This window comes from Stylophora pistillata, chromosome 4 (assembly GCF_964205215.1).
Source record: "Stylophora pistillata chromosome 4, jaStyPist1.2, whole genome shotgun sequence".
Classification (NCBI taxonomy): Eukaryota; Metazoa; Cnidaria; class Anthozoa; order Scleractinia; family Pocilloporidae; genus Stylophora; species Stylophora pistillata.
Window position 1 is genome coordinate 23,073,566 of NC_142522.1, and position 70,786 is coordinate 23,144,351.

At 38.6% G+C, this 70,786-nt stretch overlaps 4 protein-coding genes, 1 long non-coding RNA gene and 2 pseudogenes across 12 annotated transcripts in view; 1 reads left to right on the plus strand and 6 right to left on the minus strand.

Moving 5' to 3' along the window:
• Positions 1-4,584: 4,584 nt before the first annotated feature.
• LOC148732909 (uncharacterized) lies at positions 4,585-11,510 on the minus strand. Of its 5 annotated transcripts, none has more exons than XM_088757121.1 (4): positions 11,327-11,510; positions 6,617-6,723; positions 6,103-6,207; positions 4,585-5,911 (listed from the first exon to the last, which is right to left on the minus strand). In XM_088757121.1, exons 2-4 carry the CDS (start codon positions 6,693-6,695, stop codon positions 5,163-5,165), a joined length of 933 nt encoding a protein of 310 aa, XP_088613247.1. In that variant the 5' UTR covers positions 6,696-6,723; positions 11,327-11,510; the 3' UTR covers positions 4,585-5,162. The 5 variants fall into 5 exon arrangements, with proteins under 5 accessions (XP_088613247.1, XP_088613244.1, XP_088613245.1 ...); XM_088757118.1 differs by having other exon boundaries at positions 6,617-6,726; positions 11,327-11,509; XM_088757119.1 differs by lacking the exon at positions 11,327-11,510 and adding an exon at positions 10,150-11,121 and having other exon boundaries at positions 6,617-6,726.
• A 10,678-nt stretch (positions 11,511-22,188) lies between these two features.
• LOC148732910 (uncharacterized) lies at positions 22,189-23,013 on the minus strand (annotated as a pseudogene).
• A 3,994-nt stretch (positions 23,014-27,007) lies between these two features.
• On the plus strand, positions 27,008-28,614 carry LOC148732911 (uncharacterized). The gene is made up of 2 exons (XM_088757116.1): positions 27,008-27,234; positions 27,334-28,614. The coding sequence occupies exons 1-2, from the start codon at positions 27,124-27,126 to the stop codon at positions 28,396-28,398; spliced, it is 1,176 nt and encodes a 391-aa protein (XP_088613242.1). The 5' UTR covers positions 27,008-27,123; the 3' UTR covers positions 28,399-28,614.
• LOC111344140 (uncharacterized) lies at positions 28,554-32,570 on the minus strand. Its single transcript, XM_022951350.2, has 3 exons — positions 32,110-32,570; positions 30,350-32,003; positions 28,554-29,889 (listed from the first exon to the last, which is right to left on the minus strand). Exons 1-3 carry the CDS (start codon positions 32,339-32,341, stop codon positions 29,121-29,123), a joined length of 2,655 nt encoding a protein of 884 aa, XP_022807085.2. The 5' UTR covers positions 32,342-32,570; the 3' UTR covers positions 28,554-29,120.
• Positions 32,571-35,972: 3,402 nt separating this feature from the next.
• LOC111323681 (uncharacterized) lies at positions 35,973-60,344 on the minus strand. 4 transcript variants are annotated; one of them, XM_088757126.1, is made up of 7 exons: positions 60,253-60,344; positions 60,004-60,057; positions 48,905-49,044; positions 46,965-47,191; positions 39,803-39,921; positions 37,784-38,053; positions 35,973-36,860 (listed from the first exon to the last, which is right to left on the minus strand). In XM_088757126.1, the coding sequence occupies exons 5-7, from the start codon at positions 39,882-39,884 to the stop codon at positions 36,286-36,288; spliced, it is 927 nt and encodes a 308-aa protein (XP_088613252.1). In that variant the 5' UTR covers positions 39,885-39,921; positions 46,965-47,191; positions 48,905-49,044; positions 60,004-60,057; positions 60,253-60,344; the 3' UTR covers positions 35,973-36,285. The 4 variants fall into 4 exon arrangements, with proteins under 4 accessions (XP_088613252.1, XP_088613250.1, XP_088613251.1 ...); XM_088757124.1 differs by lacking the exon at positions 46,965-47,191; XM_088757125.1 differs by lacking the exons at positions 46,965-47,191; positions 60,004-60,057; positions 60,253-60,344 and having other exon boundaries at positions 48,905-49,205.
• On the minus strand, positions 52,381-53,619 carry LOC148732912 (uncharacterized; annotated as a pseudogene).
• A 9,083-nt stretch (positions 60,345-69,427) lies between the features above and the next one.
• The window catches only part of LOC148732913 (uncharacterized), a 6,903-nt gene continuing 5,544 nt past the window's right edge, over positions 69,428-70,786 (minus strand). The window contains exon 3 of the long non-coding RNA XR_015999606.1: positions 69,428-70,786. This exon is cut by the window's right edge and continues 1,923 nt beyond it. This is a non-coding gene — a long non-coding RNA (uncharacterized LOC148732913).

Below are 70,786 nucleotides of genomic sequence, written 5' to 3' on the forward strand. Positions count from 1 at the left end.
TAAAACAATTATTCGCCTCAGGTTCGGTGAATATTGTCGAATAGTCCCCTCGGCTTCGTCTCGGGGATTATTCGACGATATTCACCTCGCCTTCGGCGAATAAAATGTTAAATATATATATATATATATATATATATAAATGTAAAAATGTAAAAAACCTTATCTTTGAATCGCAGAGTGCTCTACAATCATATGGAGCTTTGTAAACGATTATTTAGGAAAATAAAAATTAAAACTTGATACTACAGATCTGTTTCGAAAGGAAAAGTCCTCTCTCGTCAGGTGGATAAGGCACTAGTTGACTAACGGACCTTTTAAGTAGGTGGTTTGAGCAGCCTTATCAGATATTTAGATGAGTGCCGGCACGCACTCGCCAGTTCGTTCCTTTTGTTTAGGGTACCCGCCCCTGTTCTGCATATGATAAAGAATTTTTCAGCTATGCAAAGATTGCATCTCTTCGTGGTATTTGAGTACGGCCTGGCACGAGCTATTATTTTCCAGGTCACGGAAAACTCCGTTTCAGCATCCTTTAGGGACCAGATATATTTGCTCAACTCTGTTGCGTTCCTTTTGTTCTCGTGTCTAAATGAAGCTGTATGATTTCTAAATCTTGTTTTAAATTGGTTCGCAGTAAGGCCGACGTACGTTTGGGTTCCCAAGGGACTTTCAACTGTGGCCTGGTAGACCACATTTTGAATTAGGCAATTGCCACGTAACGGGCAAGAGTGTTTGTCTCTACAATTGCATGATTTTTCTTGCGATTGGGAATTATTTGCGAGGGCGGACTTATTGTGGGCGTCGATTTTTCTTTCTAAATTTGGCATGCACGAATAGCTTACTTTCAAAGTGTTCCTATTAAAAATCTTTCTTAGTGAGTGCCCTGGCGGAAAGGATTCTTTTACGACGATTCTTTTACAACCAATTTAAAACAAGATTTAGAAATCATACAGCTTCATTTAGACACGAGAACAAAAGGAACGCAACAGAGTTGAGCAAATATATCTGGTCCCTAAAGGATGCTGAAACGGAGTTTTCCGTGACCTGGAAAATAATAGCTCGTGCCAGGCCGTACTCAAATACCACGAAGAGATGCAATCTTTGCATAGCTGAAAAATTCTTTATCATATGCAGAACAGGGGCGGGTACCCTAAACAAAAGGAACGAACTGGCGAGTGCGTGCCGGCACTCATCTAAATATCTGATAAGGCTGCTCAAACCACCTACTTAAAAGGTCCGTTAGTCAACTAGTGCCTTATCCACCTGACGAGAGAGGACTTTTCCTTTCGAAACAGATCTGTAGTGTCAAGTTTTAATTTTTATTTTCCTAAATAATCGTTTATATATATTTCAGTCAGCAAAGCAAACGATGATAGCTGAATTTGAAAAAAAGGCGATGATTTTCCATAGTTTCTGACATTTTCGAGAATTGGAAATTTTTGGGCTAGTCCGAGTTATCGGGATTGGTGTTGAATTTCTATTATCTTGTGAAGAATCAACAACGAATCACGTTTTTTCCATTCTTGCACAATCAACAGTCATCTTTCATTTGGTAATTGCTTTTTATAGTAGCTTTTTTATAAAACGTTTTGTTTGAGAAATTTGGCTAAATGTATTACGTTTTCATGAATGTTATCACGTTCGTATCCAACGCGATTAAAGTTTAGAACAAGTACATCAGCTATATTCTGATACCTTGAAGTTGATCGATCGACGATTTTCCTTAAAAGGCCAGTTATTATGATAAATTTTAGCTTACGGAAAGTAACAATAGTTTGAGTTCACAGGGGGTCGAGTGAACCGAGTTCAAGTTAGCTGATGGTAGATGACTGGAAATATGGGGTCAAACTAAGGGGGATATCGGATTATGTTGAGTTTTTAGGGGGTCGGGTTAACTGAGTTCCATTTAGCTGATTGTTGATGAATGCAAAAATGGGTTCAAACCCAGGGGGATAACACAGTTTGTGCGCGTTTGCGGGGAGTTCGAGTTAACCGAGTTCAAGTTAGCGGGGTTCCAATGTACATTTTTTTATGTAAAAATTGCTTCATTGTTACCATTATTATTATTATTATTATTTTTTATTATGATTATCCAGTGTTCCGCCATAGACAAGCAATCCTCATACTATTAAGGAGACGCATAAACAAGAACAAAAGAGACTGGGAAACTGTCCTGTAGGTTTACCACTTTATGTCTTGTCTAATTTTCTTGTTTTGTTTAATAAAACAATTCTTCAAAGTAGCTCGTTCCTCAATCCCTTGTTTTTTTTTTTTTACAGCGACCTAGTTGATTCTATATATACTTGCAACACGAGTTTCAAACTACGCACTCACGCAACTTGCATAACACACATGCCACGATCCGTCCAGGAACAACATGGATTTAAATGTATACTTTTATACCTAGACTATTAAACCTCATCGGTAAAATTCATATTCATGTAAATCTTGCTAGTTCTTTTAAGTTTACGCTTAAGTTTATAACTCGAGAGTAAGTCCTCGTATAAATAAGGAATTGTCATAGCCCCCCCCCCCCCTACGGAAAGCAATGTCCCAAGGGCATTTCTTATTCTGTTTCTGCGTGAACGCTCCATCACCCGTTTTCAGAGACTGTTGTGTATGAAAGCTTTATTTCGACGACATTGAAGTGTACTTTGTAAATAGTGCAAGCTCTGAACTTAATGGTGTTCTCCAGTGAATAGGGTTTTGGGTTTGGGTTTGTGAATAGGGTTTTTGGGTTTGGGTTTTGGGTCTCCTAGGGTTTTGGGTGAGTAATCTCTTAAAACCAGGTAAGACAAACTTTATGCTCCACAGAAATCGTCGGCTGCTTTCCCAGATCCCTGTTTTTCGTATGTCGCCGCTCAGGAAGTGCTTCCTACCTGCAAAAGTAGTCAAAGATTTTGGCGTTACGTTTGATCCAAACCTAGCATATTAAGATCACATCCCTAAAACTGTTTTGATCCCAATGTCTAGCCAACCTTAAATCAGCAGTATCAGGCATATGTTTGATAGAAAGATCCTAATGATAACAACTAACACCCAAGTATTCGATAAATTGTTTCAATGTTCGTCCGTTCGGTCGAACACAACAAGCACTTACCTTCTCAGGCTTCAAGCTTTGCAAGACTTCGCCACCCAGGTAATCAGCGATATCTGGCAGTTTTATCGCGTGAATGCAGTTTTGAAAGAGTGTCGGTGGCTTGCAGTCAAATCACAACTGCACTTTTGCAACGTCGTGCGTGATTTGAAATGTATGATTAGTCTAGCGCTCGCGTACCTTTTCCCCCTTTTTTTCAACACAAGGAGAGGGACTTTATTTGAATTCATGCCTTGTATCTACCCTACTTTTGAAGAGCCCTGTAGAATAAAGGACCTTTTATATTGAATAGCCTTGATCCAAAAATTATGCTAATCTCTCCATACTTTTTAAAATAATCCAAGAATATACCCGCGCGAATTTTTTTCTTCATATTAAAGTTAGCACAGTTTTCAGTTATTTTTTTGTATTTCATCGTATTTCATTGTATTTTTGTGGTATTTGTAAAGTACTACCCGACTAATCTAATTCCCTTTTATTTTATTTATTTATTTATTTTTTGTTGACTCACAAGCTTTTCACTGGCCCACAAGCTAACCGGTTTGATACGAACTTCACTAAAATTACTGGATTTGTTTTTGCCATCGTTATAGTCCATTTTTTCAGGTTTTTGATCGGGTTTTTGGTTTTAGACAGGTTCGTGTAAAAGTGTCCAGGTTTAAGAATTGACCAGGCTCGACTACCTTTTTCATTATGGGAACACTTAGAAACTATGCTGCAAAAGGGGTTAGCCTTCGCTGTGACTCAATCCAAGTTAGCGAGAAATCAGGGGTCGTGTAAAAATACTTCAGAACCTTGCAAGTATATGTACATTTATCAGCAGACCTCTTTGAGCCCAAAAAGTAAATTGTACGTGTCATGCTTGAATTTGGAGGGCAGTGTGGTATGACAGTGTAGGGTTCGAGATACAATGAATATATGAAGTTCATATATTTTGAACTGCGGTATTCGATACGTATGATGCACGATCCTCGCAGTAGATAGCGCTATTTATGCAATAGCGAAAATCAGACCTAAAAAAAATCAGGCCTGTACGGGATTCGAACTACTGACCTCTGCCATACTAGTGCAGCGCTCTACCAATTTAGCTAACAAGCCAACTGGGTGCAGGCCGTTAAGTTGATTCGTAATAAACCCGTGAAAGTGATAAATGAGATACAAGGAATATATGAAGTTCATATATTTTGAACTGCGGTATTAGATACGTATGATGCACGATCCTCGCAGTAGATAGCGCTATTTATGCAATAACGAAAATCAGACCTGAAAAAAAATCAATTGGTAGAGCGCTGCACTAGTATCGCAGAGGTCAGTGGTTCGAATCCCGTACAGGCCTGATTTTTTTCAGGTCCGATTTTCGCTATTGCTTAAATAGCGCTATCTACTGCGAGGATCGTGTATCATACGTAAGTGTAGGTTCGTTTGTACGCGTTGAGATATGTAAACTGTTGAGTTCATTTTCTCTCTAAAAAAAAAAAAATCAACCGCTATGTTTTCGTCTATGTGTTCGTTTTATAACTAACGAATATGTTGTTTCTAAAATTATTGCGATTCCGGCATGATTCTGGCTTTCCTACAGGCTAAATAAATAAGCGGCGAGAAAGTAATTAGGTTACGCTGTGTTTTCGCCAATTGAAACTTCTTCATAATTCCTGACTCTTTCAAAATTGTTCGGTAACAATGTAAGAAAATTAGAGATTAATTACAAATTTATGGATGGAACTCTGTTCATTTCCGTCAATAGCTAGGTACTAAGGTCACTTCGTCTCCTTACCATGTCCTCCGAAGTCACGTATCTCCCTAGCTGAGTGACCTTGCCTAAAAATTAATGCTCGCATATTGACAGAAAAAGTATTGGATTATTTCATTGACGTTTTCCTAAACAAGCTGCTGTGGTGTGTTTCTTGATTGTAAAGATCCCTATTGTGGGGTCTGATTAAGTTTATCATCATTTTGATCAACACACAGTGAGTTTTCTCGCAATTTTTAATGGAAAAGCGTTAGCCTTATGGATACCTTTAATCTAAATAAGGCTTTTGAATTTTAAGTTATCATGCTTAAAAGTATCTTAAACATCCAATTCCTGAAGGGATAATGGTTTTTCTCCACCTATTTCTCGAAGGAAATTCAGCTCACGTAACATTGCATTCAAGAAAACAGGAGTAAGACGGTCTTCTTCGCCAACTTCAAAATTTGCATTTACAAATTTCTCTGTTGAACTTTCATCGAAACGCCTGTTTTCTTGAAACCAGTCTTTCTCGTAGACGTTGTCCATTGGATTTTGAACCTTAGTTTTTGCCAACTCAGGATACAGCATACTGCACGGTAGCATGGCTATTGCAAGGTTATTAGGATCCACTTGACTTAGGAACCCCATATATTCTCGGAGTGCTTCACTCACTTCATTCTTTTGAAGTTCTTTAACTTTTTTTTCAGCAACGAAGTCTTTGTGAAGTTTCAAAAACTTCGTATACTGTCCAGAGTAAAATTTAGCAAACTCGGTATTTTTTTGTATTAACATTGCTTGTTCAGCGTTATGGTACAAGGCAGCTACACTTTGGAAATATACAGCGTCTTGGACTAGGAAATCCCTGTATTGATCTAAAGGAAGATTTCCCCTAGCCATTCCGGTGACGAAGATGGTTGAAAGAGCTTTTTGGCGGATCTTTTGGCTGAGCGGACTGTTGAATAGCTTTTGACTCATGATCATAGGGGCTCGGCCTCCTATCATCTTTTTCTCACCATTTTGAGATCTTTCGGGCAAACGGGAGTGCGAATTCAATCGGACCCTAGGGTTGTTCGGATGCCATTTATTCTCTGTAAATGAAAATATGATGGCGTGGTTGAGTGAACATTTCTTTCTCTCATCAAATCTTGTTCAAGAGATACAACTGTTACATTTATTTCGGTCTGTTAACTCGGCATCGTACGTAGCGGGATAAATTAACCACCAGTACACCTTTAAATAATTTGAATATTATTATGTTTTCATTGTACTTTTAGGATACCTTGAAAAGGATTCGTCCATTTTCCACTAGATTCGCTCCTGTTACTCGACCCAGTTAGTGCTTCCTTTCCCAGAGAAGAGGGCCATTTCATCGTGGTTTCTTTTCCTAAAAAATACCATTGATTTATACATCACATCCAAGCAATAGATGTTAATTTTAAGTCTTTCAGTTATTTTAATCTTAGCACAAATATTAAAAGTTCCCCAAGAGATGTGGGTTCTCACCCGTAAAAACCACCTCATTCCAACCATTTGTTTGATTAAGTTGTTTTATCAGTGCAAATTAAACTGCAAAAGGTCTCAGGAAGTCTAAACCACTGGGATTTGTTTCCTGTCTTTCGGAGCAAGAGTCATAATCAGGGACGAAGCGGGCCATGATGAGTGCACGTAGACGTAAGTTACTTTCTTATACTAGGTAGTGAGTTCAGCCTCAAACAAGGCAGATGTCTCAAATGTCAAGACTGCGATCATAGGTTTTACTTTAGTCTGAAATATATTCAGTCTGCAGTTCTTACCAACTCCACGAGTATTTTTGGCGGTGATAATAGTAGCCGCTAGTACTGTTACAGCAAGAAGAATCCAAACTTTCCCCATTGTGGCTGTTTTTAATGAACGGTAAGAGCTGCTGAAAACACACAAAAAAAAAATTAGCAAACAATACAAGTTGAATGAATAAAGTTTGCAAATGTACAAGTAGACATTTTCTCATGTAAAATTTGATCCAATCGACATACTGAACCGTTTATGTTCAAGTGATTTTAATCAGTTATAAGCTGAAAATTATCGCTTACTTCACAGCCTGGAAGAAGATCTGTTAATACTGGAATTAGCTGTAAGAAAATGATCATTGAATTGCGTGTGTTGACAAGAAGCTCTAAGCTGGAAGTTGATCGGAGGAACTGAGGCAGAGCAAAGGGACTGGTGCAAAGCTTAAATTTAATTTCAAGTGTGACGTTGTATGGCGCAGCCGGAAAAAAAAAACTAACTTGCCAAAGTTGTATATAGAGGGATCAGTACAATGTTTTTTGATTGCACTTAAACAATTCATTTCCATTTGACAAGGAAAAAGTTACATTACCTTACTAACTTTAGGGCTTCCAAACTAAAAAATTTAGTTTGGAACTCAGTTCAGAGCAATAACTTTCGCAGTTTTTTAGTACTAGTCATGTCGAGGGCCTTCCTTGGAAAAACCTTCCTATTTTTTTCATTGGCAACCTTTCCTAGCATTCAAACTCTTTTTGATGGAGTCGTTTCTTTCTCACTTATAAATCAAACCCTCTCTAAATTTGGAAATTATGTCGTTGCCTTTGGTCATCCATTTGTCTGTACATTTGAATAAACATCCATATGCAGTGGTTTATTTTATGGTTCATAACTTGATTTTTGGTAAAAAAGGACTTCCAAAACAAAAAGATCTTTCCTCTGAAAGAGAATAGCTGGTGTTGCTTGTTTTTTCCAATCACAGTAGAGTCCTGAGGAGGTGACCAAAAGTTGCCAACCAAAGACGAGCATAACTTATTTAACCTTTTATGGCTGTAAATCTCCAAGAAACTGTATTGCCCTGACTATTAGGACAAATATTGCGGGAACTGGCTTATTTTTCTGACACAGTGATTATTGAGAGTCCTTTTTTCAGTACTCTTTGTTTACTGAGTAATTACCCTTAATTCTGAGCTGAGCATTTCCTTTCCAAATAAATTTCATATGCATTTGAAGTCTCACATAGAGTAAAGCAGAGAGATTTGTGCTGACATAACGTATTATAAGGCGGCAGCATAAAGCCCACTTAACTTTATCGAGAGCCGTTTTCTCCATGAAAAGAAAGGGAATGAAAACTGATACTAGAAAAATTATCCAATCTTGAGCTTCCGTGAAATTTATTTTCGATCTTACCAAGTGTAGAGAAAACAAGAATACAGCAACGATGAGAATCCAAACCTGGTAGCCTCTACTGTTAATTCAAAGTGTGGAAAATGTTGATTGTGAAAAAAATTTAAAGGTCATGGTCCAATATTGGCCTCTTACTTCATCCGGAAACTTCCCAGGTATATTTTAGAGCTGGGTGAAAGGAATTGCTTGCGGTTAGCTCCTCTCTGGTAGAGGAGGTGGCGCCGATACAGTCGTCAATGTAGCGACCTTAGAGTTCAGGTTTGGGGCCGTTGTATTGGCTAAAAAATTGGTGTTCGACAAAACCTACAACAAGATTGGCATAGCTGGGTCCCATTTTGGTACCCATGGCTACACCATCGGTTTGAAAAAGTTGTCCCCGAATAAAAAACATTTGAGTGTGAGCACTAGTTCAGCTCTGAGCAAAGTAGTGCTTCAGATTTAGGCTAGATAACAGTGCGTTGATCAAAAAAATGTTTGAGGGCCAGAAGACCTTCACCTTTAGGAATGACAGTATAAAGAGATGTGATGTCCATAGATAGCAAGATAGATAGATAGCTATATTAAGGAGCAAAATCATTGCAGTCCCCGGGCCGGCTGAAATGCGACTTACTTTACAATGGTTATCTATAAATATATGATAAACTACTAAAAAAAGAAAAAAAAACCCGTAAAATGTAACCTACAATAAAATACAGAAGGGGAAGTATCAACATCAAAATACTAATAATTAAGATTACTACTAACAATTAGATCTGTTCGCCATAATAAAAGTGTTTTTAAACCTATTGGTGTTACAAATCGGTAGTTTGAAGTATCTTTGGCTACGGTTGCAATAAGTGGACCCGTTGCGTAGCGGCAGCAGATCATGGAGCTTATGGCTTTGGTCCTTTACAATTTGGTCAAATAAAGTGTTTGTCAAGGCCTCCCTCCTCTCGTATAATCACGTGATGTCTAGAGCTACTGGAGCATCTGCATAGGATAAGTCGGGTAGTATTATCCGCAACGCGCGCTTTTGCATTCTTTCCATTTCATTTTATAACATAACCAAAGTAAAGCGCGCGCTCTGATTGGTAAATTCAGCGTCCCCCATTTGCCCATGGGTGTACGCTGCTGACGTGAGCAAATGCAAAGACAATTTTTCCGCGCGCGCTTGAATTTTCTGGTCACGTAAGATTTGTTAAATAAAAGGGAACTCTTTAGCTACGATGTATCAATATTATGTTATAAAACAAATGATAAACACCTCAGCGTACACTACTGAGTTATGGATGTACTTAGGAGGTTTGCTAAGCACTCAAGAAGCTAGAGTCGCTCTCGGCTATCGCCTCGAGCTACTCTTACGCTTCTTTCGTGCTCAGCAACCTCCCGCGTGCATCCATAACCCAATAGTGTACGCTGTGGTGTTTACCATTTGTTAAAGACAGATATTGCGACAAAGAATGATGAAAAACTGGGCACACATAGTGAAAAGAAGTTTGTCTTGACTAAGGAAATTGAAGTCGCGAAAAATTTGAAGAGTGCGTTGGCTGTCTTTATTATATAATGTTAAAGTTTTGTCGATGGGAGCCATAATTTTGTCTGAATGGCTGGAAATAGAGACACTAGGTCGACCTGGGTTGTTAGGTTTGTTAATTTTAGGTAAAAAGTAAATACAGGAAGTTCTTGGAATGGTTAGGACGAGATTTTTTGCAGTTTAGCTATGAGTCCGTTAATCGTACTGTTGACGGTGTTTTGATTAATGGAAGTGGGATCTTTGTCAACCTTTTGATAAAAAGAGGTGTCAGAAAGTTGCTGCAAAGCTTCTTTTTGGTAGAAGTCGGTCCACCAAACAACTAACACAGTAATTATCGGGAGTCATTTTTTCAGTACTCTTCCTTGACTGACTGGTTACCCATTAATTCTGAGCCGAGCTTTCCTTTCCAAATAAACTCCATGTGAATTTCACATGGACTGAAGAAGACAGATTTGTACTGACATAACGTATTCTAATTAGCATAAATCCCACTAAACGTTATCGAGAGCCGTTCTTCAGAAGTAAAGGAAATGAAAACTGTTGCTAGAAAAATTATCCAGCCTTGAGCTTTCATGAAATTCATAATCGATATTCACTTACCAAGTATAGAGATAACAAGAATAAAACAATAATGAAAATCCAAACCTGGTAGCTTGTAAGGATGATTCAAAATGTGGAAAAGGTTGCTTGTGACAAATTTTAAGTTCATGGTCCAATATCGGCCTCTTACTTCATCCCTAAATAATTCCCTCTATGTTAAAAGAAGTATCAAGTTATCCCACCAGTTTTTAACTTTAAATTAAGAAAATGAACCAGTGTTTTTCAACTCATGATTTAGAAAAGAAAGCTCATCCTATTTTACAGTTTCACGGGTTTAGTTGTACAGAAATTGCGATTATTCAGTGCGGTGATGAGTATGAAGAGTTACATATGATTTGGTTAGCTTTTGCCATACTGGTACCTAATTCCAGTTGAATTAAGATAATGTATTTTCGTCAATAGACAATAATTTTTGGATCTAAGTTTTGAGCACAATTCTTATTTTCTAGCCTATGTTATTAATTCCTGCTTGCTATATTCACGTTGTTGTTTTCAATGCGCTGAAATGTCGCAGGCTTCCGAAATACCGGTCATTGTAACAAGAGCACTAAAGAGTTCGAGTGTTGGCCCTTGTCCTAAGCCGTGACGACTAGTAAAAATAAGTCAGTACAACATAAAAAATCGTTTCGATTTAAAACGCAGAGGCAAAGTGACGATTTTTCATTAATCAAATCCAGCTAGTGTAAAAATATATTAGATTTTCATCGACCTGAGGGTTGGGCAAGTTTGTTAAGATGCGAAAATTTATGAGAATTTTTAATAAAAATGCAGTCTAGAAAAAATATTTTTACTATGCACCCGTAACTCCAGCATAAATGTAGTATTTTTTTAAACAGGCAAAAAAGACAACCGTCCTATATCGGAATTTAAGAAAGCACACAATTTCTTTCCTCCCGAGGTACACCGAAAGTTTCAACAGATAGTGTTTTGATTTCCCAAGATCCGTACTTTCCCTAAAGACCTGTCAGCTCAAGCAAATAGTTCCAGTTCTTGCAATTTTTGGCAGCACTTTTAAAGCTAAATTCAGTTCAGTTAGAAATGTACAAAATTAGCTTGAAGATTTCGGATGACATCATCGATGAAAACTATTGCAAAAGAAGTTGAATTTTATCAAGAGAATTTCCTTGAGAATAGGAAAAGAATTTAGTAGACTGCTGCCAGAAAAAACTAAGAAGGAATTGTAATGACTTAGACTAAATCCTTACATCTAACAGTTACTTACCAAGTACAGAATAATGTGCCAAGGATACAGCAAAAATGATGAGCTTAACCTGGTAGCACCTAACTATGGTTCAAAAGCTGATAACGTAATGTTGTTTTTTAGTCCATAGTCATTAATAGGCTTCTTAATTCATAGCTTTGAAATTAGCATCATTTGAAAGAGATACCGAGTTATTCCACCTGCATTAACAGCTTTTAATTGAGAAAAATTACTGAATGGAATCAGCTAAAATTATAACTGTAGCCTAATCGAACTTTATTTCATAAAAATGTTTCAAAGAACTCAACGGGTTACGAAAACACCTGTTACCATAATCAATCGAGACTCAGACTATAACTCTCTTTTTTCAAACTTATTTTTGAAATCTCCTCGAATGAATTCTGATTTCGTAGTGGAAAGTTTAATTAAATTTTATTTTGACTTCCCTTAATGCGAGATTCTCTTCAGTGCAAGGGCTACTTAGACTCTCTGTAACATGAAACAATTTTTGCAAGTAAGGTTTTACCTTTTACCTGCCTTAAAATGATGTAGAATTAGTTGAACTTGCAAGTCACCTTCATTCGAAATTAAGAATTACTTTGTCTATGTACATGAAGTTCTCCATCTGTGTGAACTGTTGCATAAGAGACTGCTGTTGATCCAGATATTTTCCCCGAAAAAAGGAGAGATTGTTTCTAGTTCTACAGCTAGAAGGATGAGGAACCAATTATTTAGCGTGAAGCTCAGTTGTTCCACCATTTCGTGATTATTGCTCCAATTATTTTCTTGCTTCTACAGTACACTCTCTTACCGAATATAAATAGGTCAAGGATACAGAAATAATGACGAGGCAAACGTTGTAGCCAACCGTATGATTCATAAGTTGATAACGTTATTGTGCTAAGTTTATGGTATACTTTAGGACCTCTTATCTTATCTTATTTCCAAAGAATATCAAGCTAATCCACCTGCTTAAAAGCTTCAAAATAAGGAAACCACTACTTCAATCAGCTGAATCATTCAGGAACCAAATGAGTTTGCTTAAGAACAAAGGGAAATTTGACAGGTAACCCGCCGGCTTTCCATTGTATCAACCAATCAGAAAAATTAATTGAATGACTCGTGCCCGATTTTTTTCCAATTAGAGAATCCAGTCATCAGCAGAAGTAAAATGACGAGATGAACGTACGTTATTCTACTCGGTTCCATCTTCAATCCACTTTTTTTGCCACAATGCTGTGATTATTAATAATTCGAACTGCTAATAAGGGAATCGAAAAATGGTTCGAGTTAGCGGAGGTTCGAGTTATCAGAAATGGTGTTGAATTTCTATTATCCTTTTAAGAATCAAGGAATCACGTTTTTACCATTCTCACATAATCAAAAGTCATTTTCGTTCATTTGGTGATTTTTGTCTGTAGTAGCTTTTTGATAAAAATGCTCCGTTTGGGAAATTTGGTTAAACGTATTATGTTTTCATGACTGTTATTACGTTCGTATCCACCGCGATTAAAGTTTGGAACATGTAGAGCAGCTATTTTCTGATACCTTGAAGTTGATCTATCGAAGATTTTCCATTAATTGCGAGTTATTAAGGTAAATTTATTCTATAGATACTGATGAAATACCAGGATTTCTCCTCTTACTAAAAAATCATATCTTCACCGCGCGCAGTGAAGATACTGTTTTTATCTTTTAAGTGTGAGGATATTGGTGAGCAGGAACGTCAGTCCGCTATTAACGTTTAATGTCAGTGAATACTTGTTGAAGGTAAAATAGTGATAATTATTGCAATCTCACGATAACTTCTACTCGAAGCATCCGTCACTGAAATAAATGATACAGCGACATAGTTGTTATTATTAAAAACTGGATCATTGGATAATGCAATTCAAGACTTTTTATTGGCTTAGCCATTATGGTATATGAGCCAATATACCATAATCTAATGTCTGTACATTGTAACATCCGGTTTCTTCTTACAAAATAAAGTCGAGAAGATTTGTCTAAAATCTTAGGGGCGTTTTTTTTTTAATAAAACAATTATTCCACTCGCGCTTGTTGGATATGAGATGATTATAGCCAACTCGGCGCTACGCGCCTCGTTGGCTATTTATCATCTTATATCGAACGCGCGCTCATGGAATAATTGTTAAATGTATATGCTTGCAACACGAGTTTCAAACTATACACTTACGCAACCCGCACAACACACGTGCCACAATCCGTCCGGGATCAACATGGATGCAAGTTTATACTTTTATAGTTAGAATTTTTTAACCTTCATCGGCAAAATTTATATTGATGTAAATCTTACTAGTTCTCTTAAGTTTACACGTAAGTTTAGACTCAAGAGTATATGTGATTTAATTGAAAGAAGTTATAGTGGCATAGTTTATGATCTGGAGGACATTTCTAACCTAAGCGTAAGTGGCTGGGTGCCACTTCATTGTGAATTCTCTTTAATTCTTTGGTAAACAAAGTAATGAAATAGTCTTGCTTTTAACTCGTTACTTTTTTTTAGGCAGCAAACTTGGTTTGTTGATGAAGCGAACTCGACAAATGTGCAGCGAATACGAGGGAACTTGAACCGGTAGCGAACTTCGGCCACAATTCTCATGAAAGTTCTTATTTAATCTTGTCAGAAAGGTTTGATGCATGTTACAAAAAGCCATTTTCAAAGAAATGAGGATTGGTCAGGGGAAAAGCATTCGCTCTTTACCAAAAACAAAATCAGAGGAATCACAATTGCAATCACAAATTACTCAGTCTCAGTATAAATAAGGAACTGTGACTAGTCCGGAAGCCAGGACTGGAAAATTGAGGTTTCGCACAACCCACGAGTTAAAAAAGGTTTGATAGTAGGTTTTGATAGAGGAAGACATGTTGAGTAACGCTAGGTAGTTTGTAAAGTCAAATTGTGGTATAGGTTTTGCGTTAATAGGTGAAAAAAGTTCTGCTCGTCCTTCAGGGTTTATTAATACACCCATTACGAAAGCCGTGGTAAAAAAAGCTAGTTTTTATGATACAAGAATTGACAAAACCTAAGTTTTGGAGGGGGAACCAACCCATATGAAGATTGATGGAAATCAAATTTGATAAACCCCATCGCGACTTCAGGGGGACAATCATCATAACTCCTCCCGAAGAATCATGATCTTCCTGTCAGATTACTCGGTTACAGACAAGTAGCGTGCATCTTTCCTGTTTAGTCACGGTAGAGACATTCTTTTAGCAACAAAAGTTTCTGAGTTTTATCCTTTATTTTAGTAAAGTATTGAGGTAATAGATTGAGCTACTTTTGCTTTATAAAACACTAACATGTTGGAGCTAAAGCTGCAAAAGGCTTTTGTTAAGATCTGTTTTAATGATTTTTTTCTAATTTTTTGTCATGGCCTAGCACCAGGGCTAACCACTCAACTCTTTTTTCTCCGTGTCACAATGACCTGTAAATTGATGGTGGCACTCTGGTGCCTTTTAGGTGGCAAAATGAGTAAGTATCCCTAAATGCACGAATTTAACCTTATATTTTAATGTCAAATAGAATTACGATGACAATTTTCTCCTGTACCAGCTCAAAATGAAAAGTCCGAAAAAAAAACATGAAGGAATCACATAAAATGTGGTCATCAATTTTTATGTCAGCAGTGAGCCAACACTGAGAAGATACTTTGGTACTTATACCTGAGTCCTCGCGATGTTCTTAAAGAAACGATGGGAAATGTAGTTAGAGTCATACAGCATAACCCTTATCCTGTAACCCTTATCATTAATTCTTGTTAAGTGTGTTTACTTTGTGTCCTCATTACGTCACAATTCGCATTTTTCAAAAGAATTTCTAGAAACTCAGTTTCAGGTAATTAGTTTGCATCTGTCCTGTTCAGTTAAAGTGGACACGATATTTTAGTCAACATAATTGTCACCTTTTTTAAGTACAGTATTGAGGAAACAGATATTGAATTAGCTTTGTTTCAAGAAGCACTAACACCTTGATGGCAGTATGGTAAACGCTATCCTAACCATGTATAACCCTTAGTACTCGCCAATGCACTGAAAAATCGCAATATCTGTTAAAATAACACCTCTGAAGCTGTAAAATAGAATCACGTTCTTTTAAATAATGAGTCGAAAACGATTACCATATTTCTCTCAACTGAAATACATTTAGTGATGAAAAGATCAACTTAAGAGTAACCATTAAGCCAAGGAAGAGTACTACAAAAAAGGACTTTCAATAATTACTGCGTTGAATAATTAAGTCAGTTCCAGCAACCTTGGTCTCAACTGACTGCGAGTTGCATTACCAAAGTTCATGTCTTGGCGATACCAAAGCATGCATGAATGATTAGATAATTTCTGCTCGTTATTCGGGCTTAAGTAATACTTCCGTTGCACGATATTAAAATGGTAAAAGGCCATAGTAACAAAAAAGGCTTTACGTTACAAATGTGGAAACAACTCAAGTTTTGGATGGGGAGCCAACTTATATGGAGAAAATTCAATCAAGAACAAATTTTTTTAAACCTCACTGCTACTTCAGGAATGAGGACAGTTCAATTTTCGTTGCTTTTCTTCGTTCTCTAACAGAGCACTCACATCTTCATGCCAGAGCTGGAAAAAGGGCATTTCGTGAAGAGCTGTTTTACTGACATATTCTTACTAATCACCATGGCCCAGGACATGGGCCAACACCTAAACTCTTTGATCTTCGTGTTACATCGCTCGGTATTTTCAAAAGCCTGCGAAATTCCATCGTATTGAAAACAACACAGTGAATACGGCAATGGTAATTAATGCCAAAGGCTAGAGGGTAAGAGTTGTATTCAAAACGTAAAACCAGAAATTTAAAGAATCTTGAGTTTTTATCTGAAGGTGTATTGTCTATTGAAAAAAATGCACTATCTTATTATCCAATTTATTTGGAATTAGGTTCCAGTTTAGTAAAAGCTAAACAAAACATAAATAACTCTTCCTCCTCATCACCGCACTGAAAAATCACAAATTCTGTGAAACTAATTCTGTGAATGTGTGAAATAGGATTAGCTCTCTTTTCTTAAATCATGGGTTGGAAAACATTGCCAAATTTTCTCAATTTAAAGTTAAAAGCTGGTGGGATAACTAGATACTTCTTTTTAAATAAAGGTAATTTTAAATGGATAAAGTAACAGGTCAATATTGGACCGTGAACTTTCAAATTTGTCACAAGAAATATTTTCCTTATTTTAAACTATCCTTAGAGGCTACCAGGCTTGAATTTTCATTGTTGCTGCATTCTTGTTATCTCTATACTTGGTAAAAGATATCGAATATGAATTTCATGGAAGCTCAAGGCTGGATAATTGTTCTAGCACCAGTTTTCATTTCCTTTCTTTTTCATGGAAAAGACGCCTCTCGCTAAAAATTAAGTGGGCTTTATACTGCTTAGAATACGTTATGTTACCACGAATCTTTCTGCTTTACTTCATGTCAAGCTTGGCATGGAATTCATTTGGGAAGGAAAGCTCAGCTCAGAATTAAAGGCAACCATTCAGCCAAGGAAGAGTACTAAAGAAAGGACTCTCAGTACAGTCCAACCTCGATTATCCGGACTTTTTCTCTGGTACCGTTTTTATCATGATTATTTATGAGGCTTTGATCTTCCAAACTTCATGAGGTAAAACAATTCAGAGATTACGTCTAAATTCAGGAAAAGTGCGTTTAAAACAGCGCATTACCTCCTCCGCTTTCAAAAGATCGAGCACTCGGAGAGTCATCGAAGCCTACTTTTAGAATTTAAAGTGTGTTATCTTTATTTCTTTTTTTTACATTATTGTATCATTAATATTCATATTTCGATTATCCGGACTCTCGATTATCCGGACTGATTACCTAAGTCCCAACGGGTCCAGATAATCGAGGTTTGACTGTAATTACTTCTGTGTCAGGAAAATAAGCCATTTCCTCAAACTTTGTCCTAACAGCCGATGTAATGCAGTTTCTTGGTGATTTCCAGGCATAATAGGTGTGAAAAGTTCTGCTCGTCCTTCAGGGTTTATTAATACGCCCATTACGTTAAAAAAAAAAAAAAATGGTAAAAGCCGTGGTAAAAAAAGCTAGCTTTTATGTTACAAGAATTGACAAACCTAAGTTTTGGAGGGGAAGCTAAGCCATATGAAGACGGAAATAAAAAATAAATTTGATAAGCCCCGTCGCGACTTCAGGGGGACGATAATCATAACTTCTCCCGGAGAATCATGATCTTCCTGTCAGATAACTCGGTTACTGACAATTAGCGTGCATCATTCCTGTTTAGTCACAGTAGAGACGTTTTTTTAACAACAAAAGTTTCTGAGTTTTTCCTCTATTTTAGTAAAGTATCGAGGTAACAGATTGAACTACTTTTGCTTTATAAAACACTAACATGTTCGAGCCAAAGCTGCAAAAAGCATTTGTTAAAGACCTGTTTTACTGATTTTTTCTAAATTTTTTTTTTTATCGTGGCGGCCTAGCACCAGGGCTAACCACTCAACTCTTTTCTCTTCGTGTGACAATGACCTGTATTTTCACACACCTGTAAATTGATGGTGGCACTCTGGTGCCTTTAATTTTAGATGGCAAAATGAGCAAGTATCCCTAAATGCACGAATTTAACCTTATATTTTAATGTCAAATAGAATTACGATGACAATTTTCTCCTGTACCAGCTCAAATGAAAAGTCCGAAAAAAACATGAAGGAATCACGTAAAATGTGGTCATCAATTTTTATGTCAGCAGTGAGCCAACACTGAGAAGATACTTTGGTACTTATACTTGAGTCCTCGCGATGTTCTTAAAGAAACGATGGGTAATGTATACGTAGTTAGAGTCATACAGCATAACCCTTATCCTGTAACCCTTATCATTAATTCTTGTTAAGTGTGTTACGTCGCAATTCGCATTTTCGAAAAGAATTTCACTTCTGTCCATGAAGGTACCCTCAGGAGCGTTTAAAGGTCAAACTTGACATTTCTGTTAAAGACAGCTTCTTTCTATCTTTCCAATCGTGGCGTGAGATCATTGGATGCCACATTATGAAGCCTTTTCACGCCCCACCCTCAACTCTACCCCCAACTAAGGGAAAAGGCCCTTGGAACGAGGTTGGCATTTTACGTACTGATGCACTTGAGGGTTAACCACTCAACTCTTTTCTCTTCGTGTGACAAGGACATGTATTTTCACACACCTGTAAATTGATGGTGGCACTCTGGTGGGGCGGGTAAAGACCCCGCTGGCATCCAACCTTAACTCCACCCCCAACTAAGCGAAAAGGCCCTGGGAACTAGGTTGACATTCTACGTACTGATGCACTTGAGAGAGGAAATAAAGGACAAAAACGTTTACGGAAGTGTAACTTCTTTTTTTATTGTTACAGATGAGATTTTCTTTTAGTTAAGTTTCATATCTGAAACACAAGCTAAAACCTTTTTGGAATGCCAAAAACGAATCTGGAATGAACTAACTAGTACAAAATTAGCCAATCAGCTAACTGTCCAATCATCAATCCGTAAAAATAAACTTATTCAGTACACCGGTAGTTATACTGAATGAGTTTGAATTTATACTTAAGAAGTTTGCAGACAGCTATTCAGTATTAAGAGCGACTTTTTTCAAGACCGCGTGAGAGGTGGCATATCGAATGAAAAATGACTATTCTGCCTTCACTATTCAACCGGACACAAAGAGTTGATTTCTGGGCGGGTTAGCCAGCCAAGCCACCGTTTATTTAACGCCAAATCGATATGCTAACAGAAGCCTATTACAATTGAAGTAAACTAAATGCACCAAAGCCCGACACCTAAAAACCAGCAGGTGGAAAAAACGGGGAACGTGTACCCCCGACCAAGGCAGTGGTGCCCCCCTTGGAGTTTTAGGGTATCCTGTAAATGAAATTTTTACATAGTTACGTTACTTAAGGTACTATGCAAGTACCGCTCTAAATTTATACAAAAGACGAAAACGAAAACGAACAGCTACGCCCGGTGAGGGCTCACCGTAGAATGCCTTGCTCTGCTAACGACCTCTGCTTACAAACCACGATCCCATAACTCTCTGTGTACCTCGCAGCCACCCCCAGTCCTCCGATACGTGCCTGCAAAATATCAATTTATGCTAATTAGGATTACCAGAAATTAAATATCCTCATACTTCAGTCAGAGATGCCTTTAAGAGAACTTAGAAACGTGGTAAGGTTTTTTTTTCCCCAGACTTGCTTCTTTTTCCTAGAAAATTCACGAAAACTGAAACGAGCGTTGGTAGCTGTAAAACGGTGGAAATCAGTGCCCTGACTAGAAGCAAATGAACTTTGCTCATGAAAAGCGCAAAAGAAAGCAAGCTCGTATCATTTTGACAAATTTGTACAGAAGGGATCGAGGTATGGCTTAAGTCTAAAACGGGACCATTTCATTTAATTTTGAGCTCAGGGAACGCTTTTAAAAATCACCAATATTTCAAAATCTAAATATCGTATTTCATAGCAAATTTTCAATCATCATTTTCCTCATGCGGTATAACTCAGAATCGGTTCAGGTTAAGCTCATGATAAGTGGTAATAGTGTTGTTTTCGAGGACATATATTTGATGCTGAACTTCGTGAAAATCGCAACTTCGTCAGTTACATTACGACATAATCTAATTAGGCACCCTGTGGTTAAATCCGGAATTCCAAGCACATTTTAGAAGTTAGCACCGTGTTCGATCGGGAAATTAATACAGTAAGCTAGCCTTGCATAGCTAACAACGACAGATTGGTTTTTATCCCTACTTTCGTTTCAAATTCTCATCCATTTCCCATGACGGAATTGTTTGACAAATTTGTACAGAAGGGATCGAGGTATGGCTTAAGTCTAAAACGGGACCATTTCATTTAATTTTGAGCTCAGGGAACGCTTTTAAAAATCACCAATATTTCAAAATCTAAATATCGTATTTCATAGCAAATTTTCAATCATCATTTTCCTCATGCGGTATAACTCAGAATCGGTTCAGGTTAACACATTCCGTAAGCTAGCGGAGGGCGTCTGTTTTTCTTTGCGTATTCGAACACCTATAACTTATAAAGAAAGTTCCAGGGTGAAGTTGAGCTTCATTGTGGACTTAAAAGAGGACAATTCAATCAACTATAATGGCAGGTCAAATGTTCTTTGCCGAAGACATTGAAGACGGGAAGCAATCTATGCGCAGATGTGACACACTCAACCATTCGTCACGGAAGGCTGAAATTATTTCAATCTTGAGGACCTTCTTAGCTGTTTCAAAGTTTTCAAGAAGTGCACGAACAAATTCGATTGTCTTGTCAACGAGATGCTTTACATCAAACAATTAACACCGAATATGAACGTGCAAATGGATTCTATCCGTGCTAAAGTATTTGTGTAGCTACCTCCCCTATGCAAATTAGTTGTAACTCTTGAACTCGCATTTGTTAATTTTATTTTCATTTGTGCCCTTGATAATGGCGTCATGAAGTCGCCGAAACGTCCGGATATTATATCGCTCGTTTTTACCTGTCTATAAATCTTGTTTTCATCTTGCAATTTTACGGCCACGAATATCCATGAATAACACTCTTTAACAAACTTGTTTATATGATAATTTTTCTTATCAGGTAGTCATCGCTGTATTGCTGTGAAACTTGTTAACTTCGCAGCGGGGATCTCATGCGGAGTTGAAAGTGATAACTGAAGAGCCAAGAAGTAGAATACAAAACAACAAATAGCTATAGAAGAAAGATTAGGGAAAAGATCAAAAGTCAGAGTAAAGGCGAAACAGAGGCAAAATACAAAATGATTGAAATAGGAGAAGAATACCAAGTATGGAGCCGGCAACAGAATGAAATAGATAGGGTGAACTAGACCTGAGGATAAATGTATAATAAACAACATGGCTTTTAAAATCATTACTGCAAACAAAGAATCTTAGCTGAGTTAAGAACGTTCTTCCCAAATTTAGAGTTTTAGTTACAAAACTCACGGAAATTGGTTGGGCTGGAAACTGCTCGCAAATTAAAACAACTAAGTCGAGAAAAAGGTAATTCTTTTGATACCTCAGCTAATACTATTTGTGCAAATGTCGTGCCGTAAAGTCATTTCTGAACACCTAATGACTGTCAGCATTACCGATGTTGAGGCAGAAATAGATTTAATCTAGATCGAGCGCCAATTCTTAACACACCTTCCAACAATCAGACTAGATCACCTGTACCGGGCATCACTGTATTATAGGCTTTGGATGAAGGAGAGGGTCACAAAACTACCGTGCATTCTAGAAGAGTTATCCAGCCATGCTAAAGGAAAAATGCGCAGGACTTCTTACAGAATTAATAATGCATTTTTGAGAACAGTTTGCTAGTTAACCCTTCTTTCAGGTTTTCGTTATTAAAAATTATCATTTCGAAGAAGATTTCCAAAATATCACAAAACGCCGGTCTAGTCAAACTGCTAATGTGGCGTGGCACGTTGTTCCGGATTTTTTTTTTTAAATTTGTGGTTTGCTTACAGATATTTATGTGTCAGCCTTCATAATTACAGAGGCTGTGCAAAGGAAGACAAATAGGCAGTTGGCGCAGAGAATAATTTCTTAGTAACCAAGTGCAAGAGCCGCACTAAGGATTATTGGCCCAAAATCATGGTAGATAGATAGTTTAATCTCAAAAGCATTTGCAGCCCGAGGGCTGAATTACACATTTTTACAATCCAAGTAAATTAAAATTTAAAATTTAAAATTCAAAAACCTAATTACGCATCTTATTATACCAGCAGTTTACAATATTATAACATGATAATAAATTAAATAAAATATATTAGCTATGAATGTAAATTAATTAAAATAAGTGTAAATTAATTAAACATATCTAGATTATCAGTATCATCATTATTATTACTATCATTATCACGCGTGCTGTAACAAAGGTAAAGGATATCGTATCGATAAAAATCTAGCCATTAAACTTCTTTGCCATAGCAAATATAAAAGTGTTCATCGTTCTAGAAGTGCGAAGGCGTGGCATATTAAATTGGCGCTTATTTTTGAAATTATAGATGGGTTTATGTATGGGTGGAAGAAGCGCCTTTAACTTATGGTTAGTGTTGTCTAAGATACCTTTAAAAAGCTTCTGAGATAGAAATTCGTAATGCTCTAAGATAGGTCGTATTCCTAAATCTTTAGCAACCGCGCAATCACCCGCAGTTATAATAGAAATTGACCGTTTCTCAATACGTAAAAGCTCATTCTTTAGATATTGCGGAAGCGCATTATAGAAGACAGGTATCGCGTACTCTGTTACAGATCTGACACATGATGCGTAGAAAAGTACTAGGTCTTGTAAGGGAACCCTAGCTCTCTTTAGTTGTACTAAAAAATATAACCTCTTACTGGCCTTTCTGATTACTTCTGATAAATGACTATTCCAGGTCAAATCGCTAGCTATATGAAGGCCCAGGAGTTTTACGCTATCAACTACCTCCAACTCTTTGCCTTCAATTACTATGGGATCAAAGAACCCGGGCCTTTTAGAGAATGAGATCCGAAGCTCTTTGCACTAATCAGAATTCAAGTGAACTCTATTTTTCTCGTGACCACTCAATACACAATCTGCTATATTTTGGGCGTGACTTTCACTCTCTTTTGGTACCATCTCCGAGACTATTGTATCATCAACGTATTTCCATAGTGGATACGCGATTTCAAGGTTTCGATTTCAAGGTTTCGATTTCATGGGCCCAATTTTGTGCCCTGTGGTACTCCGGAGGGCACAGATCCCCTCTCCGAAAGGCACTCCGCAGCCAGCTTAATTCTTTGTAATCTATCAGAAAGAAAATCAACTATCCAATTGGTAATACTAACTGGCAATTTACACTTAGTAAGCAATTTCAGTTCTAATCAGAATTTCATGGTCGATGTTGGAAAACAAGATTAGTAAACTTTACTTGACGTTTCGTATGTTTCGACATACATCTTCAGAAGTGACAGTTAATAATATACGTGGCGACTAGGTTTAAATTTAGGATAAGTAACTAATTAACAGAATGACGAACAAAAGTAGAGAAGAAAAAATATTTGCATATACAAAGATGGAAACTACTACAGATAAAGCTATCGCAGACCACGCCACGTCAACTGGTCACAACATGAAATGGAACCACTTTGAGATATTAACTAAAGGTCGTTCTGATACTCATTGCAAGATAAAGGAGACTCTATTAATTCAAGAACTTAAACCTACTCTAAACGATAATGTCAGCAGCGATAAGAATGATGTGATGCTAGCAATGATTACAGAATGAAAATGTAGTATTAGTTTGCATCTTTGTGGAAACTTGGTTTGCATCTTTGTGATCCAGACCAAGTAAGAATTAATCAGAACGCTTGGATTTACTCAAGACTGTCTTGCCATATAGTAAGTTGTTATAACCTTCAAGTTCGAGGTGTTTTCGTCAACAGTTTATTTTCTCACTGAGCTTTTTTGTTTGAAAATACATGTCCTTGCAACTTTTTACCTCGTGCTTGCGTTTTTCTGCTAGAAATTCATTTGTAGAGAAAGAGTCACACATGATCACAAGTTTGTTTTGTTTTGTTTTTTTTATAGGTGTGGTCGTTAACTCAATCGAATTAGTTTTGCTTAGCGTACTAATTGACATTCCTTTTTTAGATTTTGGCGTTCAAAAAATGTTGAATCGGTCTCAGTGACGTTATACACCGATTAATCGCAGCTTCAACATCTGGGGCAACCCACAGGTTTTTGACTGTCGTCCTTTGAACCTTACCTGGGTGGGGTAGGGAATTTGAACCGGAGGTGTCAAGTCTTTCCAGAGGTTTCTCTTTTAATATGGAGGTACTTAAAGCAGAGGGCTCAGAATATAGAGTCTATAAGGTCTAGGTTTAGGAGCTTGAACAGTGAAATCAATCGCTGATTGTGCTTCTTACAAAAGATGTGACAATGAAATTAGGGTTTCAATGAAAAGGTGGCTTTCATGGCTGACGGTTACCTTTTTTACCCATTTTACACGGCTAATGCTAAATTTTTTACGGCTTCATTATTTTTAGGATTCACGGTTAAAATTTGTCAGTTTATACGTCTAAACGGCTAATTTTTTCCGTTTTAATTTTAAGGTTCATTTTACGGCTGACAGTTAGCTCTAGTAAGAACCTCTAAGATCTAGCACCTGGGCTTGAACATGATTTTGGCCCAGGGGGTCTGGACCAATCTTCAAACCGCCTCCCAGTTAATTAGCTCAATGGGGATAGAGCGCTGCGCGCTGGACTGTTGTGCGGGAGGTCGAGGATTCGAGCCCTGGCCGGACCAACACTCAAGGTCTTAAAATAATTGAGAAGAATATGCTACCTTTCTATAACATCAAGAAATGGTTAGATATTCTAGTCTTCTCGGATAGGGACGAATAAATGGAGGTCCCGTCTCCTGCAGGGTTAGGGGTAGGAGACGTTAATTTCCGGATTCCCACGCACGAGATTACTGTGTGATGGATGTCCTCCCCTGGGGTGGGATGGGTGGGTTGGGGTTGGTTTAGGCGGATGAACCTAGTAGGGACTACGTGTCCTATTGTTCTCTCGCCTGTACACTGTACGAATCTATAAATACAAATACAAATACAAATACAAAAGTTAAAATTCCTGAGGGGAGGCGATGTTGAAGCTTTAAATTGATCGACGCATCAATACTTTCAGTATCCCTCCACCTAAGGATGTCATCTGTTAACGTTTGATAGTCGCCGAGAAAAACCGAGCCGCAGTGCCTTCTTCCACTCGCAACTAAATCTAATGATTTTCCGTTAAAAATAGTTAACATAGGGGTTTTCAACTGAGTGGGAGTGAGTCCTCCTACAGTTGTATTTCTGCTTTTCAGTGAAATACTTTTCCGAGGTAACATATGCCGGCTATACTATCTAATGAACAAGTTTTTTTAAAAGTGTCGTTCTCGTGGCCGAAAAAACCGTAAGAAGGGAACAATAAAATGTGTTTTGTGATTGAAATATTTCGACCTTGCGTGACAAAAGCTTGAGTGTGTTGAATTTATAGTAGTATCAAATTGCTTCCCGTCTTGAACATCATCGGCAAAGAACATTTGACCTGCCATTAAAGATGATTGAATTGTCCTCTTTCAAGTCCACAATGAAGCTCAAGTTTACCCTGGAACTTTCTTAAAACTTATTAGTATTCGAATCCACAAAGAAAAACAGACGCCCTCCGCTAGTTTACGGAATGTGTTATTGTAAACAATTCCGCCATGGGAAATCGATGAGAATTTGAAACGAAGCAGGGATAAAAACCAATCTGTCGTTGTTAGCTATGCAAGGCTAGCTTACTGTATTAATTTCCCGATCGAACACGGTGCTAACTTCTAAAATGTGCTTGGAATTCCGGATTTAACCACAGGGTGCCTAATTAGATTATGTCGTAACGTAACTGTCGAAGTTGCGATTTTCACGAAGTTCAGCTTAGTTTTTCCGCGCGGAAATGAAAAGCCCCAAACTAATATTTATATCCTCGAAAACAACACTACTACCACTTATCATGAGCTTAACCTGAACCGATTCTGAGTTATTCTCTTCTTGCGCATACCCATAATGCCTTGCGCCTTGGGGGGTAACCGGGATAAAAAAAGTGGCGTCTTGTGCTTAGAAAAGTAAGCCTTGCCTGAAATATCCAAAAACCTACAAAGAACTCTCCGGTTCAACAAAACCAAAACTAAAAGAGCTCTGTAGAGCTTTAACAATTGATTTTGAAAAGTCAATTGGAAAAAAAGCACTCGTAAAAATGTCGTTTGCAATGCCTTGAACATATCGACTTCTGGCTCTGTCAAGAGTAAACATGACGCAGTCACTACGAAAAAAACTGATATTCCATCGCTTGCATGCCTAAAAAAGCTGAAAGACTGGAAGAAAAGCTTTTAAAAAGGGAGTCCCGCTGATGATGGACTAACCCTAACCCTAACCCTAACCGCATGGGGAAAATGATGATTGAAAATTTGCTATGAAATGCGACATTTGGATTTTGAAATATTGGTGATATTTAAAAGCGTTCCCTGAGCTCAAAATTAAATGAAATGGTCCCATTTTAGACTTAAGCCATACCCCGATCCCTCCTATACAAATTTGTCAAATTGATACGGGCTTGCTTTCTTTTTCGCTTTTCATGAGCAAAGTTGATTTGCCTCTACTCGGGGCACTGATTTCCGCCGTTTTACGGCTACCGACGCTCGTTTCAAGTTTTCGTGAATTTTCTAGGATAAAGAAGCAAGTCTGGGGGAAAAAACCTTACCACGTTTCTAAGTTCGCTAGAAGGTATCTCTAAGCAAAATATGAAGGTTTTCAATTTTTCGATCATGTGCCACATTTTTCGATTTTCATTCGGTTAATTCAAACATACGCTCTTAAGGCCATTGTAAGACCTTTGTAAGGCCTCTAAAACGGGCGCCACACAGTTTTACTTTTGCGTTCAACATTTGCCCAACTGTTCAACTTTTGTCGAACGAAAGTTGGTCAAATTTTGAAACCGTTTAAACGGGCCTTTAATGACCTTTAGCAGTCAGCAAAGCGGTGGACGGAAGATGTCAATTGAAAATGGATATATTTATTTAGTTAGAATTTCGCGAATGGCCGGATGTGTTTACAGTTTCTTGCCACGCTTCACTTATTTTTGCGTTCAACATTTGCCCAACATCCCATAGTTAATTGAGGGGACTGGTTATGAAGCTCGGCGAAGAACAAAGGAGAGAACAAAGGCGCCTGAGTTTATGTTGCTTTAGCCCGTCACGTGACATTGACCGTGCACATTCCAAAACAACATGGCGGACGTGAACGATCTCTTTTTATTCGGAGACGATTTCGATGCCATTATTGATATACTAGAGGCTGAAGAAGTTGTGCAAGAGCAATTTAGTGAAGCAGTAAATGAGGTAAGATATAACAGTGTTTGATAATTCTTTATAAGGGCAACTTTGGACTTATAAAGCGGGTCAGTTCTAATCTCGAAATATATGTGCTTTCGTGAATAGGTCCAAAACAGCCGACTAATCTGCGACCTTTGCAAGAAAACGTACAAGAGCAAGGGAGGTCTGAAAAGGCACACATCCCTAAAGCACCAAGAAGACTCTGCGAGACAGGATGAAGAAAAAAGCGAGACTTTTACGGCTGAAATCTTGGCAAATATGGTCGACGAAGTGAAGCTCAAACTCGCTGATAACAAGGTTTTCCCAAAAGGCTTAAGGGACGAGCTTAGATCGTATGTTTTTGTAAAACTTGGGGAACAAACATTGGAATTCTGTGAACTCCGAAAGACTTATGAAGGTTTAGTTAAAAATGGAGATGCTGAAAAGTTCTACACAAAGTTCTACTCAGCTGTGCCACTGAATGCCATGAAGTATTTCGAGGGATTGTCACGAAATGCAGCTACACTGCTATCTACCAAAGTTGCTGATCGTATGTTATCATACAGTAAAGAGAAGGCTGCTACGAGTACTCCTAATTTAGAAGCTACAAATGTTCCATTATTAGAGCAAGAAATGGCTGGGCTGCAATACCTTGGAGGTTATGTGCTTCATAAGTTACATAACAAGCATGTCAATTCAAAGATCTCTAAATCAGCAGAAAGTGAACAAGCGATTTCTTTACTGAAGGCTGGGAAATGTAAAGATGAGGCTGAAAATGTTAAAGACACTCAGAAACTCATTAACTGTTTGAATCGTGGGGGTTTGTGGAGTATCACAAAAAGTGCTCAAACAATATTTTTAAGAACAGAAAACTATTTTAGGGCTGCCACAGCAAAGTCTGGCTTACAGAGTATTGACATCAACAGTATCATAATGAAGTCTATTAATGATGTTGCAACAGTTTCAGCATACAACACATTGGTGTCTGATTCTGAACTGGTCATCTGTAAGAATGTTGGCAAGGATGTATTACAAAATATTGTTAGCTTATTTGTGAGAGTACGTTCCTTTTCTTTTGCCAAAGATGTGATACAGAAACATAAAATGAAAGCAAAGCAAGTTAAGGCTAAAGCACTTCGCAAGGAAATCACGAGAGCCAGTAACGATTGTGGAAAAGAAAGACAACCTTAGATCAGTTTTAAAATTTTTGAATAATATTGAATTGTTAAAGTTGCTGTTATCTTACACGGCATGTGTTGAATGTAAATACCCTATCATGATGTATAACATAGTCAATAACTATGGACTGATCAAGCACCAAAATAATTTAATATGACAAACACAGGTTTCAAGCTTTGGATATTTTATTCTGAATCTTCAATAATATATATATATATTTAACAGTTATTACTGCTACCATATAATGCAACTGGCATGCTTGTTTCTTTAACAATTACAAAGAGGCATTGACCATTCAAGTTAAACAAACCACTGAATACTGCAAATTAAGACTGAATGCTAATGCAAGTAAGAAAATGCAATATTTTTGAGGCAAAATTATTGTTTCAGGCTTAATAATATACCTGCAAAAATGTCTGCATGCTAATTGGCTTAGAGCATGTCAAATAATCCCAAACAGTGCAGAAAGTTGAAATTAAATTTTTGTATGTATATTATTAACAAGTAATCGCATGTTTTTTTCGTGCAATTTGGAATAAATAAGCACTCGTAAATTTTTCAAAGTCTACAAATTGCACTCGCTCGTGCAATTTTGTTAGTTAAAAATTTACTTGCGCGTAGTTATTCAAAATTGCACTCAAAATCATGCGATTACCTATACATATTTACATATTTGTAAAGCATTTTGTGTCAATAGTAATGATATCTTGCACGGTTTTAGAAAAACTACATAATTACTGTTTACCCCTTTTGGGTAGAGGGTCATTAGAAATGTTATCCCATGCTCTGTTCTTATCTTTTCGACCGCGTGTATTCCCAGACTGGCATGAAATTGCTCGCTGCATCCTGATTGTGTTATCATTGTAGCCAAACATTCTGATATCAGGATTGTCACTCCTTCTGCCCAGCTTTCTTTGGTTGCCAAAATACTCCTCTGCAGGATCCTGGCAGAACCTTTCAGTTAGCACAAAGTCCATGCCTTCGTTCAACAGAAACCTTGTTGCTTCAACAACTGAATGGGTGGTTATCTTAAGGCCTTCGTGCGTCTGCCATGATAAGAACATCCTGCTTCTTGCATTCTGTGTGAAGTTCCCCGGTCTGTCTTTTGTGCTCTCCTTCCAGGCACTTAGATAATCAAGGAAATCTCCCTCAAGCCACAGAAATCTTGGGTCATCAATGGATGTGTATGGTGCAAGGAGTGGCTTTCTCTTTCTCAGATGCTCGGTAGTACTGCGAACATTAAGGCAATCGAAGAATTGATCCATCATCTTACACAATCTTGCAGTCGCCGCTGTATCAGGGGTGCTGTAGGCCGTCATCACTGCTGCCACTGTTGCGCTTAGAGCCTGAGCAGCCAAATTGACTCGCATGCAAGAGTAGGAGCTGAGTTTGATGTGCTCGTAGGTGATCTTGGGTAAAAGCTTCAACCCATTCTCTGCATCTTGGTAGTACAGTTGTGCTATGTGCTGCCATAAAACATATAGGCCATCATTCCACATATACCTGGGGAAACCAAATAAATAGCAATCAGTCAAAAAGTGACATAAATTATTTTATATATCTTACAAAATAATATATGCTTTAATAAAAATAAAATAATAAATATAAAAAATAGAGTAGAAAAATATATGTGAATTTTCTGACTCATCTTTTTCAGAGCATCTGAGAATTTTTAGTGTTATATATACAGTCAAACCCCTATTAAGCGGCCACCCCCTGTTAAGCGGCCAGTTATCAAAGTCCCAAATTTGTTGTCAGTATAATACTGTAAATGAAACCCCTATTAAGCGGCCAACCCTATTAAGCAGCCACTTGACAGGTCCCCGAAGGTGGCCGCTTAATAGGGGTTCGACTGTATTTTCATTCAAATTCAAATGTAGCTGGAATGGAATGTTGGCACATTAATAACAATGGATGACATCAGCATGAACAGCCCTTTAAGTCATGATATTATTATAATTACCTAGAACATTTTCCAGAACCAGAATGGTGTAGACAATTTCTTGTGGTCTTCATGAGATGAGGAGCATCTGAGAAGAAATAGATGTATCTGTGCGGAGCATACAAGTTGGTCGTACGGTAGCAAACATCTTTCCCAGCATTGCCATCCAGATCTTCATGCATTCTATAGAACCTTCTGTTAGGAGATGCGCCATCAGAAGTTGTGCCAATCACCCACAGGTTACATGTCATCTCCAGTATGCCTACAGCTTCCCAGAAGAGTGGCATCAACTGGTCAGCTGTAACACCATTAGTAGCAAAGTATGCAAGGTTGAACTTCAACTGTGTGCAGACCCCTCTGATGAGGAAAGCCAGAGCATGTGTTGCAAGCTCATCAACTTTCTTTAACAATCCAAAGTTAACATCTGGGTCGCCAAGGTCAACATAACCGATGAGTTCTCCTGTAACTTTGTCGAACACTAGATTGGACATGACCTTCATTTCGTCAAATAACAACACAACATACCGCTGAACATCAAAGTAGGAGTCTGTCTGGCCTTTCAGCTCCTCGATCACATTCTCATTAAATCCCCTTGTAGGTCTGATACAGTTGCGGTAGTCCTTGAGGGTACGCTGGCTCGGTAGAACGAGGATTTTACTTCTGCGTAGTTCTTCGTAGCAGGATGGCGACTTTGCAGCAAGAGATAAACAGTAGCGGATTATCATCGGATGATACCTCACACCAGTAGGGCTGCTCGAAAACAATTTCTTCTGTTGTTGCCAAAAGAGATTCATAAAAGGAGTAACATCTGATTTCCCAAGAATAGTGGCAAAATCATCACTCAACTCAGGGTCAACCTCTACACTTGATTTAGTAAGTTCAGTTCTCATTTCGTCCAGTTGCCATTCAAGATCTGCACATCTTAGCCTCTGATTCTGCAGGGTCAGTTTAATACGCTCTGGTGCAGTTTTCGACACTGGAGCCTTGATGTGTGCAGGTTCTGCTAGCTTTCGTTGCTTTGCTTTCTTTGATAGGTCACTAGCATGGAGATATTGCGAACAGCTGCTGCAATACTGCTCATCAGCATGACACAGAACAGAACAACCACAAGACCTCCAGTATTGCTTGCTTGGAAACGAATCCAAGTTGTTGTCTTCTCTGTCAATGGACAAGGGATCCACAACCCTGGGAATTATATGGGGCAACACATTTCCAGTAAATACATTCGTCTCTACTCCAGGGCAAATCAAACAACGTTCCACATGTTTCACAAGGTCCGATGCTGTAATGTTGTTTATGGACCTAAAGTTTTTCGTGTAAAGTTCATGGTCTTCAGGTAGTAGCCATCCGTAAACAAGAATAGTAAAACCGAGGCTGTCATCGATTACTATTTCGAGCTCTGGAATCTGTAACGAAGGCAGAATTTTCTTTAAGACAATCCTGTCCTCGAGTTCTTGTTGAGTCCACTCACTGAGAGTTTTGAGGGACTTGACACGTTTACACAGGTCTCTAAAATTCTTGTAGTATCTGGAACAACTAGTAGTCTCCTCGACAGTCACTACAACTTTTGGCGGCCTTCGAGTCGTCTTGTCCGTTTCGTGGCTTCTCTTTGGCATGTTCCGAACAGGTAGAGCCCCAAACATTGGTTTCTTCTTTGTCATTTTCGCCGTTTGAACTGGAAAAGTAAGAAAGATCATTAGAATGAAGCCCAAAAGAACAACAAGCTACCCCACTATGTTGTCATGTTACGATCAGCTTGTTTATCATTTGGCATTACTTACATATCTCTATGTCCTCAGGAGCGAAGTGCTTCTCGCATGTATAAACTCTGTCACCATCAATCTGTTTCTGGAAATCGCTATCAACTCCACGAGTCTTCTTTATCTCATTTAGCCACTCCAGTCTCCACTTCTTGTACTCGTCGTTTCTCGGGAAAGGCAGCTTCCAAATCCCGATTCCTTTCGTCCTTCTACACGAGCCACAGCCGAAAACCGCACAGTTATCGCCAGGCATTTCGCAATACACAAACACAAACTACTTCTCTAACTGTTCAACACCTGTGTGATCAATAAATCTTTTCCAATACGCTCTAAATTAACTTTAAGCTTTCACCGTTCGAGAACACGCGCACAGGCAAGCGACGCCATCTTGAAAATGTGTGCACGGTCATTGTCACGTGACCTTTAAAAACGTAAACAAAGACATAGTCCTTTGTTCTTCGCCGAGCTTCATAACCAGTCCCCTCAATTAACTATGAACATCCGTTCAACTTTTGTCGAGTAAATGCTGGTCAAGTGTTAAATGTGTATTGAAAATGAACTTATTTATTTAGTTAGAATTTCGTGAATGGCTGGATGTGTTTACGGTTTCTTGCTACGCTTCACTTCAACTTCAGCACAATGTATGTGAGCTGCCTTGGATTCCATATGGTAACTTAGATAATTTGTCGTTGGGCTTTTTGTCCACAGAGCACGCAAATCAAAAGTTGTTTTTTTTGCAGAGGACGGCTGAGAAATGTACAGTTTTTAAAGGCCCTCGCTGAGCTATTTTCTGCCCATTACGTCTTTTGTTTTGCCACGTCCTCGTCACCGTTACCGTCGTGGTTTTTGCTAAGGTACCTAGTTCTTACACTGTCAAACATAATTTCTCTTTCTTAAGCGTAACTGCTTTCTTAATAATCAAACAAAAGAAGTAATTGTGTTCTATAAGTATTAGCATTTTGGCCAATTTCCGTTGCGGCGCGAAATTGAAGACGGTCACAATGACAAAAGCAATGCCCCGGTATCTATATGGACGCTCAAAAGGTTATAACTTCTAAATATCTACTAGTAGCATATACAATCTCTGACTGGCAAACTTCAGAGCAATGAGATGGATTCATAAACCAAAGTTAGAAGACTACGCGTATATTTCTTTTTTAATCAGTCATCGCAGAGCGACAGATTGAGGCACTAAAAATGAAACGAGTTAATTTTCGTTTGAGGCCGCTGAACAGTTAGTCTTTTATCCAAAAAACGAAGGCCACAATTAATTATAAACACTTCCGCTCCGTTTATAGTGCGCCGTAAGATCGAAAATAAGCCGACTTTCATGAACGACAACCGTGGAAACCCCCATAGTTTATAATCGTGGTACCGAGATGACCTTTGCTAACGGCAATTATCAATTTCCAGCTTTATGAGGTATAGCAAGATGTTTCCAGATGACACTTCGCCGATAGAGATCAAGACCCCAAGAAAAAATACGAACCTTCTACGAACGCATCGGGCGAACACGTAGCGTAAACTTTAATATCTTCCCACCGAAAAACTCTCGCCAGAGAGAAAATTAGTGAGTTTCGTCAAAGCAAAAACTATTATGCTAAGATATAAAATGCGAACGGAAATTTTTAATGCTTATGTAGGAAATTCGCCAACGATTTTGTTTGTTTTGATAACAAAGCAATTACGTTAAAGAAAGAGAAAATTTGGTTCCGAGTATTCCGGAATACTCGGAATACCCGGATCGGAGTACCCGGAATTCCTGGAATGACCGAAAAATATTAAATTTTTAAAAAATAAAAGTAAATTAACAAATAAATAAGAATGTTGATGATTGAAAATTAATGGTAAATTCACAACTTAATTAAACAATTTAATACGAAATTTTCTCTGAGGGTCCCGGAAAAAAAACACTTACCGGCACTGTTTATGGAGATGCACGTATTAGAATTAAAAAAAGTCTGCGTAAGGCGAGTAGCCCACACAACTTAAGCGAAGAAATATTTCTACTCTCCCTTTCCCCTGGATGGGATGCTAGTCCATCACATGGTTACTCCCCGTTTTAAATTCGCCTCCACCATTTACACACCTGTGGGATGTCTAGGGCGCCATGATCGCCACGCTTTTCCAGCCGGAACCACTGCAGAAGAGTAAATAAATGCAATATTTCCAATTAGTTTAATAGTTCAATTGTAAAAAGCTCCGAACTATTACAAATTAATACCCTACCTTAAATAATTATTAACCACACATTGGGAGCTATCAAAGCAGCTACCATTAAGACCAGCCGTCCACAATTAAAACTGAGAGATCGTCAGTTACTTGACACCTTTTCGCGTTTATTATATATACCTTGAGTATATACCTTTGAATTTAATCCTTGTACTGATGGATTCTTCTAAACAAGAAAAAGGACAAAAAAGGACTTACTCCTCGGTTGTCTCTGGAGATGGTAAGTTTCTTTTCCAGTTATTTTTTTATGGTTGTGGTTTCACTTGAACGCATGCTAAATTTGACCCGCCACGTGGTCCGTTGTCTTTATTGGTAGTACTCCCAGCGATTCTGAAGTGTATAGGCACTGTTTATCAATTTTTTCTTATATTTCTTTTTTGTAATCCACGCAGACTCGATTAGTTCAGAGAAAGAGCTAGAAGAAAGGTAATGGAAAGCCTAATTAGAAGTATTTCTACCGTAATTGTTGCTGATAAAAAAATATGTTGAAAAGATATGTTTAGGCCACTAGAGGAGAGTCTTTCTGGAAAGCTCAATTATCTCATTCAGGTTAAGCCCTTCCACATACACCTTAAAAGGTGTTGGCGGGTCTACGAGACTCCTGTAATTCGCAAATAATTTCTCAAGCCTTAATATTTACCTTAGCTCTTACTGATATGTCTGTTAAGCCTGCTGCTTAGTGAATACGTCTTGTATGACAGTTTGCATAAGACTTTTGGAAACGTTTGGAAATAGCACATATTTAGACGTAAAACAAAAACAAATAATGTCTCCTGCCTTCGAATGTTGGAACTGAAGGCCAGTGTTCGTTACAAGCTATCACAGATGAAAAGCAAATGGCTACAAGAGTACTCATCGGAAAAGATTTAATCCATCAACATATGTTCATACTGTGCCCTAAAACAACAATTATCGATTGTTAAAACTACGGGGGCGGGAAGATGAGAGACCCTGGGAACGAGGTCGATTTCGAGAACACGGTATTGTTTTTCAATCAATAGACCAGGCAAAGAGGTATGGTACTCTTGAACGAGCAAGGTGACCTTAGCCTTTCATTGAATAATTTTTGTGTACAAAGTTATCCCATCTAAATTGGAGAGATCAAAAACAAAAGTCTATTAATGGAAAAAAAGATAGAGCCAAAAGCGTGCACAAATTTCGTTACTCGATGATGCAAGTTATGACCTTAAAAGCAACGATTTGAGGAACCTTTTGGGTCGATGTCGTTTAAAAGTAGGTGGTTTTTCCATAAACTACATATCAACTTGTTCTAGACACTTTCTACCTATCAAGTTTTTCTGTTACTTAGTGAGCCGAAATAATATCGTTTATAAACTCGAATATTTTTTACTGAACTAAATGAAGTTGACAAGGTGGCGTTTGTAGTCAGCCAGGAATGAAAAAGATTAGGAAGGGGTTGGGGCGAACTCAATTGAAGTAGAGTTTATTTGCTTGGACTATAGTGGATTGGACTGGTTTGGAATAAATTGCTCTGACTTGAATTTAATTGAAATGCATTGAAATTAAAACTAGTAGATTGGGTTAATTGGATTGAAGAGGGTCGGAAAGGGCAAGCTAATGTAGTTTATGGCGAATTAAAGTAGATTTGGGTTGGATTAGATTGTATTAGCGTGCGATGGAGTAGACTGGGATGAAGTTTGCCGGCTTTTCCACCCACAATGTCGTGCAGGTGAAGGCCGCATTCATTTTATTGCACAATCAACCAAGATCTCTTGGTGTGATGAATACAAGTATAATGTTGATCCTCAAGCTAACTCTAAGCGCTAAAATTGAAAAGCTAACCTCAATATTTGCCTTGTTTCAAATTAGGGTTTTACATGTTTTAGTGGTATCTATAATGAAAGGAACGAATTTTTCCGTTGTGTTAGTAATGATAATTTCTAGAACAGTTTTTTTACGATGCATACAACCTGTTAACAGTATATAATTCTCGACGTGTTATCATTATAATGCTATGTTGTTTAGAGCACAATTTGCATTTCCTGGAAACAGATCCACAAGCGTTCCCGATGACAAGCGGTTCTGTAGGTCAAGTACTTTCATTTGTGTCTGGTGTAGCTGGTTTTTGTCGTAATGATTGTTGCTCATCACTGCAAAGGACTGGGCCTGTTGGTTCCACACGCAGCAGCCCGCCGTCCAAACAGCCCGAGGAGTTACTAGTTTTATTTGTCTTTGTTTCACTGTAAATTCGTCCGAAAGGACCGGCTTCGGCACGTTGTTGAGGCCCTTTTCTGATCTGCCTGTCAGTAGGTAAAGGGTTCCTTGGCGGTTTAGGTTGCCACAGGTATTTTTGGCATAATCTCTTATCTTTCTCTCAAAAACCTGCCAGGGTCCGCTGTTTGATGCTTGGAACTGTGGTACAGTATTGGTGAGAGTGAAAGTAGCCCTCATGAAATTTTTGTCAAAGGAATTGATTGCAGAAGGATTCATATGGCCTCTGGTGAGTACTGCTACTGCCCCGAAGTTGCTTTTGGCTTCTCTGTTGGCCGCAGTATAGGCACCGTTGACACCAGGGACATCTATAATCATAAGTCTTATTGTAAGATGAATACGGATAAAATTCTTACCCTAAAAATCTCAAATCATATTCTAGGGAATAAGATGACGTTATTATCCAACTGCACTAAGAAGAGTACAATTTACGAGCGAATCGAATACAAATATCACGCGATATTGTACATGTGCATTATTAACCAAACGTGAGGTAAAGATTGCGTGAAACAACGAGTTAAATACTCAACGATACTACGCAACAAAACGTCTAATAAGAGATTCATTATCCAACACTTTATTTCAGTGCGGGCGAATCTCGCGGATATTTCTGGAGTACAAATATCGCGTGATATTTGTACCCGTCTCGCACGTTATTTGTACTCTACGAAGCACAGTTGAATAATAAAATTGGTTTTTTGTATCGTAAGAAAACCTCTTTAGCCGGCTAGCTGCGCGCGCGACGCTTATCTATCTGCCTCCCTTTTCCCACTCTTTAAGAAATGCGCATAAAATAAAGCAGTTGTGAAATAAATAACTTATTGCGTGCATTTTTGAAAAATAATCAGCGATACTACACAGCAGAAGGTTTAATACTCGTTAAAGACTGAATAGTGATCTTTGAGCAATTCAGGGAGCAATATCGTTTTTTTTTTTCGCCTTTACTGAGATTACGAGATCATGAGGCCTTTTGATTGCACTCTCATTTTTCTTGAAAACATAGAGATTCTTTGAAAACAAGGCGTTTTGAGGAACAAACGGATAGAGAAGCCTCTGAGGGGTTAGTCCTTCCACTGAAAACTCTGCGGCGGAAGGTCACCCACTTCCTTGGTGGCCTTGTGTGTTTTTTAACAACGCAGAGCATACTCTAAACCTCAGTACTTGTTTTATGGATTGATTGTCATCCAATCGGGCTTGTAATAAATAATTGTTGAATGTTCATTTTACATACTTGGAGGGTTCCTCCAATTTGCTTTTGGTCTCGGAAACTTCCCAAGGTTCGTTGCCTGCGCGGGTGTAACTTTGTAAGCTGAATAAATAGCAGTGTTTGTGGTTGGATCAAAGAGGGAGACAAAATAAGGAGGGGTGTTTGGAAGATCACCGCTTCGCTTCTGTTGGATTTCTATCCCTTGGTTGATGTCAGGGAGGCCAACTGGACGCATGCCTCCAACGAAAAAAAGTCCGCCCCCTAGAGATCTTTTTCCTCCATTTGGCGTTTCCTCTTAAGAAAAGACATACATAATAGGTTACAAAGTTGCAGAGCAATGATTAGGTAGTTTCATCGGATTTATTGAAACACCGATCAGAGATCGATAACAGTGGTCTAAAATTATTACAATTAAGTGGTATCACCATCAGAGTCGAGTGGTTACTTTTACGTCAGTCGAGTCTTAAACTGATTCTGCTTTGTTGAAGCTAATTGGTTAACTTTATCAATGAAAACCCGCGTATATGAACCTTGAATTTAAGAACCGTAAGGCTAAACTTTTCCAGTTAAGCATCCTTCACATAAGAGCCTTCCAGGCAGAAATTTCAATACAGGTTCTTATTTTTAGAATATAGAATAGCTATGGAGAGTGACTAAAAATAAGTTTCTAGAAATTTTAGAATGCCTCGTCATGCTGACTTGCAAGCATGAACTTGCGATGGATTTTTCTAGAATATCCTGTCAGGTTTTATTGTTATTATGTAACACTACCAAAAAGGTGTGGTCGTAAATGCCTGGAATGTTCTGGAATACTTTGTAAACGTACGTACGGAATTGGCCGTGTAGCAGTAGTAGTAGTAGTAGTAGTAGTAGTAGTAGTAGTAGTTGTTGTTGTCGGGAGAGACCGATTGTTTGGAAAGCTATACTAAGAGAAAGAACTGTTGAGGATGATTGTTAATTTCAAGGAACTTTAGAGAAAACTGTGAGTTTGTGCAGTGGTCAGTTAAGATATAGTTTGTACAGGGCTTAAGTAAGTTAATGAGGATGCTAACTTTATAATCTATTGGAGTCGCTACTAAGTAAGAATATTACACGTCATTTAATGAAATTAGTTGAGTTTGTATGATTGTAGTGTTCTTCTGTCGGTTAAGTTATACCGTAACAGAATTTTTTTCAAATATATTACAGTACATCTCAAGCGATACAAAAAGGACAACAAAAACTACCCAGAACACTGACATTGTCATTAGATCACAGTACTGTTCTGTCAATACATCCATAGTTCTGCAAGATATCTAACTTTGTATATAAGTTAACCATGTACAGCACGGAACATTAAGGCCGCTATACAGCGCAATGTCATACCCACACCCAAGAATGGCAGTTTATGTTTTAGTAAAACAAATGTTAAGAACCTGAATTAGACCTCAAGTAGTCTAATTTCACAGTAAATACCATTTCTATTCGGAGGCTAACTTGAGAAGATGAAGGTCTTATATGCGGGTTTCCTGTAGCTTTCTTTGGCTACGAATGATTGGTTTCAAATCGCTGGGTAAGGTAGTTCGTTTTCTTCGGCCTGTTCTATCTGGTAATGTCGTGAAGAAAATCATCTCAGGGTACTGGTAGCTGTTTTCATTTGCTGAGGGAAGCTTGTCTTAAGTTGGTTGGTTTAAGTTTAATCTCCTTGGTGAGCTGATAGAACGTTCTAAGAAGGTCGAACACATGTTTCACTTCAAAACGCAACGCAGAATCAACTCCTACGAACGTGACGCGTGCCAAGGGGAAGTGCGTAACGGCAATCAGAACACAACTGTTTTAAGACGAATCTTTCAACAATAAGGCTACACAAGTCGATTTAATCGATGAAAAAAAAGTCTAGACGCTTTTTTTCCTTCTTAGAAACAACTATGGGAACAACGAAATTAGAAGAAAGACGCGGGAAACGAATACTAACTCAACTCCCACAACAGACTTACCTCAACCAACAGATACTATAAACTTACTCATGTAATCATTTAGGAGACATAAATTGTTTGTATTTACCAGTGGAGTTACTTTTAGAGAATACGGTCACAGGTAACACTGAGATAGCAATGATAAAACACCAAACGGTCGTTCTCTTCATCTTGCGAGTCCGTCTTCGAATGCACGATCTAAATAAACTGACATGATAGAAGAATTGTTGAGTAAAGTGCCTAAACCGTCTTTTACTTTAATACTGATGTGGAGTATTTAGTTAATTAATAATAGGGAAGTAAGATTCAGTTATACTTTTATTTCTAGGCAAGGTTTGTACTCCGAAATGTGAAGGTAACTGGGTTTTAGCTATTACGACGGAAAGATCCCTGACTATTACGGACTGGGCTGTCATTCATTCGTCCTTAGTACGTCTACTGTTCTTGCCCTAGAACTACAAATTCTTTTTTTGGCTTTCGCAGTCAAAGATTGGTTGATTGATCGGAAAAATTTTAAAGCGTGATGTTTTTCATTCGTGAAATTCTCATGAAAGCAAGTTAGGATTCCGATAAGGTCAGTTGGTTCGCAAGCCGGCTAGTGCGTACTTCGTAAAAATCAGAGTTGTAGTCAGGTAGTAGTTTTGAGATTCAGAGTCAGCCAGGTAATGATTAGAGAAAAGAGATTATAAACTATATTATGTAGAAACTTAGCAGAAAACAGGGATTAAGGAATAACCTAAAGGACAGCTCTACAGTCTCTGGTGCCTTCCCCTTAAAGTGCTACTGAAACGAAATTTTCGTATCTGAAATATTTGTTCTAACCTGTAGTTTTGAATATGCTGATCATCGTGAGATAAATTGCTTTGGCCAAAAAGAAGCGAAAGATATCTTTTTTAACCGTTCAAATCAAAAATTTTACACAAAACCATGTCCGGGCCCTGGTACCGAGCGAAATGGATTGATGACGTCACTGGTTGTGTTCACTCCGATAGCGTGGTTTATTTCACTCACTGTTTGTTTGTATTCGTGGGCGAAGGAGATGGCAGATATTGAAGTTTTGTCAAGTGAATCTTCTTCTGAACGAAGCGAAGTTGTCTCCAGTAGCGAAGACGAAGATGGTGGCGTAAAATGGGGTTGACAGGCTTACACGACTCCCAAGCGTTTGTTGAGAGTAGGCTATTCAAAGTTTAGCCCTCACGAGTATGTCTTTGAGCGACCGCCCTCTTTTGTAAGATACGAGCGGCGGATTTTTGTATAGTTCGCTCAGTAGTGGTTGTGTTTCTATTAAATGCCAGTTTTTTATGAGAATTTGCTTTATGTGTGGCACTGAGTACGCACATCAGGGATTGCGTCTTTTTCGAATCGTTCGCCTTAGTAGATGTACAGCTATTTTTTTGACTGTCTCGATCGTTAAGTTGTCTTGATTGCTTTCAGCTTGCGTCACGCGCGCTGATTCGATCGTACTAAAGTTCTTAGTGTTCAGTGTTCCAGCCGTTTTGGTTGGTTTTTTTTTCTTTATTTCGGTATTAAAACGACCGATTTCACGTTCATAGAAGCACATGATCGCCTTTAGTGTTTCTTGCTCCGCGTTGTTAAGGATTTGCTTTATCTCATTTTTGAAATCCTCGTCTGCTCTTATTTTAGCCCTCGCCCTATATTGTAGGGATTCTGGGCATGTTCTGCGAGGCATTTGGTACAGAGGGATTTGGGTTCTGTCCTGGTGTACCGGTTCACAAGGGAATTACCATTGTTCTTTCTTTGTTTAGGAGTCATTGGTTAGCTGTTGTGTATTGTTAGGTCTTTTGTATCGGCTCTTGTGAACCGGTACACGAGGACAGAACCGGGATTTGTTCGTTGTCCTCAGACTTGCCGAGTAGATCATCTTCAGTGGCGGTGTCGTATGAGGCTTCCATGTTTTCTTCATTCTCTGAATGCCATTGCTTTGGCTCGGGGCGTTTAGTAGCCCATCTACCGTTATAATGTCTTTCCACATTTTCTGTAGATGGTCAAGCAAGACCACGGTTTCGATCCTAATCTTGTGGATCTCCTCAGTTTCCGATTAACTAAATAGACTGGTAGAGATTCGTTCTCGGTATCAGTCGGGAATTTTGCTCCCTATCCGGGCGAACCTCTCGCAGATAGCCAAGATGCCGATGTGGCCGCCGATGAATAAGACGAGGATGGCATTTTTCCCGAAATCCTCTTTATCGGCCTCCCAACATGCAAGCCACACTCCATGCTTTTTACCCTTCTTTCACAGAAGTACACAACCAGTGACGTCACAGGGCTGTTTTGGCCGCGCCAAGATGGCCGCCAATTTTGATCTCAGCCGGTCAACTTCGAATGGTTAAAAATGTACTTTCCGCTATGCGTTGGCCCAAAAAAAGTACACAGCGTTTGCAAATAACGTTCAAACTCTATTATATTGCAAAAATCTCGGATATGAAAATTACGTTTCAGTAGCACTTTAACGTGGAACGCTCTCTAGCTAGATTTCCCTCATCCCCGCCTAAACAATACTTTGAACTTGAAATCAAACAGGTATCAAGTTATCCCATCAGTTAAAAGGTATTTGAATGAGAATTCGATGATCGGAACGAAAAGGAATTTCAGAAATTGTTACCGTTATAATGATATGTATGATGCACGATCCTCGTAGTAGAGAGCGCTATTTATGCAGTAGCGAAAATCAGACATGAAAAAAATCAGGCCTGTACGGGATTCGAACCACTGACCTCCGCGATACTAGTGCAGCGCTCTGCCAGTTGAGCTAGCAAGCCAACTGGGAACAGGCCGTTAAGTTGTTCAACTTAACGGCCTGTTCCCAGTTGGCTAGTTAGCTCAATTGGCAGAGCGCTGCACTAGTATCGCAGAGGTCAGTGGTTCGAATCCCGTACAGGCCTGATTTTTTTCATGTCTGATTTTCGCTATTGCATAAATAGCGCTCTCTACTGCGAGGATCGTGCATCGTACGTATTTAATACCGCAGTTCAAAATATATGAACTTCATATATATATTGTATCTGTTATAATGATAACACAACGTAGGTAAGAAAGACAGTCTTCGTCTGTCGCCTTTTGATAATGCAAGAAGTATTATGCTAAGCAAACATTGATCAATATGGTTAGGTTTGCATGTTACATTATGGACGCCAAATCTACACAGCAAAACTGATGCAGGAATTTACAAACTCAGTTTATTATCTTTTGAAAAATGTTTGGAAATTCGGAAGCTAATTGTTCGCAGCTATTGCACCTTACCAAAGTAGGCACTTTTTGATGGTTGAGCGTATTTCAATGAGAAATAGTAAAAACTCTCTTCGTCTTTTCTCAAATTGAAATCGTAGCATGACTGATGTCGTAGGAACTTTTTCTTTGCACTTTATTTTAGTAAAGGTGTGAAAAGAGGTGTTATTATAGATTTCAGGAAATGCCCAAATTGCCAACAGATTTGAAAGTTCCGCCACGGAGTTCTCGCTTGTAGCAACTGTAGTCCATGTGACTTAAAAACTGAGGAATAAAGAGGGAAAGTTTCTGAAAGAAACTGGTGTGCTGCGTCGGGGGGGTAGTATAGCAAGGTAATTTGGGTTTTTTTAACTGAGTTGATGATGCATATTAGCCACCCTAAAGAGTTAAAATGCAGGCGTTTCGAGCGTTAGCCCTTCGTCAGAGCGAAAGATGAGGGTGGAGGAGATATTCCTTAAAATCTAGTACGCGAAGAAAAGTTAGCAAAATACGATTTCAAAAGCAGACTTTCTTCGTACTTCAACTTATTTGAAATGTGGTAGAGTTATCGTATAAAAAGAAAGGAGGAGTAAGGTAGTTCCTGAACAAAAAAAGGATCCGAATTTTCTTTAAAAATCAGTTACAATGGAAAGCTTTCGTAATCGGTGAAGTGATACATCCCATGATTACTTAGCGAGAGAGGATATGTGGCGAACACAGCAGTACGTAACGGAAAGCCCAAACTGTCTTACTGTAGCTCGAAGCGAGGGTCAAAATATTGCAAATTTTTCGACTGATAATAATTTGTTCAGTAGAGTGATTCTTAATGTATGACTTTGAAATTAGGTTTTAAAAAATGTCTCAAACTATTCCTCCTGCTTGAGAAACTCATTGGGTAATCACTTCTTTGAATAAGCAACGTAATATTCTGGCAATAGTCTAGCTATCGACTAGGAGATTTCGCTGTTTTAGAGATTTTTAAGATAGCAGCAATTGCTATTTTAATTTTTCTGAAGCAATATAGTGCACTTTCGTGAGTTAATGTTATCTATTCTGATTTCTATTAAACCTTTGAACTATTTGCAGAAGCTAATTCATTTGTATATTTATTTTCATCCTTTGATATTAGTACCAACGAAAAGTCTTTAAGGTTGCTATTTTTTCTTCATGTTAGTGCACCCATTTGCCCGATCAATGTACACTCTTTCATTCCTCTTATTTTTCTATCAAAGAAAATCCCCTTTTCTTTCGAAAAGGCTCTCCAAAAGTATCGTAAACCTCAAATCAGTTTTGAAGTGATTGCTCCCAGTTAAAACTAAATTCCAACACAAGAGTTCAAACCACCCTAGAGGAGAAGAGAGGAAGCTATTGTAGCGTGAAATCTTGAAACGTCTGTCACCAGGGTCTAAGATCAACAGGTACCTGCTACTACCAGATAAGTCTGGAAATGAGGGCGGAGCTTGTGCTATATAGGCTCTGAAGTAGGTTCAAATGGGCCGTGTATATGCTCAAAAATGCTTTTAAAAATTTTCAGTCAGCAAAGTAAACAACGATAGTTGAATTTGAAAAGAGGCGATGATTTTACTTCTTGAAATTTTCTGTTGAGTCGAAAATTGGAATTTGTTAGAGCTACAAGGTCAGATAATCAATAAGAAAAATCCAGTTTCGATTTAGATACAAAATTTTCAGAGTAACTTCATGGTACAGTCTAGTTGAATCAGAGATAAAGATGGCTTTTGGATTCATTCATTTTCTTCATACTAAACTTTCCCTACTTTGTGACATTGCAGTAGAACCCAGCTAATTCCAACTCGCGTGAACGATCTACCATCTTAATTTATGGAATTTTTTTTTATTGAGTTATAGAAAATTTGACCTTATTAGAAAGACGGTTATCCTAGTAAACCTTTTAGTTGTACGATTAGAGTGGATAGCTTTGTTTAGTTTCTTTTTTTTTCAAATTTCTGTGCTTCTAAAACGTGGTTCTTGTTTGCCCCTCGTCTTTTTTATATCTGAAGGATATAGTGAATAATTTAGCGTCAGTCAACTTCAGCTAAAAAATTTGGAAGCTGTTTCTTCAAGGCATGAAGTAATTCTTTAGTATAAAAAGCGCATCGCTTTAAAACGCAGAGGCAAAGTGACGGTTGTTAACTGATCAAATCCAACTGGTTAAAAAAATTTGAGTTTGCCAGACTTAGGAGTTAGGCAGGTTTCTCAACTTTCACACAATTTCTTTCGCGAAAGTAATAAACTTGGAAGATCCGCGTTACTTATCTGTAACCGTATTGTTTAAGACGAATTTTTACATTTTCCCCTCGGGGTAGGTAGAACGTTTCTGCTCTTTCCCAGAAACAGGGGATTCTTAGAATTTCTGTGATATTAAACATATTTCGTAACTACAGTTTTAACCATTTACTGTTCTATCGTTTCTTACAGTTACTTAACATTTAAGTTAAGTAGAATGAATCGAAATTACTCGGAAATCAACATTAATAGAAATTCGGAATTGTTCTGTCATTACGCATACAATTTTCGAGAATTTGCTAAAAAAATTGCAAAAAAATAAGATAACCTTTTTAATCATAACTGTCAGCTCAACCGAATGGTCACAGCTATTGCAATTTTTGGCAGCACTTTTAATGCTTCATTTAGTTAGAGTTGATCAGAGATCAACTTGAAGATTTCAGATGACATCGTCAATAGGAGCTATTGAAAATGAGGTTGAATTTTATCGAGAGAGTTTCCTTGAGAATAGCGAAAATTTTTTGAAATAGTAAACTGCTACAAGTTCAGTTCATCGATGGTTTCGCGATAAATGACAGATTAAATCCTCACATCTAACAGTTACTTACCAAGTAAAGATTTGTGAAGGTAACAGCAAAAATAATGAGCTTAACTTGATAGCTCCTGACCATGGTTAAAAAGCTGATAACGTAATAGTTTTTAGTCCCTGATCACTAATGGGCTTCTTATTTCATAGCCTTGAAATTAGTATCACTTGAAAGAGATACCGAGCTATTTCACCTGCTTATATTAAGAGCGTTTAAATGAGAAAATTACTGAACGGGATCAGCTAATATTACAACTCGTAGCCTAATTCATGACAAAGTTTCAAATAATTAACGAGTTGCGAAAACACCTGTTACCATAATCGGTGGAGATTCAGACTATAACTACTTTTTTTCAAACTTATTTTTGAAATCTCCTCGAATGAATTCTTATGTTGTAGTGGAAAGTTTATGTAAATTATTCTTTGACTTCCCCTTATGCGAGATTCTACTCATTACAAGAGCTTACTCGACTCTCTGTAACATGCAACAATTTTGGTAAGTAAGGTTTTACCATTTACCTGCCTAAAGAATAAGAAAAATTAGCTGAATCTGCAAGTCACCTTCATTCAAAATTGAGAATTACTTTTTTTATGTAAATGAAGTTCTCCAGGAGTCGCTGCCTAAAAAATTTCAACCAATTTTAAGTTTGAGCGTATTCTTACTCATTAGTTTGAATTGTGATTTCTGGCAGGGTATTGCATTGGTAAATTAAGTCATGTTCCGGTTGAAAACAGATGAGCTCAACAATTTCAACAATTTCTATTGCCGTCATCTGTTGGAACTGTTGGTCAAGATATTTTCCTTCAAAAAAGGAAAGATTGTTTCTTGTTCTACAGCTAGAAGAACGAGGAACGATTTATTCAGCGTGAAGCTCGGTTGTCTCACGATTTCGTGATTATTGCTCCGATTACTTTTTGCTTGTACACTCTCTTACCAAAATTGGATAGATGAAGGATTCAGAAATGATGACGAGCAAAACGTTGTTGCTAACTATGGTTCAAAAGTTGATAACGTTATTGTTCTAAGTTCAGAGTATCCTTCAGGACCTCTTGTCTTATCTTATTTGTAAAGAATTTCAAGCTAATCCACCTCCTTGAAAGCTTCAAAATAAGAAATTCATTGCAGGAATGACTGAATCAGCTAAGATTTTCTTCATTCAGCTGAGTCATAAGAGAAAAGCATTCAGGAACCAACCGAGTTTGCTTAAGAACAAAGGAAAATTTGACGGGTATCACTCTGGCTTTCTATTGTATTAGCCAATAAGAAAAGTTAGTTGAATGACTCAAGCCCGATGTTTTTTTCCAGTTAGAGAGTCCAGTCATCAGCAGAAGTAAAATGAGGAGATGAACGTCTTTCTTCTCGTTTCCATCTTCAATCCACTTCTTTTAGCACAATACTGTGATTGTTAACAATTCGAACTCCTAATGAGGGAACCGAAAAATGGTTCGAGTTAGCGGAGGTCCGAGTTATCGGGACTGGTGTTGAGTTTCCATTATCCTGTTAAGAATCATGGAATCACGCTTTTACCATTTTTGCACAATCAAAAGTCATTTTCATTCATTGGTAATTCTCTTTATAGTAGCTTTTTGATAAGAACGCTAAGTTTAGGAAATTTGGCCAAGTGTATTACATTTTCATGAATGTTATCACGTTCGTATCCAACGCGATTAAAGTTTAGAACATGTAGATCAGCTATGTTCTGATACTTTGAAGCTGATCTATGGATGATTTTCCATAAAGTGTAAGTTATTAAGGTAAATGTTAGCCTAAGGAAAGTAACACTAGCTCCAGTTCACAGGGGAGTCGAGTTAACTAAGTTCAAGTTAATAAAGGCTGAAAGTTTCTAAAGAAACTGTGGTGCTGTGTCGGTGGGGGTAACAAGGTAATTGGTTATATCAATTAAGTTGAAATAGTAAATTGGCCACCGTAACGAATAAAAAAGCTAACGTTTCGAGCGGTAGCCCTCCGTCAGAGCGAAGTTCAAGTTAACCGAGTTCAAGTTAGCTGATGGTAAATGACTGGAAAAATGGGGTCAAACCCAGGGGGATATCGTATTTTGTTGAGTTTATAGGGGGTCGAGTTAACCGAGTTCAAGTTAGCTGATTGTTAATGACTGGAAAAAGAGGGTCAAACCCAGGGGGATATCGTATTTTGTTGAGTTTATAGGGGGTCGAGTTAACCGAGTTCAAGTTAGCTGATTGTTAATGACTGGAAAAAGGGGGTCAAACTCAAGAGGTATGGTATTTTTAAGCGAGATCGCGGGAAGTTAGCGGGATCCTAATTAGTATTCTTTAAAAGAAATTGCTTCATTGTTACAATTATTATTATTTTAATTTATTACAATCGTGAAGTTTTTCCCTGCAGAGCAGCAATCCTTATGCTATGAAGGAGACACAGAAAAAGAGTAAAAGAAACTGGGTAACTGTCCCGTTGGCTTACCACGATGTCAACTTCTTAAGGAGAAAATTATTTCAATACATTTCTTGACTAATTTTCTTGTTTGGTAAATAAAAACAACTCTTTAAAGTAAATGAATAACATGCTCCTCGGCTCATTCCTCGATCCCCTTGCATTTTTTTGCACATTCCTTTCCTTGTTTTTTGAAATCGGGGATTTTGCAGAAATACTGTACAATATGTTGTAAAACCTCAGGAACTTAGGTTAAAAAACACACCCTTCTTTATACAAGCTTTCGTGGGCGAGGGAAATTGAGGTAAAAGTCGCATTTCGAATTTACTTCGTTCGAATTCGCTACCTGTTTTCTACGTTCAACTACACTGAGCAGGAACGTCATTCCGCTACTAACGTTTAACGTCACTGAATACCTGTTTAAGGTAAAATAATAAACAATTACTGGATGAGGTTTTTGTGATATCCGGAATAATCAAGGTCGAGGTAAGTGTTATTAGCCTAAGCCGAAGTATAATATCTTTCAGTCGTGAAATTCTCGCGAAAGTAAGTCAGGATTCCAATACGGTCAGTTGGTTCGCAAGTTAGTTCGTATTTCATAAGAATCAGAGTTGGAGTCAGGTAGAAGGTATAAGATTTAGAGTCAGCCAGATAGTAACTAGAGAGAAGATAGTTCAATCCATATCAAGCAGAAACGTAGCAGAGAACAAGGATTGAGGATTTACCTAAAAGACAGCTCTAGAGTCTCTGGTGCCTTCCCCTTCGCGTCGACGTTCTTTAGCTAGATTTTCCCTCTCTGTCCCTTACCAATACTTTGAACTTGACATCAAACAGGTATCAAGTCACCCCACCAGTTTGACGGTATCTAAGTGGAAATTCGTTCATCGGAACGAAAAGGGATTCCGGAAATTGATATCATTATGATGATAGTAACACAACGTTGACAAGATAGATAGTCGTCATATGTTACATTATAAATAACAAATTTACACAGTATATATATGTTGAGAAACTGATTTTGATTAAAAAATGCAGGAGATTACAAACTCAGTTTACAATCCTCTTGAAGATGAGTTTTGTAGCAAAATAAACATTAATTTTCAGTTGTGTAGGGCGTCTGACTGGAATATCCTGCGCGACCTGCGTCCGAGTCATGTGGTCGAGGTTAATTAATTCATACCGTTTAGGTGTACGAGGGTTTTTTTAGGGGTTAGGGGTTAGGTTTGTAGGGTTTAGGTTTGTAGGGTTTAGGTTTGTAGGGTTTAGGTTTGTAGGGTTTAGGTTTGTAGGGTTTAGGTTTGTAGGGTTTAGGTTTGTAGGGTTTAGGTTTGTAGGGTTTAGGTTTGTAGTGTTAGGGTTTAGGTTTGTAGGGTTAGGGTTTTAGGGTTAGGGTTTTTTAGGGTTAGATATCGCGTAGGCTTACGAGAGTGTTTTTTAGCATATCATTAGAAAATTCTGACGGTTTTAAGAAGGCGTCTCAAACAATGGACACAAAAGAATACAAGATGGTGGAGGGATTAAGTCCAACACAATGTTTTTCCAAGCGTAATATTTAGTACGCATGATGCACGATCCTATTTAGTGTCACACGACACGGTATTTGATTTGTAAATACGTGACACAAGCCAAAAAGGTTGTCATCATATCTCGGTACAACTGATGGAAATTAGATTGTTCTCCCACTTTAGAATCGTGGGTTTCAATTTCGTCATTGTATTTAGTCACTTGTTTGCGTATATCACGAAGATCTTGTTTAGTGGCTTTTTCTTTGACAATAGCTAATAATTCATCTAGGATGGCTCCTGCCTATTGAGGGTTCTCTTCCAAGTCTTCGCCCAAGTGTATTAAAATAATTTTTTAGCAGATGCCATGATGTTTTAAAATACGTCACCAAATTAGCGACATGACTAAGTCAGGAGGAGGAGGAATCTTACGAGCATTGTGACGCACTGCTCAATCTGTAAGAGATTTACGATCGTAAGATAGCAAGAATAGCTTTGTTGACCCAAGGGACCGAAAAGCTATGTTAGCTCCGACTTTAGCAACACCTATCCACGGAGTCTATTTAGTAATTTGATGCGACACCCGTTACTCTACAGGTGTGTTGATTTGACTGAAATGGTAATCCCAAAGTGTCTCTTCCATACGTATGGTACAGATCTCCTGCACATGCTCTCATCTCTCCCAGAGGAATGGATTACTATTCACAACTAAAAAACCCCACGAGGTTCTTACTTTTCGCATCTCATCAAGATGGGAGAACGTTTACATTTTTGTAAAGAGAATGAAAACGAAAATAAGAGAGGACGAAGGCTGTCTATCATTGCTCTAAACCTTGTGGTCCTTCAGAGATCGAGATTCTAAATAAGGGAGGATGAAAGCCGGCTGTTACAAGTTTTTTGACAAACTGTCACAGAGATTTGCAAGTTGTCAAAGTGTTCGGGTAGATATAAACCTTGTCGCTATAAACTCTTGGTCAGTATTATAATGTCTGGCTTTTACGATTTCTCCTGTGATTGCGGTCAATGCGAATGGTGTGTACTAAAAGAAGAAGAAATAGAGAGAAGAATTTAGGCAGGACAATTTAAAAAGAAAAAAAAACACTCTAGAAAGCAAAGTGGATAGACAAAATATGAGTGTTTATTATGAGTGATACACAGTGTCACGCAACTACCCATACCGGTTTTAGGACAATAGAGTATCCACACTTAAAAATTAGAAGGAAATGTATGAGAGATGTAGGAAGGAAACACAAAATAAAAGCGTTGGATAAATCCTGGTTTATGGTTAAATTGCGTAGGTTACAGGAGCGCGTATTTTTTTTTTTTATTATTTGAAAAAATAAAGGTCATCTAAGATGGTGTAAAACAATAAAAATAATGAAACCTAAGATGGTGTTTAATCCTCCCTTAGAGAAAATGATTTCAAGATAAAATGAATATTCAAAAAACGTTCATTTTAGAATAAAAGGGAAATGTGTTGTGAGTGCCGTGACCAGGATTCGAACCTGGGTTATTGCGGTCACTCACACGACCACACCCCTAACTCTCACTCTTAGCCCAATTCTCTAACCCACTTATTCCAAAATGAAAATCAAAATAAAAACCCTAGTCGTCAAACATCAGAGTGAGACAAACAATGGAAACAATAAAACGCAAGATGGCGACTCATACTTCCAATGGTAAAAGTGATTCTAAGATGTCGTTAGCATTCGTATCGTGTAAAAAAAAATCGAGAATAAAAGAGGTTTTTTTCTACCTAAACCCTATGATGAGATGTGAATAATTCATCCTACTCCAATAAAATAAAAATAGTTCGGATGGTAATCACTCAGTTCATGAGTATTCAAGATTCTCTGAAAATGAACAATGGTCCGTTCGAGGTAAAAACATACGATAGCTTTTTTCTCAATAAAAATGTTTACTTTAGTTCAAATCTTAATTAAAAATAAACTGTAACGCGTGAGTGTGATAACTAACAGTGACGAAAGTGTTTGACTTTAAATTCTATACAAAATTCCGCAAGTGAGGAAAAAAAATAACAGCGATACATCGACGCAATTCAATGACAATGATTCGAAGAGAAATAATTAAATTTCCCGTTTCATACATCAAAGAATTATCAGAAAAAAATGAATGAAAAAGGTATTCAAAAACGCAGCACCTTCCTAATGAACATTCCCATTTCTCGGGAAAAGTGAACCGTAGAGCAGACAAACCGGGAAAATACGAAATGCCAGCAGGCGTTGTAACCTAGGTAGTCTCATTATTATCTGTCCATCAAATTTTAATCAAGTCATAGCATCCTTATATGTTTTTCGGATCAAAGTCAATGACCTGTCTGTCCAAATTGTTTCCGAGTTATGACATATGTCAATCAATGATAGACCAATGGAAATCTAGCAATGGGTGTAGAAGAGTGGCTATGGGTCGGAATGTCTTTTTTTGTGTTTGAGGCGGACGGCCAGGCTCCCGTGAGGGCGGTGCAATGCCTGCCGACCACACGTCTGATCCAACCCGAGGCGGGGGTGCAATGCCTACGGGCTGGGTCCACCACAAACTGAGGGTCACCAGACACCAACTTCGCTGGGGAATCGAAACCCACCTCAAACAAAAATTAACAAACACACATCAACAATTGAACACACTCGCTGATAATTATAGCCCCGAGCCGGCCATGGGGTGGCGCCAGTAAAAACAAATCAATAATAACAGCCCCTAGCCAGCCAAGGGGTGGCACACGAAAAAGACAAAACGTACATAATACGGGACGCAATGCAGGAGCCCCTGTGCAGTACACCGTTTAAGGAGACCCGGCACAAGGGCAAAGAGACGGACACAACGAGAATGCTCACAGGGGAGGGGAACAGCTGGATGGAGAATACAAGAGAGCTATTTATGGCAGAGGGAACAATGCCACGGGCGCCCCACTGTTGGTGGAAGAAGCGCCGGCGCCTGTCTGACTTGAAGCGTTTGAAGAAGATGGGAGGGTGATGTTTGAGACGAGACAGAATGTTAGCCATGACCGCCATAGCGCCAGGACGGGTGTTACGGAAGCGGAAGTCATTCCGGGATTGCCAGATACAGAATTTAGACAGATTGAGAAGGTACCCAAAGATGTGAGGGGTGGCAATCAGCTCATCAGAGTTGAAGCCGAGGAGAACGTGACGGAGGAGTAACACTGGGCACATGGAAGAGAAAAAAAACATAAGAGACTGGAGCCAGGAGAGTATACTTTGGGCAAGGGGGCAGTAGAAGAATAGGTGTTCCAGTGTTTCCACTGGGGCACCACAGAAGCAGGAGAGGGGAACTGGCAATCCAAAAGAGACAAGACGCTGGGCGGTGTACAGGACGCCATGCGCAATCTTCCAGTTGAGGTCTATCACAGGACGGTCGAGATCGAATGGTGACAGAGAGCGCCACGTGGCAGGCCAATCCAGAGATGGATAAACGAGGTTGAATTTCTCGATGCAGTGTGGTTGGACCATGTTCTCAGATAAGAGATAGGAATAGCAGGACTTTGCAGACATGTCAGAGGCAGGAGTGCAGACAAGTGGGCAGGAAGAACCAAAGATGAGGCGGTTTTGGCACGTGGAGAAAGAGCCGTGAAGGCCGCGCCAAGCAAGGATAAGGGACTGGTAGAAGGGCGGTATGACACGGGGATCGAAAGAGAAAGGGCTGGAAAATACAAGAAGGGGAATGACACCAAAATGAGAATGACAGTAGAAAGACAACATGGTGCACCAGTCAGGTGGGGAGGAGACAAACCTTCTCACCCACTGGCCGAGCAGGGCCCATACTTTAAATGAAACATCCACAACAGAAAAGCCACTGAATAGGGGGGACTGGGTTAAGGCAGTGCGGGCCACGAGTTCCCGTTTACCGGACCAGAGGAAGGAGAATACAAGACGACAAAGTTCCTTCCGCACCTAGGTGGGCATGTGGACGAGTAACGCCACGTACCACACCCGGGCGAGGGCAAGGGCATTGATGACTAGAGCCTTGCTGCGGAAGGACAGGGAACGGCTACACCAGGATTTGAGAGACATGGTCTACAGCCTCTATGCGAGGGCGCCAGTTTTCCTCCTCTAGATCCCCGGGACCAACAAAAACTCCCAAGATCTTTAGCTTTATTGGCGACCAGTCCAGAGAGACTGGGGGGCCAGTCCGGCCAACCCACTGACCCAACCAGAGACCTTTAGACTTCGCTTGGTTCAGTTTAGCACCGGAGGAAGCTTCGAAAAGAGTGTAAACCTCAAAGCAGGCTTTAATAGAGTCGTCAGACGTCAGATGCATCAACATGGTATAAAATTTCACGATAACCTACGCGATGAAGAACAGTTAAAGCAACGGTTTCCTAAAGATGGTGGATTACTGGTCATGGATGATCTTATGACAGCAGTAGGAGACGATAAAGAAGTGTTAGACCTTTTCACCAAACATTCTCATCACCGTAACATTACTTTTATCTATCTTTGACAAGATATGTTTCCACCTGGAAAATATGCAAAAAGTATTTTAAGGAATGCTCATTACGTGGTTGCTTTTAAAAACCCACGCGATCAATTGGGTTTCAAAAATTTATTGTTACAAGCCTTTCTCATGGAATGGCAAGATATTATGCACGTGTATTCTGAGGCAACTCAACGACCCTATGGGTATATCACCATGGATTTACATTCTGCTAGTAAGGATGCTCACCGCGTATTCAGTCATCCTTTGACTCATGAAGGATGTATGCGATTGTATCCTAGAAAAGTGAAACTCTAAAACAACCCTATACATTGGTCAGAAATCATTTAGGAACAATCACCAGCAAGTACACATCGAGAAAACTTTTAGTGTGTGTGTGTGTGTGACCATGACTGATAATTCTTGGGATGTAGATGTATTTGGCGAACCACTACAAGAAGATGAAGAGCTTGAAATTACAGATGATGAAGGTGAAGATGAAAACAAGGATGACGGTGACGATGATGATGATGATGACAATGTCAGTGTGAATCCGTGGTCAGAATTGAAACAGGAAGTGAAAGATGATATGAAAACAAATTTGGCTGAACAAGAAGAAGAACAGGAAAAACAGGGGGCATCCGAGAATGACAATTCGCTCTTACCTTCAGCTAGGCGTAAGTTGAGAAGGTTATACTTGCGTCGTCTAAAGTGGTATAACCGTATTAAACAGGATAAAATACATAGGCAAGTCATGCATACCGCTCGACGATTGATGAATGAAGACGGTATGGATCGGGAGGAGGCATTAGAGGCAGCCGTGGACAGGAGAAAATTCCTATTGAATCGTCTCATCAACAAACCGTTATTGGATGAAAGCGATGATGATGATGATGCAAAAAAGAGGAGGAAATGAACACTGTGTAACTGGTGTAACCGCTGTAGGGGGGGACAGTATGCGTGTAATTTTACGCGAAACAAAGATAAAACAAAATCATGTTGTAAACAATTTTTTGTCGAATTTTATTTATGACCATGCCAACTTTAGAAATGTACATCATCTGTTAGTCCATCTATTTCCCTGTATTAGAAACTTCTATCACATCGAACTCTCTGGGTGTTACCTGCGACACCTCTGTGTTCGATTCTACCAGTGTGTTCAATGGAACTGTCTTTGCAGACATGTGGTCTACAGCCATTTCTGGTAGTAAAGGAGGGTGCTGAGATTTTCTCTTTTAGCTTAATATGAAACCGGTTGGCTAGAACTGAGAATAGCCTTTGCAAAGACAGCCACATATGTCTCTACTTTAGACATGTTTGCTTGCTTGCTACCAAACTTGCCGCTACCAAACTTGCCACTACCAAACTTGCGTTTTCAACGACGCTTATTTTTTATAGTAAAAGACATGCGTCCTGCATCACCTGTACCATATGCGTATGACATACTTTTTTGGTACCCTATAAATACAATGTCTGCTTATTGTCTTATTCGGTTAGATTAATACGTCTAATCCGCGAAATCCAAACGCGTAATATCGGGTCCATTCTTTTTCAATCTCGCACCTGAAATTTTTAACAATACTTAGTAGCTGTTAGTTCTTCGCGTTGTCGACGCAATAATTCAGGTACGAATCCTGGTCACGACAATTTTTTCCTTTTATTCTAAAATGTGTTCAAAGTATAAACATTGGTTACGTGAAATAGTGGAAGAACCAATGGACATTTCTTATTCATGTCGGACACGATACGCCAAAATTTGCTGTGATTGAAATAGAGAGTAATCTAGATGTCATTTCGTTTGCATCAAATTTACTGACTCTCACAGTTAAATTCTTCTTCACATTGACTCACTCGTTCTAGTCCTTTTATTCCTCAACTTTATTCAGTTCGTGGGACTCATATACACTCGCGGTAAGACGTTACTACTAACAAATGTGACTTTCACTTCTTTAAAACAGTTTATTACAGTGAGATACAATTCTATTTACACTCTTCACTTCTCTTTCTTCGCGCGTCCGGAATGCGGTCGCGTAGCGACCGTGGCAATGTTTCAAAGTTTTAGTCATGTTTCGTAACATGTAAAGCGAGTAGTCTTTGGATTATGCTCCTTGTAATTCTTCCAATCGCTTTATCACATATAGGTGTCGAAGTTTTGTGTAAAACTTGCTTGTTTATATGTACTTGCTATGTTGCCTCTCTTTTACCGCTTTTATTTTGTGTTTAAACGGAGTATCCAGGATAAGGGATAGATTTCAGTGAGATACACCACTTATCTGATTGGATGAAATCGAACTTTCTTCATCATCACTTTGGTTACATGTATGATCATACCATTCCGACCCTTAGCCACTCTTATACACCCATTGCTAGATTTCCATTGGTCTATCATTGATTGACACATGTCATAACTCGGAAACAATTTGGACAGAGAGGTCATTGACTTTGATCCGAAAAACATGTAAGGATGCTATGACTTGATTAAAATTTGATGGACAGATAATAATGAGACTACCTAGGTTACAACGCCTGCTGGCATTTCGTATTTTCCCGGTTTGTCTGTTCTATGGTTCATTTTTCCCGAGAAATAAGAATGTTTATGAGCATGGTGCTGCGTTTTTGAATACCGTTTTCGTTCAATTTTTTTTCCTGATAATTTTTAATGTATGAAACGGGAAATTTAATTATTTCTCTTCGAATCATTGTCATTGAATTGCGTCGATGTATCGTTGTTATTTTTTTTCCTCACTTGCGGAATTTTGTATAGAATTTAAAGTCAAACACTTTCGTCACTGCTAGTTATCACACCCACGCGTTACAATTTATTTTTAATTAAGATTTGAACTAAAGTAAACATTTTTATTGAGAAAAAAGCCATTCCATGTTTTTACCTCGAACGGACCATTGTTCATTTTCAGAGAATCTTGAATACTCATGAACTGAGTGATTACCATCCGAACTATTTTTATTTTATTGGAGTAGGATGAATTATTCACATCTCATCATAGGGTTTAGGTAGAAAAAAACCTCTTTTATTCTCGATTTTTTTTAACACGATACGAATGCTAATGACATCTTGAAATCACTTTTACCATTGGAAGTATGAGTCGCCATCTTGCGTTTTATTGTTTCCATTGTTTGTCTCACTCTGATGTTTGACTGTTATGCTTTTTATTTTGATTTTTATATATACGGAATTGGGCTAAGGGTGAGAGTTAAGGGTGTGGTCGTGTGAGTGACCGCAATAACCCAGGTTCGAATCCTGGTCACGGCACTCACAACACATTTCCCTTTTATTCTAAAATGAACATTTTTTTAATATTCATTTTATCTTGAAATCATTTTCTCTAAGGGAGGATTAAACACCATCTTAGGTTTCATTATTTTCATTGTTTTACACCATCTTAGATGACCTTTATTTTTTCAAATTATGAAAAAAAAAAAAAAAATACGCGCTCCTGTAACCTACGCAATTTAACCATAAACCAGGATTTATCCAACGCTTTTATTTTGTGTTTCCATCCTACATCTCTCATACATTTCCTTCTAATTTTCAAGTGTGGATACTCTATTGTCCTAGAACCGGTATGGGTAGTTGCGTGACACTGTGTATCACTCATAATAAACACTCATATTTCGTCTATCCACTTTGGTTTCTAGAGTGCTCTTATTATTTTTAAATCGTCCTGCCATAATGCTTCTCTCTATTTCTTCTTCTTTTATTACACCGCATTCGCATTGACCGCAATCACAAGAGAAATCGTAAAAGTCAAACCTTATAATATTGACCAAGAGTTTACAGTGACAAGGTTTATATTTACCCGAACACTTTGACCGGCAGCTTGTCAATCCCTGTGACAGTTTGTCAAAAAACTTGTGACAGCCGGCTTTCATCTTCCCTTATTGAGAACCTCGATCTCTGAAGGACCACAAGGTTTGGAGGAATGATATACGGCTTTCGTCTTCTCTTATTTTCGTTTTCATTCTCTTTATAAAAATGTAAACGTTATCCCATCTTGATGAGATGCGAAAAGCAAGAACCTCGCAGGGTTTTTTAGTTGTGAATAGTAATCCATTCCTCTGGGAGAGATGAGAGCATGTGCAGGAGATTTGTACCATACGTATGGAAGAGACACTTTGGGATTACCATCTGAGTCAAATCAACACAACTCTAGAGTAACGGGTGTCGCATCAAATTTCCAAATAGACCCCATGGATAGGTGATGCCGAAGTCGGAGCTAACATAGCTTTTCGGTCCCTGTGGTCAACAAAGTCATTCTTGCTCTCTGGATCGTAAACCTCTTACAGATTTAGCAGTGCGTTATAATGTTCGTACGATTCCTCCTCCTCCTGACTTTTTCATGTCACTAATTTGGTGCGATAATCGTTTTTTAGAAAATCATGGCATCTGCTAAAAAATTATATTTAGTACATTTGGGCAAAGACATGGAAGAGAACCCTCAATGGGCAGGAGCCATCCTAGATGAATTATTAGCTATTGTCAAAGAAAAAGCCACTAAACAAGATTTTCGTGATATACGCAAACAAGTGACTAAATACATTGACGAAATTGAAACCTACCATGCACATGTGGGAGAACAAACTACTTTCCATCAGTTGTACCGAGATATGATGACTGCCTTTTTGGCTTATGTCACGTATTTACAAATCAAATAACTTGTTGTGTGACAATAAAGATTACATACGCGAAAACGATGTGTTGAATTTAATCCCTCCGCCATCTTGTATTCTTTTGTTCCCATTGTTTGAGACGCCATCTTGAAACCGTTAGAATTTTGAAAGGATATGCAAAAAACACTCTCGTAAACCCACGCGATGTCTAACCCTAACCCTAGACCCTAACCCTACAAACCTAAACCCTACCAACCTATCCCCTAAACCCCTAAAAAACCCCCATACTCCTACTCGGTATGAATTAATTAACCCGGCCGAGTTCACTCGGACTCAGACCTCGACAGAATTGCTGGTCAGACCCCCTATACTACTATTTTCATCTTTATTTTCCCCTTTTCAACGATTTTAAATGAAGATTTTGATTGCTTGGACATTTGGCATTAAGAGAATGAAATATTTAAAATGATTCGAAGAAACACATGGATCTGCACGATAGCAGAGCCGTTACTTCCTGCTTTTGATGGTAGAGGCCTTCAATGGAGTTTTTGATCTCGCTCTTGCGCTCGTCTGCTAACAAACTTGTCCAGTCTGTTTGGTTAGGACAATGGTGACACTTAATTATTTTTATTTCTTAGTAAACTTGCGGTGAATTGCCTTAGTAGAAATCAAAGCTTGTTTTCCCATCGATTGTTTTATTGATATCTGCTAGCGTGAATGACGAGTACGTCTGTGAGAAGTTTTATTGATGAATTTGTCAATGAATGAAAATGTATGAACTGATCAACAACATCAGCATAAGCACTGAACCATAAAGTGAAAACAAGGTAGCCAAATTTTCAAAACTTTCGCACATCAACGAAATAGGCTCTATTTGATAGAGAAACGTATTTGAATGAGCAATTCAAAAAAGTCTCCTCGTTTTGAAATATCTTTTCTTATATCAATATGAATCGGAATATTTGACTAATATCGTAGGAACTCTTTCTCTGTACTTTATTTTTATTTAGTACAGGTGTTAAAAGAGAAAATGTCCAATTCGCCAGGAGATGTGAAAGTTCCACCGCATAGTACTCTTTTGTACCAGCCGCAATCAGTGTGACATGAAAACTGAGGAATAAAGGGGAAAAGTTTTCAAAGACACTGTGGTGCTGCGTCGGTGGGGAAGTATAACAAGGTAATTTGGATTTTATAAACTGAGTTAATAACGTAAATTGGCCACATTAAGAAGTTTAAAAGCTGACCTTTTGAATATTAGCCGTTCGTCAGAGCGAAAGCTGAGGGTAGAGGTAGTATTCCTTAAAATAAAGTACGCGAAGAAAAGTTAGCAAAATACAATTTAAAAGCAGACTTTCTTCGTAATGCAACTTATCTGAAATGTGGTAGGGGAAGTAAGGTAGCAGAACAAAACAAGCCAACCGACTTTGCTTTAAAATTCACACAAATGTAAAGATTTTGTAATTGGCGGAGTCATGCGACCCTTAGTCACTTACCTAGAGGGATGCGAACACAGCAGTAACGGAAAGTCAAACAGTCGTGCTGTAGTTCGAAGCGTGAGTTCAAATCAAAATATTGCAAATGCTTGGGACGACCAATAATTCCATCGTTCAATATAATGATTCTTAATGCATGACTGAAATTTTCTTATGAAAATTGTATCAAATTATTCCACCTGCTTGAGGAACTCATTGGAAAATCATTTATTTGAATTAGGGAAATGAGGAATGTATTGTTCTGGCAACAGCCTATTGTTATACTATTTCGCAGTTTCAGATATTTTTGATTTAGCAGCAATTGCGTTGATTAATGTCTCTAAAGCATTTTAATAGATTTTCGTCAATTATTGATGTCTATTGTTCGAATTTCTATTCGAGCAAAGAACAATAAACATTTGAACTATTGGCAGAAGCTAAATCTTTTTGTTACTTTGATTTTCATCCTTTTCGATATTAGTACGAACGTATACTCTAAGAAGCGATCATATCAAGGAAAAGGTATATAACAAATTCTATATCGAGACAGAAGAACTATTGTTTCTTCCTATAGGTGCACCGATTTGCGCGATAAATGCACGCTTTTTCATTCCTCTTATTTTGCTATCAGAGAAAATCCCTTTTTCTTTCGAAACGTTTCTCCAAAAGTGTTGTAAACCGCAAATCAGTTTCGATTTGATTGCTTCGAGTGAAAACTAAATTCCAAGACGAGAGTTAAAACCACCTTAGAGGAGAATAAAGGAAACTGACTTCTATAGTGCTTGAAATCTTGACCGTTTCAGGTAATCGGATATCTATGAATTTGCGTTAATACTTGTAAAAGGTCAATCACTAAGTTCTAAGATCAACGGGTACCTGCACAGGGTACCCAGACAAGCGTCGAGTCTGGTTGTTCATTCGAAATATAAAGGAATGTATGGGAGAATATTGAATAGTCTTATTATCGTAAACTTATATCATGAAATGTCTGAGTTAAACCTCAAAATAAATGCAAACCTACCTCACTTGCTGTGTATTGTTGTTTCTGTGACTCTAGATGGCGAATTTCAGCGACTTGGTGGGTTTTGCGTCGACTGTTACTATATGTTATAAGAAGGAGACAAGGGTGGAAAGCTCATTTTTGACCGCTCTAGCGCGAAGCCAATTTTCACCCAGAAATAAGAATCGCCCGGCTTCCAAATCGAAAACCAGATAAACTGAAAGGTTGACGCTTCTTCTCGTCGCATTCAATCGAAGATCCATTCAAAATCCAAGCGCGAACCGCCAAAACATTTTCGAGAATTGCAGCTTTCGAAGCGATCAGCATCCGCGACCCCGATTACGTGTGCCAAGGAGCAACCGTCACGCTGTTTGCCCCACGCTGATTGGATGATGCTAAACAATGCCCGATTACAAGTACTTCATATGGGAGGGGAGTCAGGGGCATATTCGCGGGAGCGATTCAGCTACTGACTAGCCTGGTGTGAGCCGTCGTATCGGGTTTCCTTCAAGCGACATAAACCTCACACCAGGCTAGTCAGTAGATGAATCGCTGGCGTGAATATGCCCCTGACTCCCCTCCCACGTGAGGCATCTATAATGGGGCATTGTCTAGCATCATCCAATCAACGTGGGGCAAACAGCGTGACGGTTGCTCCTTGGCACATGTAATCGGGGTCGCGGATGCTGATCGTTTCGAAAGCTGCATTTCTCGAAAATGTTTTGGCGGTTCGCTCTTGGATTTTGAATGGATCTTCGATTGAATGCGACGAGAAGAAGCGTCAACTTTTCAGTCTATCTGGTTTTCGATTTGGAAGCCGGGCGATTCTTATTTCTGGGTGAAAATCGGCTCCGCGCTAGAGCGGTGGAAAAGGAGCTTTCCACCCTTGTCTCTTTACTATAACATATGGTAACAGTCGACGCAAAACCCACCAAGTCGCTGAAATTCGCCATTTAGAGCCACAAAAAACGACAATACACAGCAAGTGAGATAGGTTTACATTTATTTTGAGGTTTAACTCAGACATTTTATGATATAAGTTTACGATAATAAGACTATTCAATATTCTCCCATACATTCCTTTATATTTCGAATAGACAACCAGACTCGTCGCTTGTCTGGGTTCCCTGTGGTACCTGTTACTACCACATTAGTCAGGAAATGAGGGCGGAGCTTGTGTTAGGCTCTGAAGTAGATTGAAAAAATGGGCCGTGAATATTTTTGAAAAATTTTTTTAAGCGCCAAAAGCGCTTTTTGTATAATTCAGTCGGCAAAGCAAACAATGATAGCTGAATATGAAAAAAGGCGATGATTTTACTTAGTTTCTGAAATTTTCGAGAATTGGAAGAGTTTTGGACTAGTTCGAGTTATCGGGATTAGTGATGAATTTCTATTATCTTGTGAAGAATCAACAACGAATCACGTTTTTACCATTCTTGCACAATCAACAGTCATTTTCGTTCATTTGGCAATTGCTTTTTATAGTAGCTTTTTTATAAAGACGCTTTGTTCTGGAAATTTGGCTAAATGTATTACGTTTTCATGAATGTTATCACGTTCGTATCAAACTCGATTTAAGTGAAGAACAAGTACATCAGATATGTTCTGAGACCTTGAAGTTGATCGATCGACGATTTTCCTTAAAATGCGAGTTATTATGGTAAATTTTAGCCTGTGGAAAGTAACCCTAGTTTGAGTTCACAGGGGGTCGAGTTAACCGAGTTCAAGTTAGCTGATGGTAAATGACTGGAAAAATGGGGTCAAACCCAGATGGGATTTTGTATTATGTTGAGTTTATAGGGGGTCGAGTTAACTGATTTCAAGTTAGCTGATTGTTCATGACTGGAAAAATGGGATCAAACCCAGGGTGATCGATATTTTGTCAAGTTCATAGAGGGTCGAGTTGACTCAGTCCAAGTTGATGATTGATTGTTGATGACAGGAAAATGGGGTCAAACCCAGGGGGATATCATATTCCGTGCGAGTTAGGGGGGAGTTCGAGTTAACCGAGTTCAAGTTGGCGGGGTTCCGATGTACATCTTTTTCTGTAAAAATTGCTTCAGTGTCACCATTATTATTATTTTATTTTACTATGATTAACTAGTCTTCCGCCATAGAAAAGCAATCCTCACAATATCAAGGAGACACAAACAAGAACAAAAGAAACTGGGCAACTGTCCCGTAGGCTTACCACTATATGTCTTGTCTAATTTTCTTGTTCTGTTTAATAGAAAAAACTCTTCAAAGTGTTTTTTTTGTTTTTTTTTGTTTTTGTTTTTAACGGCGACAGGGTTGATTCTATATCTAGTTGCAACACGAGTTTCAAACTAAGCGCTCACGTAACTCGCATAACACTCATGTCACAATCCGTCCGGGTACAACATGGATGCAAAGGCTGATAGTTTCCAAAGAAACTGTTTGGGGCTGCGTCGGTGGGGGTAACGAAATAATTTGATATGATGAATATATGAAGTTTATATATTTTGAACTGCGGTTATAGATACGTATGATGCACGATCCTCGCAGTAGAGAGCGCTATTTATGCAATAGCAAAAATTGGACTTGAAAAAAATCAGGCCTGTTCGGGATTCGAACCACTGACCTCTGCGATACTAGTGCAGCGCTCTACCAATTGAGCTGACAAGCCAATTGGGAGCAGGCCTTTAAGTTGATTCGTAATAAACCCGTGATGATAAATCAGATATGATGAATATATGAAGTTCATATATTTTAAACTGCGGTTATAGATACGTATGATGCACGATCCTCGCAGTAGAGAGCGGTATTCATGCAATGGCGAAAATTGGACCTGAAAAAAATCAGGCCTGTTCGGGATTCGGGTTCGAATTTGAATATATCAACAAAGTTGAAAGGGTAAATTGGCCACCGTTACGATTATGAAAGCTGACGTTTCGAGCGTTAGCCCTTCGTCGGAGCGAATAGAGGAATTGTGGGTTGTGTGTGCTTTTAAAGGCAGAAAAAGGAGCTACGTGATTGGTGGGAACATAGCAACGAGAAAAACACGAATAAATTTGTGGAATGAAAAGCGTTCGTTGATACCTGTGGGATTTAGACTGCCAGTTTGAAAGATAAGCTTTTGTTCAAGTGTTTTGCGGCTTTCCGTGCTACCTAAGTGTAAGGAAAGACCACAGATTGCCATGTGTTGTTTAGAATGATTGGGTAAATTAAAATGTCTAGCGACTGGTTTCGATGTGTCCTTGTCATTCCTCTCCACGTCGCGAAGGTGTTCTCGGAATCGGTCACCTAGTCTTCTGCCTGTTTCGCCGATGTAAATCTTTTTGCAATAAGTGCAAATTATGCAATAGATTACATTGGCGGAGGTGCACGTGAAGTGATCGGTGATCTTAATGGATCGTTTGGGTCCCGATATTTTCTCAGTGTTGTTAATGAAAGGACACGTTTTGCATCGTGCACGAGCGCATTTAAAAGTGCCTGGTTGGTCATCAGTCTGAAAAGAACTTCTGACCAAAAAATTGCCTATGTTTTTGTCGCGTTTGAATAAAATGAGCGGAGGCTGCGAAAATATAGTGCTTGTATCTTATTCGTTTTGAAGTAATTTAAAGTTTTTAAGAAGGATGAATTTAACTGAGTGGTTGTGAGGGTGAAACGTGAGAGGGAATGGAGTGCGGTCGGAATCTCCCTTTTGTTACGTTTGTAGTGCTGAATGTCGATCAATAAGTTGGGCGCGGTGGTAACCCGCTTGAACGACAGAATCAGGGTGACCACGTTTATCGAAAAACTGGCACATTGACTCTTATTTGTGGTGGAAATCAGAGTCATCACTACATAAACGACGAGGTCTTAGAAACTGAGTAAAAGGAATGGAATTCTTAACGTGAGATGGATGCGAAGACGAATACAACAAGTAATTATGCGAGTCTGTAGGTTTGTAATACACACTAGTGCTTAAACCGTTGCCTTCAATTGAAACTTTGATATCTAAAAAGGATAAAGAATTGTCAGAAATTTCCCAGGTATATCTCAGAGCCGGGTGAAAAGAATTGACTGTGGTTATGAATTGAGTCAGCACCTCTCTGGTAGAGGAGGTGGCGCCGATACAGTCGTCTATGTAACGACCGTAGAGTTCAGGTTTGGAGCCGTTGTATTGGCTGAAAAATTGGTGTTCGACAAAACCTACAAAAAGATTGGCATAGCTAGGTCCCATTTTGGTACCCATGGCTACACCATTGGTTTGTTTGAAAAAGTTGTCCCCGAATGAAAAACAATTGAGTGTGAGCACTAGTTCGGCTAAGCGTAGTAGTGTTTCAGATTTAGTTTCCTTAACCCTTTGAATGCCAAGGACGTATATATACGTCCTAAAATAGGACCCTCAGATACCGAGGACGTATATATACGTCCTCTGACAAGCATTTTGTTTCTTTTCTCGGTCGTTCAAGGTTTTTATCCGTGGTTGTTTCAAAGGACCTGGGAACAATTTGAGAATCCGCTGACCACAGAATTTTGCACTGTGGCACAACATAACACCCAGAAGGCTTTGTTTATTTTCGCGGCAAATCCTTGCCAAATCCAACATGGCGGCCAGCACACGTCGAATGGCAGCTGAGGAAGTTTTGGTAGAAGTTTTCGCTGATAGAGACTCTGATATGAGCGACGAAAGTGATGGAGATGTTTCAGAGTACAATGAAAGTATTTCGAGCTCGGAGGATGAAGATGAAAGCGGGGAAGAAGTCGAAGAGATCGACGAACTCGAAAGCGAGAATGAAAATAACGAAGATAGTGAAAGTGAGGAGGACAATGTCGCAGCTAACAGGCACCAAGGAAGAGGAGGAAATAGACGTGGTCGTGGTGGAGGAAGAGGAGCCCAAGATTGATTACTAAAAAGAGTTATACAATGCCAAAGGGCTCAAATTGTTGAGTAAAATTATTTTATGAAAAATCCAATATGGCCGCTGGTTGCGAGGCATGCACCTGGGTTGGCATTCAAAGGGTTAACAGTACGTTGATCAAAAAAGTGTTTAAGGGCCAAAAGACCTTCTCCATTAGGAATGACAGTGTAAAGAGCCGTAATATCCATGGTGAAAAGAAGTTTGTTTTAGCCAAGGAAATTGAAGTCGCGAAAAATTTGAACAGCGTGTTGGCTGTCTTTAATATATGATGGTAAAGACGATGGGAGCCATAATTTTGTCTAGATAGCTGGAGATAAGTTCGGTAGGGCAATTGCAAGCCGAGACAATAGGCCGACCGGCGTTGTTAGGTTTGTGAATTTTAGGTAAAAAGTAGATAAAAGAAATTCTAGGAGTGGTTATGATGAGATTTTTTGCTGTGGCCGGCAATTCTTGTTTAGTTAGGAGTTGGTTGATCGTATTCTTGACGGTGTTCTGATTGCTGGCAGTGAGGTCTTTGTCGACCTTTTGATAAAAAGAGGTGTCAGAAAGTTGGCGCAAAGCTTCTTTTTGGTAGAGGTCGGTGCGCCAAACAACGACTGAGCCGCCCTTATCGGCCGTTTTTATAACTATGTCTTTTCGTTTTCTAAGGCTTTTTAGAGCCGACCACTCTTCAGAAGAGAGATTGGAAAATTTGGTAATACGAGTGAAATTAAGTTTGTTGATATCGTGGCGACATTTTTTTGATAAAAAAGTCTAATGATGCGAACTGGCCCTCCGGAGGAGTCCATTTAGACTTTCGAGTCTGAAGTGTTTCGAAATTGTCTTTGTTCGAGGTGTTAGAATCATCCTCTCTGTCGTGAAAAAAAGGCTTTTAATTGAACGCGGCGAAGGAATTTTTCTACGTCTTGTTTAATTGAGAATTCGTCCGTTGTTTTAGAAATGGGAACGAAATTTAAGGCCTTACTAAGGACGGATTTTTCTGAATTGGAAAGTGAGAGGTTTTCTGGAATGCTGACTACAGTTTTGAGGTTTTCTGGAGATGAGTAGTTAGCGATTTGGGGACCGATAAGTTAGTCAAGTTTTTGGGCCTATATTGGTTCAAATGATTGAAAAGTTTCGAATTAGTTTCCTGAATTTTGGTGCGGATAGATTGTAATAAAACTGCAGGCTCCGGTTGTTCAAAGGGCGGATAACGCTATCCAATGGATAAATCGCTATCCAGTGGATAAGTTTTACCAAAACATACTGCGCTATCCACCGGATAGATATTTATCCAGTGGATAGTCTTATCCATCCTTCGAAAAACCGGGGCCTGGAAAGATTTTGGAAAGTTCAGAGCGGCAATGTAGGATTTGTTTGGTGAGGCGATTACGTTTTTGGCACATAGCTCTAATGGTAATTCTCATGATGTTACTTGAAAAAGAATTTTGGGCGCACTTAATTTGGTGATGGTATTGTTTGGTGAATGAAGATGCACGAAAATTGGAGCGAAAACCCTTGGGAATAACTTTAGAATAAAGGCAACGACCGATAAGGTTTATGTGGCTACAAAACCTAGTTGTGGCGAAAGTAGGAGTGGCTAAACGGAATGCTAGATCTTTGCTAATAGGGGGAAAAGGGAAGAGATCACTTACGATTTCCTGGCGTAGCTCTTTTGTGAGCCTTTAAAAGCACACACAACCCACAATTTCTCTATTCGCTCCAACGAAGGGCTAACGCTCGAAACGTCAGCTTTAAAAATCGTAACGGTGGCCAATTTACCCTTTCAACTTTGTTGATATATTCAAATTACGTATAATGCACGATCCTCGCAGAAGAGATCGATTCAAATTATTTCGTTACCCCCACCGACGCAGCCCCAAACAGTTTCTTTAGAAACTATCAGCCTTTATTCATTTGTATTTTGATTGCTGCGACCACTAACTTTTGTCTTAGCATTTTTCAATCCACAGCATTCGGAACAGCGGACCATGCCAAGCCTTAATAAACTCACAAAGGAGCTACGCCAGGAAATCGTAAGTGAACTCTTCCCTTTTCCCCCTATTAGTAAAGATCTAGCATTCCGTTTAGCCAAGTTTTGGATGGGGAACCAACTTATATGGAAAAAAATCAAAAAAAAAATTTTTAAACCTTATTGCGACTTCAGGAGGACAATTTAATTTTCATTACTTTTCTTCGTTCTCTAACCGAGAGCTGTCATCTTCATGGCAGAGCTAGAAAAAGTGCACTAGTTGAAGAGCTGTTTTACTGACATATTCTTACTAATCACCATGGCCCAGGACAAGGGTCAACACCCGAACTCTTTGATCTTCGTGTTACGTCACCCGTTATTATCAAGAGCCTGCGCAATTCCATCGTATTGAAAACAACAGAGTGAATATGACAATAGTAATCAATGCCAAAGACTAAAGGGTAAGAGTTGTATTCAAAACGTATAACCAGAAATTTAAAGGATCTTGAGCTTTTATCTGAAGGTGTATTGTCTATTGAAAAAAATCCATTATTTTATTATCCAATTTATTTGGAATTAGGTTCCAGTTTCAGTAAAAGCTAAACACAACATAGATAACTCTTCCTCCTCATCACCGCACTGAAAAATCACAAATTGTATGAAACGAAATCTGTGAATCTGTGAATCTGTGAAATAGGATTAGTTCTCTTTTTTAAATTATGGGCTGGAAAACGTTCTCAATTTAAAGTTAAAAGCTGGTGGGATAACTGGATACTTCTTTTAAAATAAAGGTAATTTCATAGGGATGAGGTAAGAGGTCTATATTGGATCGTGAACTTACAATTTGTCACAAGCAATATTTTCCACATTTTAAATTATCCTTAGAGGCTACCAGGTTTGAATTTTCGTTGTTGCTGTATTATTGTTATTTCTATACTTGGTAAGAGAATATCGAATATGAATTTCATGGAAGCTCAAGGCTGGATAATTTTTCTAGCACCAGTTTTCATTTCCTTTCTTTTTCACCATTGAAAAAAAAGGCTCTCGATAAAAATTAAGTGGGCTTTATGCTGCTTAGCATACTTTATGTTACCACGAATCTTTCTGCTTTACTCCATGTGAAGCTTCGCATGGAATTCATTTGGGAAGGAAAGCTCAGCTCAGAATTAACCACTCAGTCAAGGAAGAGTACTGAAGAAAGGACTCTCAATAACTACTTCTGTGTCAGGAAAATAAGCCAGTTCCGCAAACTTTGTCCTAACAGCCGACAACAGTCCTTCTCAGGACTACACTCACCCGGACCATCACACTACACTTTCACATTTTACCCCCGGGTCGAAGCCATTTACTGCATAATGCAGTTTCTTGGTGACATCCGGACATAATAGGTGAAAAACGTTCTGCTCGTCCTTCAGGGTTTATTAATACGCCCATTACGTGAAAAAAAAATGGTAAAAGCCGTGGAAAAAAAGCTAGCTTCTTATGTTACAAGAATTGACAAAACCTAAGTTTTGGAGGTGGAGCCAACCCATGTAAAGACGGAAATCAAATTTGATAAGCCCCATCGCGACTTCAGGGGGACAATTATCATAACTTCTCCCGGAGAATCATGATCTTCCTGTCAGATAACTCGGTTACAGACAAGTAGCGTGCATCTTACCTGTTTAGTCACAGTAGAGACGTTGTTTAGCAACAATAGAGACCTTAAGATTTGAGGACGTCACCTGTCTAGGACGCCACCGGAAGTTCGTTTTCACTTAAAAATGACATTGCGCATGTCTGTGTGTAGATGGGACGGCGTTTCACATGTGGTGAGTACGCCATTTTTTAAATTTCGCGTCGTGCGCAAAACGTGAGTATGTGTTTGGTTTTGGAGCTGAAATTATTCATTTTTCTCGTCGTTTTCGCTGTTGTTTTGTATAATCTGTTGTTAACAGTGCTTATTTTTTCAGAGATAGAAGATGGATTCCAGTTCCGAGTAAGTAGACTCCACATGTTTTCCTTATTAACAGAATGGAAAAATTTATCATGTTGAGCATCAATTTATCATTGCATTTGAGAGGTCGGCTGATGGCAGCAGGGTGTAGTTATAATCAGAAGTCAAACTCGCAGTCTCTACAGCGAGCCTAATCAAAAGTTTTCGAGCGCTGCGATCTTTCTTTTGAAGTCTCGATACATTTTCCTCCTGTTTGCCATGTTTTACAGATTTATTCATGATTTGGTAATTTACTGGTTACTCTTATGCCGTTTCCGCGGCTTGAGAATAGATGTATCGGAGATGCTTGTTTTCTCGGCTTACCTTTGAGTCTCACCTAATTAACACTGTCATATTTATCATCCATGCAAGTTTCATCCCACTACAAATAATACGTACTCATTTCGAAAGCCTCCATTACATTAACTTTTTTATACTTTATCAGAGACCAGCTAAGTTCAGGATTTCAATTATATTTCGTCAGGTAAGCCAAGAACATCAACCAGGAGAGGGATGTCGTATTTTTCGAAGCGAAAATCTGTCTTACTTTCAGTCTCACTTTTATCTTGCAATGTAAATCTTTCATAATTCCAATAACGATACTATGGATTTTTCGACTTGTTAACATCATACAACAACAGAAATTCATCCTCATTGATGATTTCCTCGCAAAAACTTAAAACAAGTTCGTCCCGCGCTTTCCTGATGGACGCTATTTTCGACCAGGGGCTGGAAAAAGTTCGCGTCTTGTTTACCTTTTC

What these genes read in the sequence shown, in the direction of transcription:
- LOC111344140 (XM_022951350.2), bottom strand. Translation starts at nt 32,341, where the DNA reads ATGCCTGGCGATAACTGTGCGGTTTTCGGCTGTGGCTCGTGTAGAAGG. An exon ending in TCCTGAGGACATAGAGATAT is followed by an intron (nt 32,004 to 32,109) that starts GTAAGTAATGCC and finishes TTACTTTTCCAG; the next exon opens with TTCAAACGGCGAAAATGACA. An exon ending in GGTTCTGGAAAATGTTCTAG is followed by an intron (nt 29,890 to 30,349) that starts GTAATTATAATA and finishes TGGTTTCCCCAG; the next exon opens with GTATATGTGGAATGATGGCC.
- LOC148732909 (XM_088757121.1), bottom strand. Translation starts at nt 6,695, where the DNA reads ATGGGGAAAGTTTGGATTCTTCTTGCTGTAACAGTACTAGCGGCTACT. An exon ending in CAAAAATACTCGTGGAGTTG is followed by an intron (nt 6,208 to 6,616) that starts GTAAGAACTGCA and finishes GGTATTTTTTAG; the next exon opens with GAAAAGAAACCACGATGAAA. An exon ending in ATGGACGAATCCTTTTCAAG is followed by an intron (nt 5,912 to 6,102) that starts GTATCCTAAAAG and finishes TTTCATTTACAG; the next exon opens with AGAATAAATGGCATCCGAAC.
- LOC148732911 (XM_088757116.1), top strand. Translation starts at nt 27,124, where the DNA reads ATGGCGGACGTGAACGATCTCTTTTTATTCGGAGACGATTTCGATGCC. An exon ending in TTAGTGAAGCAGTAAATGAG is followed by an intron (nt 27,235 to 27,333) that starts GTAAGATATAAC and finishes TTTCGTGAATAG; the next exon opens with GTCCAAAACAGCCGACTAAT.
- LOC111323681 (XM_088757124.1), bottom strand. Translation starts at nt 39,884, where the DNA reads ATGAAGAGAACGACCGTTTGGTGTTTTATCATTGCTATCTCAGTGTTA. An exon ending in CTCTAAAAGTAACTCCACTG is followed by an intron (nt 38,054 to 39,802) that starts GTAAATACAAAC and finishes TCTTTTCTTAAG; the next exon opens with AGGAAACGCCAAATGGAGGA. An exon ending in AAATTGGAGGAACCCTCCAA is followed by an intron (nt 36,861 to 37,783) that starts GTATGTAAAATG and finishes TTATGATTATAG; the next exon opens with ATGTCCCTGGTGTCAACGGT.